Genomic DNA, 72,089 nt, shown 5'->3' with positions numbered 1-72,089 from the left:
AACCTGTCAGTCATCAATTACAGTGTTGTCCACTGGGGCAGATGTAGACGGTAAGGATTAGCCTGGAAAGTCGTGACGAAAAACCTTTTGCTAAGACTTCCCAGGCTAATCCTTCTCTTCTGCGATTGATGGATCGAAGGCTTCATAATGGAAGTGACTAATGGACACATGGAGAACACTTGGAGCGAAATTTCCTGTTGTCCGACACACACGGTAAAATAGGTCTAGAATATTTTGGAGTGAGGGGATAACCAGGCATTCGCGTTGGTCTGTGATGTTCTATTGAGAATCTCACAAGGCATTAGTAGCCGGTAACATTTGACCGATATGATGAATACCTATAATGCAGGGGGCTGGGAATTTCATCGAAATTAAGATCGATGTCAAGAGGTGTCAATGGTCTTCATTGAACTATGCTTGAGCGAAATATGATCCAAAATCACCAAACGCTGTCAACATTACGCAGTTTATCCAAAAAGGATAAACTTATCATAGGCGGTTTTCAGAGAAAAACAGGGTGTTTTTTGTTAAAGCTTACAAGTTTTTTATGCAAAAAGATACTGCCAAAAAGGTGTTGCGTTGGAATATTTTGATTTTATGATTATTACGAAGTTATGAAAAAGTATATAAGAGATGGAGATATCAGTTCAGTCACATGAAAGTGTTTTTGTGCCGAGAAAATCAGGAACCTGCGGATGGTCGGAGGTTCCCCCGGGCTTTGCCCGATTTCCATCCACCATAATGATGTCCGCCGTCGTATAAGTTAAATATTCAAACAAAAACACAGGGTAATCGACCCTTAGCGCCATGGTTCAAGCACAATCAGATTAAAAAATATAGTGATCTTCGTTAGTTCTTCGTTATTCATTAGACGTCACTGGTCTAAAATGACTCAAATGAGGTTTTTCATCACATTTAATAAACAGTGACATAAAAGTATTGCAATGCTGGAGTGAGAATCCTGGCTAATGCAATAAAATACAATATAAAAGACGACAGCCAATTTGAATGTAAAATTCATCCCTTTTTAATCTCGCTTTTGTTTTTACTTTGCGAACATTTCAATTGAAGACACGTTATTACCTCATTAGAGTTGATGATGACGCCCTCTTTAAACGGATCACACCTCTTTTGTGATGTAATAGGCCTACGTTATGAACCCTTGCATGGCCGCCAAAATCGCTGGCAAGTAGAACCCAGGCACACTCAGCATGAGCACTTTGAAAAAAAAGCTAAAAATAAAAAAATATCAACACAAATAAAAAAATGGATAACTGAATAATTAAATGGTATCAGAAGGGTTAATTGGAGAATGTTAAATATTTGTCTCTGAGCCTTTTAACCCTTGACAATTTGTGAATAAGGAGAAAAGACAAAAGTAGTTCTAGTTTTGAAGTTAACTGAATAAGTCATTCCCACATTTCTGGTAGTTTTTAGCTTCGGGAAAAGAACTTTACAGAGGTCATTGATGGCAATAAGAATCCAGTCATTATAATGAATTTTAGAAAAACAGCTAAAAAGCAAATCCTGCTTAAATCATATGCTTAGTTTTATTACAGTATGGTTAGATGTTTAGGATGTACTGTTACAAAAATATGACAGTCCACACAATCACATTATATTGACACCGGGTCAACCAGTCATGTTTCTTTGCTCTAACCTCTCATTGCTGAGCGCCAAGCTAGTCAGCAACAAGTACGATTTTTAAAATCTTTAATCACAAGACAACGTGCATTAGCACTGTACTGTTTAGTGCTGTTCACTTCTGTGGTTGGTCCGTCCAATATAATGTTGTACAATGCTAGATTCCTTGATGGTGTCTTGCACCCCTTGACACCTGTGGTATTGTGCTATTCAGTACGTCGCCCGTAAGTGGGAAGGTCTGCTGGTAACCTACGGTTGGTTGTGTGTTTCCCTGGCTTCCTCCCACAATAATACTGGTCGCCATCGTATAATTGAAATATTCTTGAGTTCGGCGTAAAGCACCAATGAAATAAATAAATATTCAGCACGGTGGTCACCTATGATTACACTTTTCACTACTGCACTGCACTCAGTTTCCTGTTCTTGCGCTCTTAATATTTTCCCGTACAGTATTGCATTATTCAATGTTCTGCTCTTGTATGATTGCGCTCTTCACTAGTTCACTCTACTTATTACCTTTTTACACAACGTAAATGAGTGCACTATTTTGTTATTCCCTCCTCTGTTTTTGTTACATCCTACGATAGTGTACAATACTTAAATTATCTGCCCTAATACAGAACATATAGAGTTGTAAAATGTACTGTCTAGCATGTTTCTGGGAAGGCATGGGGACGATTCTTGGATGGAATGTTGATTAAACGAGATTGTAAACCAACAGAAAATCCCACCAAACCATATCCGCACTCATGGTTATACAAAAAGCAGTAATCAACTATTAGTGATATAAGGAAATGTCGAAATCACATGCTTTAAATTCGTGTCCAGCTCTTTTATACAATAATACGTATGTCAACCATACAAATTTAGACTGAACCGAATTTGCCTGAAAGCTTGATACAAAACTCAACAGATCCCCAGTATTATCCAGTTTATAAATCTCAAAACTGTAACCTAGTGTCAGGTCATCGTGCATATGCCCCAGGAGATGTAACACGAGCAATTAAGAGTCACATGCAGAGATCCTCTCAGTGTATTGTTGTTTTAAAATCGATAAACTACGTTGTAAACATTCACACTATCACTCAGTGTATTAAAAGGCGCCCTGAGCAAGAGAATTGACATTCAGTCTTGGTAGACTACACGCGTTTTACTTCACAACCTTTAGGGATTTGGTACAAGGCTCCACAAACATCTTTTAATTGGGAATGCAGAATTTTGCTGTAATTCTGTACATGCCAGACAACCTATCTTTGGTATAAAAAAGCAAGGTTTAAAAAAAGCGGTAAGATTATGTAGCAATGCTGACTATAATTGTAGATGATACCTACGAAGTTTCAAACAATGGGTCACGGCGTTCTGGAGAAGAAGACATTTCAATGTTATGAACAAAATCAAATATGGATGTCGGGCCATTTGGCAAAATCAAAAATCTGTTGAAGTCCAAGTTTCCACCTTTTACTGGAATTGTTTTCTACATAGTTCCTATCAATCGGCCAAGTTTTAGAAATCACCATGTTTAAATACGAAGCCGTTTGTGCCAAATCTGGTTCGGCCACCAAGCCACGTGACCAATTAAAATTTCTCATGTGACATGAACACATACACATCATGTATATTTGAAGTTTCATGATTCTCTTGTTTATCGTTTTTGTAGGCCAAAAGCAGCCAAGCGGTGGAAATCCCTAAAACTGTTGTGCAGCAAAAATAAACCAAAGCACATAATTGTTCACGGTATATCTGTAACGATAGAGTTGAAATCTTGTCACTTTTCGTATTTTTGAATCTGATTAGCTGACCAACGTCTAACAAAATGTTATGGCATGATAATGGCTTTGTCCAGCCAGATCGATATAAACTCTACTGACATTTTTGAGTTGGTCGCCCCTCAAGAGATGAGTGTCAGCCGGAATTATATACACTTAACCGATTATTGATCAGTTAATGACTTTATTGCGGACCTTTTTTATTGACTTTATGGTCCTCTCCTTGATCATAATTGCCACAAGCCAAAACACCCTGACAAGCACAACAACAGCTGATCAGAAAGTGAGAAGCCGAAGAGGTTTATACAGTAGGTTTCTTTGTGAAAGAGGTCAAAGGGACAAAAATACCACAATCTTTCCCTTTTTTCAGTTTAAAGTTAAACAAAATAATTAAGGATCATAACACAAAAATCTTATTCATTTTAAGACAAGACTGTAGTTGCTCTAGCTTGAAAGGATTGGCTTGTTTTTCTTCGTTGAACCCTGTTAAAATTCCACTGGTGTTTACAAGACACGGCAATTCCATTACTGGGTTTTGGGGATGATTGCTTTTGAGCGTCTGAGCAACCATTAGTGTCAAACGAACTGAGGGTTGAAGGATTCACTGCTCCCTGGTAAATGGTTGTGATAGTGGATACGCCAAACACGTCGGGTAAATTCAATTTAAACTTTGATAATGTGGAATTTGTCGATCGACTTAGCCAAGTTGAACCGCTCCGGATTTTTTTTATCGCCCACAATAAGCAAACTGATGATCCGTATCATCATTGTCTATCGTATTATTTTAATACGTCGTTCGTTTTGCCTTAGTTTCCAATACTTTAAAATGCATCACTTCGTACAATACCCTTTATGCAGATACATAGCTTTACACTTGATGGTCAGAGTTTCGAATCCCGAGGAATCTTTTATATGGTCTTAGTATTTCCACCAAAAGGACTATTTGTACGTCTTTTCAGGTCCAACTTACAATAGATGTATAGACCACTGACGAGAGTCCAACAATCATTACGGAAGCCCAGATGGGGAATCCTGCAACTGTACAAGAGTAAAATACTCGTAATAGATTTATCTGTGGTGGGACATTGTTTTTCCATAATTGCTTCAAAAACAATTGTGTCGTTTCGTTAATAATTGAATTTGTTGCGCACATTAGAAGCTTGGTTTGTCGATGGCTGGCATCCATGTGATGGCCATATCATGCATAAAGGTATATCTCCATTGCACAGAAGACCATCTGTTTAAAATTGTCTTCCGCAGAGACTTAGTCTGTAACTGATGCACAGTGACGCCCAAAAACGTGTAAACTATGAATCTTGGGAACAGCAAGACCGAGTATACATGCTTAGAACAAGGTAGAACCGAATGGCTTTTTCTTTTTATAATTATAATTTTATTATTGAAAGCAGCGTAGACAGAGATGTCTAGATAGCGTTTCCGAAAGTCCTTTATTTTATGTCTTTGAATGGAAACTCTCTATGACAATGCTACCACTGTTTCCAATGTAACATTTTGTGACTACTGTTTAAGGAAGAAAATGTGTTCAGTTTGCAAAGTACACTATATAAAAGTAAAGAATAGAAAGAATATGCGTAAATGTCTGGTTACCGAATTGTTTTTGGTATGTGTTAATGCTGAACTGATTCAAATGTTGAGTAGGATGATTTATTTATTTGATTTATTTGATTGGTGTTTTACGCCGTACTCAAGAATATTTCGCTTATACGACGGCGGCCAGCATTAGGGTGGGTGGAAACCAGGCAGAGCCCAGGAGAAACCCACGACCATCCGCAGATTGTTGAAACACCTTCCCAAGTACAGCCAGAGAGGAAGCCAGCATGAGCTGGACTTGAGCTCACAGTGACCGCATTGGTGAGAGACTCCTGGTCCATTCCGCTGCTCTAGCGCGCTAAACAACTGAGCCACGGAGGCCCCTGAAGAGGATGAGGACTGACAAATATAATAGCATGCCGTGGCAGCTACATGGACTGGATACCGCCATTTTATCACGTCAGCCGACGAGTCGAGGAGTCGTATAAGTGAAATATTCTTGATTTTTATACGGCGTATAACACCAATCAAATATAAAGATAAATGAATAAGCGAGTGCCCAAATGTATGTAAACAACGGCAAAAAGTTATACAGAAATTTGGGTAAATTTTTACGCACATGTAAGAACCAAGGCATATCATTTTGGTGGTAAACTGCATCAAGGTCAGTATTATTTAATTTTTAAACAATATTTTACCATTGACAGATATGACAGAAATGCAGATTACATGTACTTGATTACACGCTCCTTTAAAGGCGTATTCAGCTAAGGGAAAGTGGAATATTCAGGAAAGTAGACAAGCAAAAACACAATAAAGACAAATAACTGTGTTAATTCCATATATGTGATGAATTTGTTTCCATTTTGTAGACAAAACGTCTGCAGGATAAAGCTGTGCGGATCGATTTGGGCCAGTAAGTAAGAATACCAGTAATACCAGTAACCAGTAAGTCAAGGTAGCGATGCCTGCTGGTACAACCGAAGATAATTTGTTAGCAAATTTGTTCTTTCTAGACAATGCCAAAGCGTTGTCGTCATCAGGAAATCGGTTGTGGAACTCAGTTTTCTCAGTTAACTACACTTAAGTGTGTCATTCAACCGAGTGGAGAATTGCTGTGTTCCTGACATGGGCAAATCCTGAAGCTGGGAAATTCCAAACGTAAGGAGACGCACTATAAACGCTTTTTGGACCAATAAACATTTATACAAAGAGATGTGAGCTGAGCCAAATAGATATACTTATTAAAGCTTTTGCTATCTAAGCAGAGATTCTAAGATTCTTCTGGATTATAAGACTTTTTGTCCAGATTGCGACGTTCATCAATTTAGTAGCAGTTTAACCACCTGTCGTGCGTCTGACTACTGATGCTACTTTATGTCTTTGGTTATCTTGAGTATTGAGTACATAATACATTCTGGAAATCTGCAAAAGTCAGCTCTTTTACCCGGGGTATCTCCCCCAGAAACTAGGGTTAGATTCCTTTGTACGTATGTGGTGTATACTGATCGCCCATGAGATATTAAAATAACAGACATATTATTACGCATAACCACAAGCCAGCAGAGAGAAGTTCTGAGTGTTACAGTCACATCTGTATGCACAACTTATATCATATGACATCGTGACATGTGCGTTGGTCAAGGCTAACATAAGTCATTTATAGGCTACAGGCTCATCAAAAAAATGACTATATTTTGAGCTTGCTACTTTCCAATTGCCTAACACTGTGTATAGCACCATATACAACCAAGTGACTGTTGTGTTTAGATCTATGGCAGTAATCTGTCCTGCAGGGGAAAATTAGAATAATTGTGCAAACATTGAAATGATGATTCCTTGGACTTAAATGTACATTTGTGGTCAAATACATAATTTTACCAATGTCGCTGTACATTGTAGCGTATATTAATGTGGTTGGAAGGCTTAAAGTATAATCGAAATGACTGCTATGGATTTATGGAACACAACACTGTCACAGATAATCCTCTGTTAAGTACTGCGCGTACAAATTCTCCAAGCAGTTTTGTAAACACTATCAACAAAAAAAAAACTGCTGTTAACTAGTTGATGATAAAAAGGACAAGAAAGGAGAGGGGTAGCATGTAACGAATCTGTCGATCTACACCTACTCATCAAGATGGGACCCTGTTGTGACAGACAGATTTAGCATTCTTTATTATGTATTTGATGAACTGCAGTTTTATTTTCTCTGGAGAGATACCCGACGGGTGTTTCCACAACACATCCATCTATGATGGGGAGAATGTTCTATCTTCCCATTCAAATTAAAATTGCTTTATAAATAATTTTCCTTTTTGTTCAAAACTGAATTAGTTGCGGATATCAGAATCTTAGTATATGGCTAGCTGAAGGCATATGACGAGTTTAGGTTTATATATCCAGTACGCCATTCTTTCTAGTACTATCCCTCTCGAAGACTTAATTTGGAAGTGACAGCCTGATGAAAGTGATGCCCATTTTTATGAAAACCAAGTATTGGAGGATGTTGTATAGATCGCTAGCAGGAAAACAAGTATACATGTTCTAAAGCAAGTTCTGATTGAACAGCGATGTTCCATATTCCAGTAAAGTAAACTGATTGTTTTTGTTTAAAATCATCACTTGGAAACCCGTTTAAATGTAACATGAAAGCTTGTGACAGCAACTGTTGGTGGAAAAAAGATCTTAAATTTACAACAGAAAATTTGTTTTAAATGCCGTCTCTTTTAAATTATAATAAATGGAAATTTGTCCCAGAACTTTCTTTTGTTCAAAGAGCAGCGAATTCCAACCCTGTCTGGTGCATGGAATTTGTAAATACTACTCTCACACTTTTTTAGGGACATTACATATGTAGAAACTTCGCCAGTTGCTTACTAAAGGTAACTGGTTTACCCCAATCTCTCTGGTTTCCTGAGCTCGTAAATCTGACCGCCATCGGATAAGTGAAAAATGGTTGTATGAGACGTTAAACAACTATCAATCAACCTTTTTTTAACAAAACATGGGTTAAATTAATAGGTTTGTAAGTTTAAGCATACTTAACCGTGGTTCTGAGATGGCTGTTTGATACAGAATGGTATTATTAGTGGCATTGCCGGAGAAGGAACCGCCAACAAACGTGACCTGAACTCGAAACAAATGCCCTGAATCCAGATCGTTGGCAACATTGGTCTAAACAAGACATAATCTCGCACTCTGTTTTGTTGATGAATACCATTCGCAGCTAAAAGAAAATAGACAATGCACGAAACCAGACCAGATTCATTAAACATACACAACTGGAAACGGCTCTTCCTCATTGCGATAACTCCATATATTTGATGATTTTCTTTCGATTTTGCCAACCCAAACTTTGTGCCGAATCGATATTGGTCTGTTATCAAACGCATGAAACTTATCAAGGTTGTGTTACCTTACGCCACTAGCGAGACATTACATTCAAATGTGTCATTTCCCGAGTTGAGAGTAGTTCAGCTCTTGGGCTCCTGACATGACCAAGGTCAGCATAGAGATGATCAAGGTCAACACAGAACAAAGATGTGTATTTTGACCAACATGTACATCTGGAGACTTCACTACCGTCGTCTACTGGGTTCTTATACACTACTGTCCTCTGCTAGGTTCTTATACACTACCGTCCTCTGCTGGGTTCTTATACACTACTGTCCTCTGCTGGGTTCTTATACACTACCGTCTTCTGCTGGATTTTTATGCACTACCGTCTTCTGCTGGGTTCTTACATACTACTGTTCTCTGCTGGGTTCTTACACACTACTGCCCTCTGCTGGGTTCTTATACACAACTGTCTTCTGCTGGGTTCTTATACACTACCGTCTTCTGCTGGGTTCTCATACACTACTGTCCTCTGCTGGGTTCTTGTACACTACCGTCTTCTGCTGGGTTTTTCTACACTACCGTCTTCTCCTGGGTTCTTATACACTTCCGTCTTCTGCTGGGTTCTTATACACTTCCGTCTTCTGCTGGGTTCTTATATACTACTGTCTTCTGCTGGGTTCTTATACACTACTGCCTTCTGTTGGGTTCTTATACACTACCGTCATCTGTTGGGTTCTTATACACTACCGTCTTCTGCTGGGTTTTTATACACTACCGTTTTCTGCTGGGTTTTTATACACTACCGTCTTCTCCTGGGTTCTTATACACTTCCGCCTTCTGCTGGGTTCTTATATACTACTGTCTTCTGCTGGGTTCTTATACACTACTGTCTTCTGCTGGGTTCTTATACACTACCGTCTGCTGGGTTCTTATACACTACTGTCCTCTGCTGGGTTCTTATACACTACCGTCATCTGCTGGGTTTTATACACTACCGTCCTCTGCTGGGTTCTTATACACTACCGTCTTCTGCTGGGTTCTTATACAATACCATCTTCTGCTGGGTTCTTATACACTACCGTCTTCTGCTGGGTTCTTACATACTACCGTCTTCTGCTGGGTTCTTATACACTACTGTCTTCTGCAAGGTTCTTATACACTACTGTCTTCTGCTGGGTTCTTATACACTACCGTCGTCTACTGGGTTCTTATACACTACTGTCCTCTGCTAGGTTCTTATACACTACCGTCGTCTGCTGGGTTCTTACACACTACTGCCCTCTGCTGGGTTCTTATACACTACCGTCTTCTGCTGGGTTCTTACACACTACTGTCTTCTGCTGGGTTCTTATACGCTACTGTCTTCTGCAAGGTTCTTATACACTACTTCTTCTGTTGGGTTCTTATACACTACCGTCGTCTACTGGGTTCTTATACACTACTGTCCTCTGCTAGGTTCTTATACACCACCGTCGTCTGCTGGGTTCTTACACACTACTGTCTTCTGCTGGGTTCTTATATACTACCGTCATCTGCTGGGTTCTTATACACTTCCGTCTTCTGCTAGGTTCTTATACACTGCTGTCTTCTACTGGGTTCTTATACACTACCGTCGTCTACTGGGTTCTTATACACTACCGTCGTCTAATGGGTTCTTACACACTACCACCTTCTGCTGGGTTCTTACATACTACTGTCCTCTGCTGGGTTCTTACACACTACTGCCCTCTGCTGGGTTCTTATACACTACCGTCCTCTGCTGGGTTCCCATACACAAGCGTCGTCTACTGGGTTCTTATACACTACTGCCCTCTGCTGGGTTCTTTTACACTACCGTCTTCTGCTGGGATCTTGTTCACTACTGTCCTCTGCTGGGTGTTTATAGACTACTGTCATCTGCTGGGATCTTGTACACTACTGTCCTCTGCTGGGTGTTTATAGACTACAGTCATCTGCTGGGTTCTTACACACTACTGTCCTCTGTATCGTAGGGAAATCTCAGTTATGGAAATCCAAAACGCCAGAATCGCCTTTAACACTCAAAAACTGATGGTTAAAAAATAAATACCACTGTTTTCTTTCTGATTCCTAGCGATTTCCTTACTGGACACCACAAATGAGACAAGTGGCGCCGCAAACCAAAAAAGTCAATAGAAATTACATATAGGAAAGTGCAAGAAGGCTCCCAGTAGACGCAAACTGTGCATTGCTTTTTGCACTATATACTTTCCAAGACACATAGCCTAGAACCAGGTTGCTATCTATATGAGTAAATGATGTCCTCTACACTTGCGACAAGATCCACAAAACAGAAATTTTAATATTACATGTAACCACTTACCTAAGCCGCTGGAAAAGAAAAGACTTGGAAACAAAACTTGTTACCAGAGCAAGAAGTGAAAGGAAAAACTACAGATGACTGTTGTCGTGTTCAAGTTCCACGAGACCTATGATACATCCTATTAGTACCTCATGCGGTGGTCTCCCTGGCTCGGTGGTCTCCGTGGCTCGGTGGTCTCCCTGGCTCGGTGGTCTACGTGGCTCAGTGGTCTCCCTGGCTCGGTGGTCTCCCTGGCTCGGTGGTCTCCGTGGCTCAGTGGTCTCCCTGGCTCGGTGGTCTCCCTGGCTCGGTGGTCTACGTGGCTCAGTGGTCTCCCTGGCTCGGTGGTCTCCCTGGCTCGGTGGTCTCCCTGGCTGAGCGGTCAAAGCGCTGGCTAATTCTATTATAAGGCTTTTGTTTAGTGAGATACCTTCTTCGAATCCACCTCTCCCTCCTTCTGCTTTAGCTTCAATGGATTTGTCAGGTGCCTGATGCAGGCTGGAGGTTTACTTCAGATACTCCCATTGCCCACGCTAATAAACCTGAACACTGTGATGTAAGTGAAAAAGTTTACTAAGTTAAACACAAAATCAATTCATGAGAAATGTATATTGTGCTAAGTTCTATTTTTTATTTAAATCAAGTTTAAATAATATAAAAAATAAGTTATGTACCAAAGATCAGTGTAACTGCTCAGAGGCATATAGAATGGCACAACTGAGGTTACATGCAAATGCGCAGTATTGTATACTAGCGGTCAAAGGGTCTTGCATATGGCGTGTACATATGTTGCCTTGCAGTACTTGTTAGAGCCCGCTTGTTGTGGGACGATTTCAATCAATGTCACAAGTTATTACTGCAAAAAGTAGTGTGTCAAGGTTATTCCATCAAACGTCCTCACTCCAAGTTTCTTAAGTTCAACAATGAATATAAAATTCTCTTGTAAGTAAAGATGGACAGAGCGTCAAGAATCCATGGCGCTTTATTTCATGATTGTGTCTAATTCCGCTTACCCCGGGGCAAGGGATGTATATTCATCGTGTTACGTTAGATCGCCACGTTAGACATATGGACGGTTGCAGTCAGAACTCAACTGACATATATTTTTTGCGATCGACAACTGATATGGCATGGTACACGAGTTGAATACTGACGCCTAGATCATAACTTTTTTCAACATCATTGAAACTCTTGACTGTTTTTCTTTGCATGCTTCCTTTCCATTTTCTTACTTCATATACCTTCTTAGTACAGATTCAGTGAGAAGTTTTTAAGTATCTATATACAGTTCACGCCAGAATTTTTCTTGAATTGAAAAACAGTACGTTTTCAAAAATGATTATATTTCTTGTAGTGCCTTCGTTAAGAGAGCACCGATTGAATTAGGGATGAAATTTTATCTATTAAATCTGTGTGAGAAATAGCAGTAGAGACCGTGCAAAAATCATTGATAGAGATATCCTTTTACGGTACGCGTATTTGAGCGTCTAGTGCTTCAATGAGATATTTGGAGTTTTTAAGAATTCACATACAGTTGACGCTTGATTTTTTTTGGGCAATTGAGCAACAGTCCTAAATGAGTTCGTCTTCCTCATGTGTTAATTTGGGATCGACATTAGAAATATCGTATTAAAGAAATAGATGTTTTGGATCTGATAGGCGCCTTCAGGATGGACTTTTTGTCAGATAATTTCACACTTGTTTTTGTACTCCTGATGGATTTTGAGAATGGAACAGTTGAAATTCCACTGGCTAAACGTTTGGAAACCGACCATTGGCAGTACGTCTATTACAGGCTTTCCAGCATAATTTGGAAGCTTGGCCGTCTATCGATCAATAAGTCGTCCGTTGTCACCCATACAGGATACTGTGTAGTTGACAAGTCAATAAAGAGATGCTCCCCGACTGGCTGTGAATATCAGGCACTGATGTCCTGTAGTCAGGTCTAATACAAAGACAGGTGATAACGGTATCCAGACTTCCGCCTTTTCCTTGTGCCAGGGAATTGAAGTTCCGATTCAAGACCCTGTAAACTAAGACTGACTGCGATGAGGTGGGATGGTTTAAATAAGGTGAGATAATTTTGCAATTTACTCTGAAAGCCCGGAAATGTGTATTTTCCACATTTAAATCCATCCATTAATAGTTCGATGGATTATATGCCATATGTATATATGTTGTAGTAATGTGACGCCAAAAGTGCTCTCTGTGAACATATGCCTTGACATCTGGGGCAAACTGTTAGACAGGAAACGTAACGAGGGCGAGAGAGGACTCTCTGGTTTGCTGTACGTTACACTTCTCACAGTATCACAAATGCTGAGGTAGCGAAGTAACCAAACGTCCTCTATCGACTTTCATACTGAATAGAACCGTGGAAGAGGTAGGCCACTTTCCTATGGAATACGCAGGAAGTAATCCGTGGTAAGCCTGTTCAGCCTAGAGGCGTACTACAACAGAAACTGCATGGATTACACTGCGAGGTACACAGTTATACACGGATGTTCCGGTACCGTCACTAATACAAGAATGGAACTGTGTGAATTCCACTGTTCAAATGGAAGTACTTCATACAAAGATATCTGTGAATGTTGAAGATAAAATGTTTGCTTTTGAATCACTGAGCAAAACCACACTTGGAGTTCATTAGCGTTCTTTGACAGAGAAATTTCAAAACTCCAGTGCTCTCATTGTTCCAGGTAACGTATCAGTGATATCGTGTAGACGTACATGAAGTTCGCTGGAGATGACTTGCCCCCCACAAAATATGATATATGTCACCGTGAAAATGCTCATCTGCATACCTTGCCAAATGTCGGTGGTTTACCAGAAAGGCCCGGTTTTCTCCCAACACAAAATACTGCCCGGCATCGTATAAGTGAACATTCTTTGTATGGGGATATCGATAAAAAAGGAAAATATAAAGGTTCAAAACCGTGACTAATTGCTAGTCACTAACTAACGATGAGGTGAATCTGATACTGTTCGAACTTTACCTTAAAAAGTCTAATTATCGACTGGTACATTGCTCGGATAGGAAGACATTTCTGGTCTCCTTAAGTGAAATCAGTGTAATTCGTTTCTAATGATAGAAAACACATATTACCAATCGATTAAAAAGTTTGAAAAACTTGGATAGTAAATATCAACATTTATATTTTATTGCATAGTCTATGAGTATACAAAACATTATCATAAAAATTTCCAAATAATGTTTGGTTGAATACGAAAAGTTCTGCTCAAAATTGCTGACCAGAATGTACAGTTCTTGCGGGAAAAGGTGTTCAGTTACGGTTTCGTAGCCGTGCAGGCCCACTGACACAGGGATGGATAGTGACACTGGATTTTATTCCTTAATTAATATGGGATGCAAACTTAGGATATTGGAGATATTAATATCGTAGTTCACGATACTCGGTTGTAATCCTTTGCGTTGACCGTTGGATGCCCTGTGTCCTACAGTGTCATATTTTTAGATGCGACGAGCAGCTGTGTGGGAAGATGGCGTTTCTGTTGTTGGGGACGGTTTTTCGTCGGGTGAATTTCTAAAATGCGCATGCTTCGACCCATTTTGTACACAGTACGAATAACAGAGAGCTATTATATCAGTGGGGAGTTATACATTCGTTAAAATCGTGCTGACGTTTACCGGAAAACATCTGAGCGTATAAAGAAGTAAAAATGATTGAAGACGAATTTGCCAGAATGAATAAATACAATGAAAAAGGGCTGCCAGCTGAAGGAGAGCGTAATGCTTAATACTTAATTTCATTTAATTTCAGTGCTAATTTATCTCTAAAAGCAATTTTCGAAAAACAAAGCATACAATTAGTGTATGTATCACAGGTACACCTTAATGGAAACACGATTGCAAAGGCACATTATTGTGTTCCTTGGATACAGGGCTTTGTGTACCTACCCTTTCTTTCAGAGTTCGACGCAGTTTTGCAAATGTATCAACAAGGTCAATAAACAAAGTCATGCAGAAATGCATATGTATAAAAGCACTGTTATCGGGTTGTAACATTAACGAGTACATATTGTGGCCTGTCTGAATTCAGGAAAGTCTGATATCCGATGTGAAAACAATTCGTAAAACCAAGGTTATATACCCTTGATGAAAAACAAAAGCGTCCACATAAGCGCTAAATAGCATCGCCGCAGAGTGTAAATAAATCGTTTTATGCCACTGCTATAATTCAGTGTCTATCTCTCATGGCTGATTGTCCAGCAAAAACACCTCTTGGGGTCTTCGAGTCTGAGTTCTGATTTTCGTGCATATTGGAAGTCACTGGTTATGGAAACAATAATGTATGACAGGCAGACTTCAGAGTTTAGCCAGAAAGAGGCCATGTTGTGTTAGTCCACTTTTCCGTTCACATTACATTTCCCAGGTTCTGTAGCTTCCTTCACCTCTTCATCTGTAAAGTTTATGTTTGAAGTTCCATCTTCTGGGGATTCTTTTTGTGAGTATTTCATTGGATAATTCTCCGTCTACAAAAAACGAAAGAAAAAAAATAACTCTTGGAATTTTCCAACTTGGTACGGGAATGAAGAAAGATAACTTAATGTTTTCATTTTTCACCAATGTTTTGTAAAGATTTTCTGGCATTCTTCATTGAATCCAAACATATTCTAAAGGTTTCAGTGAAGTCCGTGGAAAATTTCACAATTTTCCCATTTTACCCACTGACAAATAAGAATGAAGACTTGGGAAGCGAATAAATAGGCCTATGTAAGGAATTTAGAGCCAATATAGGTATTTAGTGGTGTGATGAATTTCTTCTTTGAATAGTCTTACACCCGAACGATTATTTCACTTATATACCTTACATAAACCTAAATCAGTTTGTGGGCACATCCCATGCATTACATTGTTTTTGAAAGTTATCTGAAAATAACCCTCTAAGCGCTATCTGACCCAGGCAAAGGCGTATGTGACCAATCAACACATAAAAATGTACCACTTGACTGCCTGATAATCAACATGACTGTAGATTTTTACATACTAGAACCTTGACGAATTGCTTTTCACAGGAGGACACTCAGTCAAAAAATCAGAGAGGCAAACCATACGGGTTGGCATTCTATACTTACCTTTTCCGGGACGGGCACATCCATCTCTTGCTCGTGAGCGTAATGAGTTTTGACATCTGGACCGTAGTAGATCTTTCGTAGCACGTGAGATATGTACTTGGGATCGACGTCAGATGTTTTATTTGGACCTGGAGAGTGGCATCATTGATAAAAAACAAACCTGCTAATCAACAATGCCTACAAATTTTAACGTAAACAATGATATACACTAAGTGACGTAAAGGAAACTAAATTAAAGAAATTAAAGAAAATATTAAAGCACACATTGTCAATGAAAACCACCAATTTCTTTTACGACAGTCTGAATGAAGTCGGTAGTTTGCTCTAAATATCAATTTTCTTCTTCCATTTTATTGTGTGAAATATGCCTTTTATACAGAATTCTGATGGACCACTATAAATGATAAGATAGAAAAGTCAGCTTGGGTAAATGTCCACCGACTACGCTGCTCCATTATAAAAAGATGATTTGCATGATTGGCTGGCTGATTGTGGTTTGCGGCTGAAAATTTAAAATGTACACTTTTGCAACATCTTTAGAATATAAGTAAAAAAATCATGACTTATCGGGGTTCTTGCAAAACACTTGAACTAAAACCACGCACTGAGCAGATGTATGTAACTGGAATCAAATTGGCTATCTCAGTGGTCGAGGATTGGACGCCTGAAGTGAGAGGGACAACACTGAAGACTTATACAGACGGCCTCTTCCTTTATGCTAACCAAACGTGGTTTTTTGTATACAAGAAAATCCAGCAAGTGTTGTTAAAGTTATTGAGTGCACACGCCGCAGTGGCCACAAGGATCAGTTATCGGATGAAAGCAAACCATATCTTGTAAGCTTAAGGGAAGAACACCACCTCATGCTAGATTACAGAGGATTAAATCAATTTGCTAATATAAAGAAGTCCTAGTTCTAACGGCAAGTCTATTGGTTTAAACAGCTCTTGGGATCTCGGATTAGTCTGGGTGCATCCCTTGGGCTGTGCATACAGCACATGGACTGGAAAGTTTTTCATTAAAAATGCATACAATTCGTCTGTAATAAATATTTCTTTTTTCGAACCACGGTTGTGGGAAAAGAAAAATGAGGAACAAAGACAGTAAACCAACCTAGGACTGAGTTCGTCAGGATTAAGGGTGTTTTCATAGCATACCGTTGTTCTTTGTCTCAGGAGTAAAGCCATAATTGATAAACCTTAAATGGTGAGAAGTTTTGTTATGTTTTTATAAAACTTGCTTACTTCCCGGAAGGGAAAACCGAACGAATTGCCCAGTGTCATCTGTTAAGACTTTTTAACTGAGTTCACGCACTGGGGTAATTACAATCAAACTTCTGTGGCTTTGCAAGGCAATCCATTTTGACACTAATTTCCACAAGATTTCTCTTCAGCGTCGGAGAGAGCATAATATAGACAACATTTAGCAGTCAGCAGTCACCTGGAAGTTTTACTAATTTCTTACAAGATTAACTACATGCCATAAATTTGATTCTGTTGCCACACCTCGGCTTGTGCTGTACTCTCAAACCCAGAATAAGCCGCAATCTGATGTACGCTCTGCCTCAGATCCATAAATAAACGGTGTCACCGGGCTTAAATCTATTTGCTTTGGTGGAACAACAGTGTCTTACTCATATATAGTGTTCGGTCACGTTACACTCGGCTGTATCAGACTCTGTAAAGTGCTGTACAGTGTTAGATAACGGACAGAGATGCTCAAGGCAAAAACATCAGCGTAACTCTGGTCCTTGCTCTCTCCATCTCTAGGGCAACATGACCGCGATTCGCCAAAGGAAATGGCGTACATCATGGCGATTTCGATTAGTGATCATTGGTAAATCTGCTCTTGTAAAAAAATGGATTTCGTCTTACTGATCATTAACTCGTTCGGGAGAGAATTTCAGGAAAACTAATATGTAACGTTTGAATGGCAGTTTTGTTGTGTGTATGGATGTAGGTACGTCATTGGAAACCGAGCATTTTAGTTTTCAACTTGAGATCTGATAGTGTTGAATTAAATAACTACATGATTTATGCCCTGTTTTATGCCCTGATTATAAAATAAACATTATACTTTCTTTGATGCTTCTGGAAATGTCTTCATATAACCAGTAATGAAGCGATAAGAGACCTGTCCATAAATGGGGGCTGTGTGCAGACTGCCATGTAGTTTAGGTTTATGTTTGCCCAGCCACACTACCAGTTTCAACTTCCTTAGGATGGCACTTTTCGTTTTGGCCAAGATTTTCGATAAATCCATTGATGATTTTATCCTCCGTTGATTTCTCCTTTGGGCATGCTTTATGTTTTTTCCTTTATTTTCATTACGTTACCAAGGTAAGATGGGTGAAATGTTTGATACAGCACCTGTTAGAAAGCTGACTGCCAGTCCCACGATCATGGTAATCAACAATCCCACCAAGGTGTACAGCGTGTATGAGATAGAGTAGAATTTGGCCAGACCAGTGCTGTAGGTGAAAGAAGCATTTAAATTGTAATTTACCTTTAATAAACTATTGTTTTCCGATTTGCTGAAGCTTATTTTAGGTTAGAAGCCACCTACTGAGTTTATAAGCTGGAGATATCATACATCACACGTCGACAAAAATCAGACACATGACACAAAGCAGCCACCATGCAGCAGGAGTTGGATTAGAACTTCAGAGCAGGAAAGGGACAAATCTTCAAATATCTGTTCAGGTATGCTAAAGTCTGGCTGATCTACAGAAGGGAAACAAAACCGCTTGTAATTATGTTTTAGAGAGAAAGAAACCAGAGGAAAACGCGTAAAACCGTGTCAACGACCCGACACCATACTTGTGAGTATTGAATCGGAATAAGCCCTCCCGAGGAAAAAAATCGTTGCGCTTCTCAGTAGAGTTTTTACTGAAAGTATATATTACGGATGCTAAATGTATTTCTTTCACTTCAACATACGCCGCATTGGTTTTCCCAAGCAGGTAATTTTTCCCCCTCTCCTGCCTACGTTTTCAACACCTTGATGGAAAGAGTCTGACAGCAGTTTAGGTAGGCATACATGAAGTACACCACCACCGTGACCACAATGGCATACAAATTGAGTTCACCCAACAGATCAAAATCAGTGCTTCACATATGGGAAAGTTTCTGGGTTACTTGCCAATGGTCGGTGGATTTCTCTGGGGAATCTTTTCTCCACGAAACTCTCCACCGTGAAATAAGTGAAATATTTTCGAAGGATTGTGTCACACCACCATCAGTCAAGGAATCATTCATTATGTCCATGCAACAATTTATAGATGCAGTTGATGCAAATTGTATGTGCAAATCATGAACACCAATCAAATAATTACATAAAATTACATAAAATAAAATTAATAAAATCACGCGTTACTTACGCATTGTAGGGAGTGTCAGTCCAGATAATGAAGTCCTCTTGTATGGGCGGGACCGAATGGTTAGACCAGACTGATGACGTAAAGTTTGAGGCGTCTGTCACATTACACATGTCACTTGGGGCTGGAGGTAACCATGGCACCTTCAGAGTTGTGGCCCCCATGGCAATCCAAAATGTAATTCCCAAACCAGCAACAGCACCGGATATTACACCCTATTTTTTATAGTTAAAAACATTAACCTGAGACAAGCAATTGTTTTATAAATATGTTCTTTGAGAAATTGTTAATCATATAAATCATCAATCTGCATCAAAAGATTAACATGTCTGTGTCCATGAAATATCCCTGCATGTTACGAAATTCGGATGCAAGATTTTCTAACAAATCATCAACCTGCATCAAAAGATTAACATGTCTGTGTCCATGAAATATCACTGCATGTAATAAAATTCGGATGCAAGACTTTCTCACAGAAAAAGCAACAAAAATTTAAAAAAAAGGAAACCAGGCTTTATCTCAGAGTTCAGGAACATAATAAGAATAGTTCACCTAGAAACCATTTCTGTGGGTCATATGTACCTGGTTTACACATTCCTAAACTCAAACTGGGCAGAAACATTTGTTGACAAAGACGAATATGCTGGTTAATCAAGACTGAACAACATGACATGCATTACAAGACTTTAACCAGCAATACTTTTTCTAAACCGGAATAAATTGACGGTTTGTGTCTCCATGGAGATTGAGCCCATCACTGTACAGTATTCGCTTGGCTGACAAGTACAAACACATCCATGTTTTATTTGTTTTCTATGAGAACAAGATGAATATAGTCAACTATGTCTGTGGGATGTGATTTACATAAAAGCAATTTTAGTTTTTGATGACACCCTTGAATCTGCAGTAATAAAGTTTGATGATGACGAAGTTGCTTTAGGGGCCGGCTGAAGCTGGTAATCTGGGTGGCCCACAGAGGAGACAAAAACAAAGCTTCATTAATGGAACTGCAATAAGAATATTTCAGACACATGAGGAATTTTTCGGATAAACGGCTTAGTTTTTTTTCCAGTGTGGTTGTACATACTGTTGATACATTGCGGTGAAGAATTTCTTGTTGATGTTATTGATTGGAATATCTAAAACTGTGCAAGATCTAACAAGTAATACACTACTTAACTGTTGGAGCTGAATATATGTCCTTTAAGAATACTTCAGTTATGGCCACACTATTCAGCTAATAAAGCGTTGAATTTGGTCACGTTGAAGTATATTAGTGTAAAAGTTGAAAACTTCCACGTTGACACATGATCACATGACAATTATGCTATTAATTTCAGTTGTTTTGTCAACGTTTTGGAATTGTTTAGTATTCATACAAATGGAATGTACACATTAGAATTTTTATAGATGTACGATAACATTCCAAGGGTGACAGACAATATCGTGATATACAGCAATGATCCTTGCCTTATCATGCCTGCATCAGTACCTTAAGGACTTTGTACCCTACCACACTTCCCGTATGACTGCTAGAATTTACATTCAGTCCGTAAACTAATCAATTTTACCGAACCTTTCGTATTAAAAGCCAGGGTCTTGTTTCACGAAGCAGTCGCAAATTCCGCCTGGCGTAATTTCAGTGGCAACATATAGTGCCATGGTAATTGCCCTTGGCGTAGTGCTGCGACAGCTTTGTAAAGATGTGGATGGTTGCTTACATCCTTTAGCCATACGGCCCCCAACGTTTTATATTCAGCTTAGCTTTGTTGCATCAAAGATTTTAAAATCGTTAAATCACTTATGGCAAATGAAAGAAAAACTGCAATAGATACACTTATGTTTAAACCGTACAGGGACCTTTTTTGGATAGTAATGAGTAGAGCTCTCAATCAGGTCTCGTACCTTCACATTCGTCACGGGAAGAAAGCTCCTAAAACGAACAGGCCCACAGTTGGGACCGCTCAATGATCCCAACAAACTCCCTGTTATCTGAAAAACATTCAAAATGATAAAACAGTTTACAGGTTCAAGAATCGGGAAAACAACGGTGGGGATTTCTGCAACATGGGGATGAGTAAGCATTGGACGGGTTTTGCGTTCGTTCTAGCCGGTATATTTATGGTTGCCTTGAGGTTATAATCGTCAGCTTCGACATTCGTTCGGTCATTTCATGTCGGTATCTATATGTAGTAATGCCATTACATCTGTTCTGCTGCCTTTCTGGATTGAACTCTTGTCCACCCTGTCACAGTATACTGACAACGGATAGGCGATCTAGCCAAGGCAGAATGAAAAGAGACAATTTTCTCGTTGTTCAGCGGACCGGAAATAGTTTACAGAATGCAATGAATGCTTTATATAGCTTAAACGAGTCTAACCACCACACTATACATGGGTGTTGCTGCTTCGGTTATGGTCTGTTTCACATGGAATAAGTGTTCACCTGTTTTATTAGAATGATTCTATCTAGTACACGACTTCTACTATGAGAGCATTTCTGCGACTTTTGAGGGGATTCCAGCGCACGTCGGTGTCCCCAGTCAATAAGCCAAAAGATAAGATAGGCCAAGCCGCTTCCACCCATCAGTTCGTTTGCTAATGCTATTGGTCTCTCTATATCAGAAATGATGAGCAATTTCGAAATCCTATTTCTTTCTTAGATAGGGAAGGCGGCTTGCGATTCGTCTCGTTAAGACTGATTGTAGCACTGTTGCAATCCAGATGCTGTCTATTCCAACATATAGAAGGGATGTCTCGGGAAAAAACTGACTATCATAGCTGCAGGCTATGATGAGGGCGCCTTCCTGTCAACTCCTGTTTACACCTGTTCAGTCTCCATGAAACTGGATTGTGCGAATTGTCTTTTTTGTTGAAGAGTCTGTAAGAGCCCCACATGGCATTTGAATAAAATCTGTGACTTCACTGGTGCCTGTTTTATGCCGACCTGAATAAGACGGACATATTTCATGCATCTCTACAAATCGTATGGACACGTAAGTGTAGGAAAACCCTAGGCAGTTGGAAAAAATTGCAAATATTTTGCCAATATGTAAAAAGATGTCAAATTTAACACTGCATGTCCTTACTATCTCCATTGGGTTGTTTTAAGTAAACTACCATGGTATTGATCGTAAAAGGATTCGCATACCTTTTAGCCCAGTTCACATTTTGTGTAGGATAAATTGTTGTGCCCTGCAGTGGCGCAGCTAACCCGTAGGAGAGGAGCCGCCCACACAACCATATATCTGTTTTAATACACACATGGCTTTGGACTGAAGTGTTATACATTTACGTGTTCAAGCCAGTGTAGTGTAGTTAGAAGAGTGTAGGGCTACATACCTGCGTGATGGGACCACCGATGTTCATAATGAGGAAGGAGACACCAACAGACACCAGGACCAAATACCAGAACTAAAATACACAATAGACAGACTGTCGAACTCAGCGACAATATATAGCAGTAAATGTCAACACCCAAGTCTATTTAATATTATTTATTAGCTTTTTGTTTAACCTTATTATCACCAAAAGCGTTGTCAGTTTGGAAATAGGTGCTTCTAAATATTGACATCCTACATGAGTACATGTAGGTTTTGTGCTTTTTCAACGAAAATGTCAGAAGAAAAGGAAAAGTAATTCTATCAGAAAAAAAAAAACAAAAGAAAAAGTGCATGCTGATATCTAAAGGTATGGATAAAAATTATTCTCGCGTAGGAGAAGAGAACGGTTTGTGATTATACCACCCTGCCGTGAATAAATATTTCAGTGGTGACAAATGTTACAGAATAATCAAGCACCTGGGAAATAACAACCCCAATAAGACGATATTAACACGCACTGTTTCATAATGAAATATCGATCAAATTTGCAACTTTGCTACAACCTTAGCCATCATGGCAGCGCAAATACTGCTTAGAGGCTTCGCAATTCTTGTTTAATTCAAATCGGCCCCAGATAGTCCCACCAAATGCAATCAGAAATGCGAATGTTTGAGCAACTCACTTAAGTACCTAATTTGTGCTTTCAAGTAATCTTTTTCATACAGATTACAGCATAACGAGTGTATTCATAACCTCCAACTGCACCTCCAAGTGGTCCTCCTCTGTAATACCCCGAAAACAGTTGGTTTTTTGTTTGCTTATTTTGTTTGTCTGAGATTTAGAGACATTTTCAACACTACTTCCGGCATAGGAGAACTATGTCTCCTTATACATAAACAAGGATGATTCCAATGCCCAACTGTTCACAGATCTGCCTCACTGAAACGCTATACCTAAAGTACAAAATATGATGCTGCGCCAAGTTATAGTAAACTGTCCCCGAGCCTGTCCCATTATGCCAAGGTTCATGTGAGGGAATACAAAAATTACAAAGTATATTGTACTTGGAATGGACCCACTCAGGATTAACCTGTAGGATCCTGTCTTCGAAACGGACTTTGTAATCTGTCTGCGTCAGTCAACAGTGTTTTCTCAGGGATAGATATACAGTGGATGGGTTTGCCAGGAAAGTCTTAGCGAAAGGTTACTTCTGGCAGATGGCCCGAAGGCTCCATACTGGAAGTGGCTAATGTACATCAGACATCATGCACTTAGAGCGAAAATTCCTGTTGTCCGACACACACGGTAGAATAAGACTAAACTATTTTGGAGTGAGATGAAATCAGCCATCTGTGTTTGTTAGTGATCTCCCTTGCAGAATCTCACAGGGCATTAGGAGCCGGTGTTCGGCAGGTGAAAGACAATATGACTACCTACTGCAGGGGATTGGGAACTTAATCTAAACCAACATCTGTATCAAAAAGAGGGAATGCTCTTTACTGAACAAGGAATTAGTGAAATTTGAACCGAAAATGACTTGACTGTCAACATTCTAACAAGAACTTAAACTATGATTATTGAGCGAACATAGATACACGCAGAACGGTATTTCTTGAGTATTTTGGAATGTATTGTTTGTTGCTGTGACATTTATTGATGTGCCGCCTGATGTGATGTGTTATTTGTTTATGCCTAATTTTGAGCATGTGACATTTGCCGATGCCATTAATGTTACTTATAGAAATAGAATTCGTGGTTGTGTTACTTGCTGAGATTCATGTTATGTGTAAAGATATGTTTTTGGCCGAGTGCCTTACATCCATGCCCCATTTATGGTAAGTGTTTGTGGATGTAAATTATCTATCACATAAATTAAATCACATTTTATAATAACATACATTAAAGACTTCTCACCTAAGATCTTTGCTATTACGGTTGCCCTTGTGTCTTTCATCTTTGGCCAGTACGGTTTGATGAAATCATTCAGAGTTATGGCAGATAAACTGTTCAGGCCTGACGACAGGGGTGCTGGAATAGAAGGAACTGGTTGGAACCTGATGCCCTCATAGCGCATGTTGGATAACAAGAGATATGCTATCAGGTGTTTTGTTCTTCATTACTAAAGATACAAATGTCAGGTAACAGTGACGATCACTACTGCACAATGGTGAAGCACGAGTACAATACAGCTTTATGTGAGATATGGTGTGTAATATAGAAGAAAACGTTTGTTCTATTCTAATTCAGCATACATGTATTCCCGACGGAATTCGTAAACGTTACTCTTTGCCGTGCCCTCCATTCGTTAATGCATAAAATATTGATTTATTTATTTGATTGGTGTATTAGGCCGTACTCAAGAATATTTTCACTTATACTAGCAGAGCCCGGAGCAACATGAAATACTGAGGCAAGAGCCATGAAATGCTACATGTAAGACTATTAACAGATAGCATGTGTATGTTTGTCTGGTAAATAGCCTACTGAAGTTTGTTGGCATCAGACAAAACAAATTTAGCCCTTGGTCAATATGTTTTTCTGTGAATTTCCGAAAGATAGAGAAATAACCTTTTATAGCATGGAATCAAGTCAAAAGGTTTAAACTGGCGGTGATTTGTTGACTCCAGACTGGATGGAAAAACAGTGATCGGAAATTTGCATAAGGTGTCAGACAAAGTGTATTATCTTTTCGCATATCCTTGTCATGATTGAATATCCATACCCTGCCGCTTTTGGCACGTAGAATCTTAATTTACTCAGATTTAATGTGAAAGAGCACAGCATTAGTCAGTTCTAGCACGAACTTCCAAAACGATAAATGCATCTTTAAACTCATCACGGACGGTTTTCATTCAGAAAAAAAAAATTTTTTATATAAAAGCTTTCCAATTTTTAAACAAAAAGACAATGGCCAAAAGGTGTTGCGTTGAAATATTTTGATTTCATGATCATTGCCAAGTTGTGGAAAAGTATTTCAGAGATGGAAATATGAGTTCAGTCACATGAGGTTTATACGGAGACAATCTTCCACGAACCTTTCACACATATGTATTACAGGGATACTCTGTCCAGAACTAACCTGAGGGAGGCACTGAATAACGCAGCCAGAAAGATGCCGGGAAATCCAGGCAGGTTATAGAAGAGTTCCATCACAAAGTACGGCAGAATCTAAAACATAAAAAACGGCGCTGTTGAACGGTCTTCCTGCTTTTAGCGAAGGGATCAGAAGTTATATGTTCTACTTTGTTCTTTCCATGAGTTTGTCACACTTGTCGGTGTGTTTCCTAATAAAACACCTACGAAATAAGAACTGCGGAGTTCCAGAGGGAAATGATGCCTTTTTACAGCGATTTGGATTCTCTTATTGTAGCTTGTAAGATACACGTGTAATATAATAGACAACATCGCGGATGATAAAACCACAGGATCGACGGCATAGAGTCCGCACATGGTTACGCCTAATGGATGGATTCTGACCTCTTGTCAGCATACCTCATTTACGGTTTTATTCTAACCATTAAGTACATGCTAAAAGTGTGGCAACTTAGACGATCATTAGCGCCATGGTTCAAGAATAATCAAGTAAAACATATATTGATTTTTAAAATTACAAGTCATTAGACGTTGTTGGTGTTGAATCACTGAAATGCTGTGTTTCATGACATTCAATAAACAGTAACATGATAATACAATGTAGGGACGAGAATTCTGGTTAATGCAGGAATCCAATATAAAAGACGACAGCTCATTTCGGTATAAAACTCATCCTTTTTAACCTCGCTTTTGTTTTTACTTTGCTAACATTTCGGTTGGAGATAAAACACGTTATTACCTCATTAGAGTTGGTAATGACGCCCTCTTCGAAAGGATCACATCTCTTATTGGTGTAATACGCGTACGCTGCGAATCCTTGCATGGCAGCCAAAATGGCTAGCAAGTAGAACCCGGGCACGCTCAGCATCAGCACTCTGAGAAAGCAAAATGAAAAAAAAATATCACCAAAAAAGAATCGATAACTGAATTATTAATTGGTACGAGAAAGGTTAATTCAAGAACGTTTTGCGCCTGTCCCCGAGCTGAGAAGAGAAGTAAAAAGATTCTAGTTGAGTAATAACTTTAAAAGTAGATCAATAATTAAATCAGTTAGCAGCAAGATTTAATTAAGGTGATAATTAAATTAGTCATTCTCACATTTCTAGCAGCTTTGAGCTTCGAATAAAGAACTTTACATAAGCCTCTGATAGCAATAAAAATCCTGTTATTATAATGTACATTAAAAATTGCTAAAAACCAAATCCTACTTAAACCATCTGCACGGTTTACCTACAATATTGTGAGATGTTTAAGATCTACTGTCACAAAGATGACAGGCATGATACGCTGCCCAGTCACATCACACAAACACCGGGCCAACCAGTATGGCCAACCAGTCACATTATACTGACAACGGGACGACCAGTCACATGACACAAACACCGGGACAACCACTCACATTATACCAACACCGGGACAACTAGTCACACTATACCAATACCTGGACAACCACTCACATCATACCAACACCGGGACAACCAGTCATGTTTCCTTGCTCCAACCTCTCATTGCTGAGCGCCAATCGAGTCAACAATAAGTACAATTTTAATAATCTTCGGTAACATAACAACGTGTAGTATTGTACTGTTCAGTGCTGTTCACGTCTTCGTTGGTCCCTCCAACATTACATATAGTATTAATATTGTACTACCTGCAACCTGCGGATGATCGTGGGTTTCCCCCGGGGTCTGCCCGGTTTCCACCCATCATAATGCTGACCGCCGTCGTATAATTGAAATATTCTTGAGTACGGCGTAAAACACCAATCAAATAAATAAATAAATAAATACATAAATAAATATTGTACTATACTAGATTCACTGGTGGTGTCTCATACCTCATGACAACTGTAGTATTGTGCTATTCATTACGGTGCAAATCTATGATTACACTTTACTGCTGCTCTCTACCCAATTTCCCGTTCTTGTGCTCTACCTATTTTACCGTACAGTACTGTAAGTGCTCTGTTCTAGATGATTGCACTCTTCACTATTGTGCTGTTCTTGTTATGTACATAATTCACCTTACAATATTGTGTTATTCAGTGCTCTTCTCTTGCATTGTTACACTCTTCACTTATGCACTCTACTTAATTCCTTGTTACACAACATAAATGAGTGCACTGGTTTGTTACCCTCTGCTCAGCTTTTGCTTTGTTACACCTTCCAGTACTGCACTACACCTAATTCCCGGTTCTAACGCAGAAGAGAGATATATAACGTACTGTCTAGCATGTTTCTGGGAAGGCATCGAGACGATTCTCTGGACGGCCTGCTGGTTAAAGGAGATTGTAAACCAATAGAAAATCCCGCCAAAGAGGGTTGTCCAGAAGCTGGTTCGAATCGTGGGATCGAAGCTGAACCTAAGGAAGGATTGATCATCAGCGGATTAGTAATGCATTCATCATTTTATCATAAAAAGTGAAAACGTTTAAAAGTAAGAATTTTACAGTCAGAATGTTTTATATTTGAAGGCATGTTGTTACATTAGAAATACTGCGTAACGATAAACTTACGTAAAGTTTCTGATCCTTTTGCCAGCGACATTGTAGTCCCAGAAGTCACGTATGCTCTCCATATCCACAAGGCACTGATGATTGACATGAAAGAAGAAATAATGAGATGAAACCAGTAAAAAATATGACGTTCAGTTTTACCACTTAATTACAATTTTATTTGCATGCGGAAAGCACATAATAAAAATGAAATCTAAATGAAGCTTACGTCAAACAACAGCTAATATGTGTATCACTCATCATCCGAAATAGAATTAATGACTTAATAATGTCACAACTTTCAACACGCACTTCCAAAAACATACACTAAAATCTCCATACTCATGGTTACTTGACATAAACACTCAGTCATAAAGTTTGTGTGATATAATCAACAAAATAGTCGATATCCCATCCTTGAAATGTTTAACGTGTATGGTTACCACAAATAAAAGTTAACCGATTTCGTCAAAGTCAGAAATAAAACACCATATAGCCCGGCGTTGACATACGTTGTATGATCTGTAGTCTATTTCTTTAAAAATGGCCTTTAGCCAGTGGCACGTGACATTGGTAATGTTAAACTCCCATGAGCTTGTTTTCAACACAAGAACTCATAGCCTCGGGAGGTATCATTATTAAAAAATGAAGGTATGGGCGAAATCCAGTATATTTGTACGGAGAGCAACACCAGTTACCTAAATGGGATCGACTCGACTTTAAACACTGTTTCTGACACAACGTTATGTGAAATTCCATTCAAGTATTGGCACAATATAACCGTAATTTTGAGAGGTTTTGTTTTTGGTGTTGAATAATTATCGTGTCACCCCAGGCAATTAAATCTTCGTTTCGAAAGCAATTCTATGGAGTTTAACATTATACATCAGACAAAGTATTCCAACTGCATTTTATTGACAATACTAATAGACGTCCAGCATATGAATGTGTAGAGCTTGTGGTGTTACGTGTCACTGACGAAACGCAATAGTTGTAGCAAATATGACGGATTTTACAGATAGCTGAATATAAGTGACAAGTTTAAAGAAAGAGACAAGAGCAAGTGTAACCAGAAGTAACTAGTATAAGCCAAATAAACAGGGTTACTCTTGGTACATTTCTGTTTTCAAATAGATGAACTACAATGTCTACATGAAAACCATTACATGTAAAACTCTATGTATACAGTATTTGTATACTGTTTTGCCATCTTGGCTGCATGGTAAATGCGGACATAACATTGTAAATATGTTTTAGTTTCAAATGCATGATTTTCATTGTATTTTTACATATTTCAGACAATTGCTCAGTTTGAAAAGCCAGTTATAAATAAGTTATTCGACGCGTAGATTAATACAATTTTGTGCAGGAGCAAGACACGAAGACATGAATTTATTCACTATATCAACGTCCAGAACTCAGATGAGAGCAGTGCTCCATTAGAATCAGTTTGAACTCATATTCCTATATCCAGCAGTTTACCACCCTCACCCCCACCGGGCATTGCCCGGTTTTCTCCCACCATAATGCTGACCGCCGTCGTATAAGTGAAATATTCTTGAGTACCGCGTGAAACACAAGTCAAATAAATAAATAAATATCCAGCAGAGTTTATTCAGATTGCATTAAGATGGCTCCATAACAGGAGTGATATAGACTTTAATGACTATTTATCAGTTGACCAACCCTCAACAAACAGTATTGCATGATATGACTTCATCCTTCTGGATTGCTTTAAACTTCATTGACTTCATCCCTCACCTTGATCACAATTGCCAGAAGCCCGAACACCATAATACTCATCTGGAAGACGTCCGTCCATATCACCGCTTTAAAGCCTCCCTGACAAGTAAAACAACCGTATCAGCAAATTGACAACGAAGTTTATACTGTCGGATTGCTTTGTGAAAGAGATCCAAGAGACAAATATACCAAATCACACAGTCTAAAATTAAACAAAAACGTTAAGGATCATAACACAAAAATCACTTTCAGTTCTCAGACTTTAGATTTTAGTTGCATGGGTTTGAAAGAATAGATTTGTTTTCTTCGTTGAGCCGTGTTAATATTCCACTCGTGTTTACATTGCCAAGGCAGGACAATTCCAGTACTGGATTTGCTTTACGATTACTTTTGAGCGTCTGAGCAGCCATTAGTGTCAAACGAGCTGAGGCTTGAAGGATTCACCGGTTCCTGGTAAATGACTGCGATAGTGGATATGCCAAAGACGTCATCTAGGTTCACTTTAAGCTCTGATAACGTGGAATTTATCGATCGATTTACGCAAGTTGATCCGCACTGAATGTTTTCATCCTGCACGAGAACCAAGCTGATGATCCGTATCATCATTGTTTATAGCATTTTTTTCAATTGTTTGTTTGTTTTGTCTTGGTTTTCAATGCTTTTAAATAAATGATGTCGTAAAATGCCGCTTACGCAGATTCAGATCTTTGCAATTAGTGGTCATAGTTTTGAATCCGTGGAATCATTAATAAACTATTAGTAATGGGATTACAAGTTAGTAATCTACGACTTTCTGGTCCAACTTACAATGGATGTGTAGACCACTGACGACAGTCCCACAATCATTATGGAAGCCCAGATGGGGAATCCTGCAACTGTACAGAATTGAAAGGCCCACGTTTAACTTCATGCTATTGTTGTAGTGTTACGAAAGAGGAACAAGTTGAAGATGTTAAATATTGTTAATAATCACTTTGTGAATGGTATCCGCTAACTGCATAAAGGTAAAAGTAAACAAAGAGAGAACATATTTTTGTACACCACGGAGAGTACTGGAACATATGGAATGGGAACTGGTACATGTAACTTTTGAATACACAACCAACTGGTTATTATTTCGTTACATATTAATTCACAAAGTTACACACAAAAAATTCCTACCGGCATCGAGAGCAATGGCTGGTCCATATAGAACAATTCCCATATATACAGACTGAAAGAAGAAGATTGATTGATTAATTGACTGATTGAATGATTATAACTGTGCAACGACTAACTAATGTGTGTAACACAGGAAATGGGTTAGATTGGAAGACTCCTTCTGTTAAAGCGTTACATACAAAAGCAGTGGTTTCACATTTCGTGCGGAAGATTGCAGTTATCGGAAAATGTTATTTATCATTCAACTAAACACCGTGGAAACGTGTTGTCCACCAGTTTATTATTAGAAACATATCGAGAAAATTATTACCTGAAATATACCGATTAAACATAGTTTAAGAAAACATATTTTACTTTAAAAATCAGTTGCATTCAAATATTTCCAGTCGCAGGTGTACTTTTATTGTTGTCACAGCGAATCTCTTGAGTAATCTTTTTCATTATAGTTCTTACACATATATCTCTTGTTAAAGAGTATTTTTGTGAAAAACAAACCGATTAAAATATGCATGAGACAAAACCATTTTAACATACTTACGTTTTTCACCATGCCAAGGAGTGAACCGACTTTTTGCACCAGCCTGGAGTTATACCTCAACAGAAGATACTGTAATTATAAGGATACTGTAATTATAGCATACAGTCGGAGGAAAGTGTCACCATCTTCTACTATAGCATCAACTGACTGTATACAAGATAAGACCCAAACGTCGAAATAACCAGCCATCCTTTGAGTTGATGGCAGTGAAACCAGGTCGTAGCTGATATTGTACATCGAGAGTAGCTTCCCTTTTATTGTGATCATGCACGTCGTGATATGAGAACTATGCGTAATTACAAGCTGACATAAAGGATAGAGGTTCGGAGTGGGCTACAGTACAAACTACATAGCCCACAGTGCTTTTGAACACATCCAAGGAATTCTACCCTTTTCAATTTAAAGCAAGATATTTTATTTTCGGAAAAAAACACTGTACGTGGAGAAAAGTACAAAGCTGTGGAGAAATTTAGGTACATGTAAATAACGCGTATTCTTGAGTACGGCGTAAAACACCAATCAAATAAATAATAAATAAATAAATAAATAACGCGATTACGTCACTGTCCTTACTAACGAGTACCGGCACAATTCGTGAGTCCCACGGCCATTGTCCTTACTAACTATTACATGCACAATTCGTGAGTCCCACAACCATTGTCCTTAATCACAATTACTGGCACAATTCCTGAGTCCCACGGCCATTGTCTTTACTAACGATGAATGGCACAAATACTGAGTCCCACAACTATTGTCCTTAATAACAATTACTGGTGCAATTCGTGAGACCCACAACCATTGTCCTTAGTAACTGTTACAGGCACAATTCGTGAGACCCACAACCACTGTCCTTAGTAACTGTTACAGGCACAATTCGTGAGACCCACAACCACTGTCCTTAGTAACTGTTACAGGCACAATTCGCAAGTCTTGCGGCCATTGTCCTTACCAACGATTACTGCCACAATTCGTGAGTCCCACAACCATTGTCTTTAATAACAATTACAGGCACAATTTGTGAGTCCCACAACCACTGTCCTTAATCACAATTACGGGCACAAATAGTGAGTCCCACAACCACTGTCCTTAATCACAATTACGGGCACAAAAAGTGAGTCCCACAACCACTGTCTTTACTATTACAGGCATAATTCGTGAGTCCCATAACCACTGCCCTTACTAACTATTACAGCCACAATTCGTGAGTCCACCATTGTCCTTAATAACAATTGCTGCCACAGTTCGTGAGTCCCACAACCATTGTCCTTAATAACAATTACTGGCACAAATCGTGAGTCCTATGGCCATTATTATCATAATAAAATTATGATAATATAGTGAAAGGCTTTTCACACGTCTAAAGCCTCGCGAAATGAGTAATATAAACAAGCAAGTAGATGTGCGTGTTTTTAAAATTACAAAGAAGAATAAAAAATATCAGCTATTCGATCAAAAAATGTAAATTAAAAAGTCGGACGTGGCTTTACCTCGTAGGAACTAGTAATGTTGAGGGGATGAAGTAGCGGTACAGTTATCCACGCCGCCAGAGCGTTCGAGATTAAGATACATATAAAAGTCAATATGGCGGGCACTCCATAAACGTACGATTCGGCGGGATTACCCAGGAGAAAAATGGAAGACATATACGTGACTACCAGCGACAAGGCCACCGGGAAAACTCCCATAGTTCTGTCTCCCACCAGATACTTCGATGTGGAGGTTTGTCCGGATCCCGCTATCGCATGGTATATGCCAATAGCCAGGGATATCACTGTTGTGGCTCCAAACACAGCGTAATCCGCGCCGTGTATGCTGAATGTCGTTTTGACCATTTTGGAACTGTGAACTTCACAAATCCCGCGTATGACAGAATGTTTCCCACAAAGTAATCCTTCCCATACAGTACTCCTTACCGTACGAACTGATGGTCAGGTCTCAACACAGAGAAACAATTTTGAGCCTGGAGAGGCAAAGCAATATTCTCCCTCTTAATCGCGTCGCAATTGACGTACTAGTTTGAAATGTGATAAACTGCCATCACAGCGAGATGTTGTTAAGATGGTAGACGTTTCAACAAGGAACACAATTTTTACATAAGATTGCGTAAACTATGCTTGTTGGAGACGCACGTTACTTAGAAACGGCAGCCCCATTCTCTAGTACAGCACAGCTATCTGACCGGATATGCACGTTGCCGGAAGCCACCTAGTGGCAGCCTCCATGTCTGTGGTTAGAGCATGTGGCGTAAGAATAAAGCATTAATTTCCATTGAAAGTGAACTGGCTAGTTTTTAACACGTGCAACGGATTTTTTTTTAATAAACACCTGTTATGAATAAACCACACTATATAAGACGTCCCTTTGCATGCATTACATATTAAGTTGTGATAAAAAGTCTATTCACAGTGAAATCCACATGTATCATGTCATGATGTAGAAAAGCGACTTCCGGGTAAAAAAAAACAATTGATGTCAGGAAGAGGTTTTTGTTTAATCCGCTTTGGAATCTTTTTATGTTGCTGTTCAAATCTAATTAAAAAATAAAATTGAAAAAAAAAGACACGCTCGAAGTCCTACTGACTATGTTGTGAAATCCTGGTCTGTTTGAAAGGCGATATTCACATCCCAACGAAAACGTAGCAAAATGACCCAGTATATTGTATGACTCATCCCGTCGTCCCACCTTGCGTAAAGCGTCCTAATTTGTTGCAGCAAATTTTTATTGAAACGAGTGCACATGTACCGGTACCACGCACGTCCGGCAAAGTCAGTTTAACAGTAATGGGACGCTGATATGAGTACTGATGAGCGATGTAAGGCGACGCCATTACGTAATGACTAATGGGAATGGATATTCCAAAAATGAATAAGAGAAAACACAGGGATTACATAATGCAGGCTTGTATATCCAACATAATCATGTTGCGGGGGAGATTCTAGAATTAAACACTTGTTGTGACGTCACTCTATCCAAAAAATCGTAATTTCTTAGTCAGGAAAGTGTCCCATATTTAAGCTGGTTAGGCACTCCACTATTTACACGTTTGCTGAGACGTCACGCTAATGTCAGCGCAGTTCATTAATTTTCAAGAATCCACGCTAGCGAGTTTGTGGTTAAAGTGGTGATGGGTGACGGGTGACGACTTGTACCACTTGAGTGCGCCTTCAACTGATTTTCGGTAGTGCGTCATTCGAGCTCACGAACACCACGTTTTAAAACGTTCTAATATCCCACGTTTTAAAACGTTCTAATATCCCACTCAGCTATTCGGAAACACCATGCAAGTCTCTCCTTTTACACAAATTTATGCATTTTCTGTGATGTCAATCCTTTGTCATAGGAATGCTGTACATGAAGGGTCAATTCGTTTCTAATGAATGTGAAACTCATTTTCTAACAGTTTCGTTCTTCGCCCTCGTTTCCAATAACCAAATGTTGCCAGTGTGAGAAAAGGCAGAGTAGGCACAAATATGAACAGCAGGGTGAACTGGTGGGTCTTATTTGTGGTACTCTGTTTACGAACATGGATATCTCGAGGCCTGGTTGTGTCAATGTAATCATATAGTCGCTGTCCATAATCTTACACACCCAGTAGTAATCTATGAAGAGTACAACTGACTGGACTCCCAGTGGCTAAAAGCTCTAACGCTGTTGCACTAAAACTTCATGTAACATTATCACGAAAGATTAACCATGCTACGTGTTGTAGTAATACACGAAAGAGCATTAAATGATCCTAATTTTGATGAAACGTTTTTTTATTATTTGTTTGAAATGACACCGCGCGACTCTTGAAAAAGAATTGATAGTTGTGCGTTACCACAAACACGTTTAAGAAGGACTCGGTTATGAAGATATTATTACTCTCCGAATCGGACATTATAAGAGTTCTGACAGACACACACCAGGTCCCTTATATATGCCTAGCTCTCAAGGAAAAGTTTTAACCACCTGCATCTGAAATGTCGATTCAAGCATATATTGTCATATCGGTATATATAAAGAGCCAGAGCTAAAACATAGCCTCCGTACTCTCTGCGCACTTTGCCGCCCCACTCCCTCACACCGCTAAACACAGAAATCATTTTTATGTAATACTAATGCAAACGTTTAAGTGGAGGAAACACCTCGTAACTGTATATTACTGCACAAAAAAGTCCTCGGCGCTTCGCACCTCATACTTGCTTATCCATGAATGTGCCGTCACTCATCCTTTCTCCACATCGTAAACCATCACTTACGGTGATATATGGTGCAGAACACTTATACGAGAGGTGTGCATTATCTGAGCATGCGGGCTGCAGTCTATCACTCAAACATAAGGTGCCGCCTCTGTATTAATGGGATTTATTCTAACATTCATCACGACAGGAACGTGTTTACTTCTATTCTAACACATAAAAATTTGGCCACATCCAAGCCCCTGTGCTGCAAAAATGAATCTGAAAACACTTGCTTCACCCATGATCAAAATTGGTTATTTTTTGGCGAGGGAATCTATACTAACCAGCTCTCCTGACTTGATAAAAATAATAGTTTAGTAGTAAGTAGTTTAGTGGTAGTCTTAGGTTTTGACCAACTGATATTGACAAGATTTTATAAAGAAAAAGGTCACTGGGAAAGGCAGACGACATTTCCCAAGCGCTGGTGATTTTTTCGTCACGTGATACACCTTCAGGATAAGGGTCCATAGTTAATATATTACATAAAAGCGTGGTGCCCTGATCATTTTGTGGTAGGCTCGCGCTTGGTCTTTGCCTCAGCTTCTGGAAATCCAAGCTAAGTGAAGTAGCGTGAAAGAGGGGATGTGGAGTGTAACAGTCTTGGTATGCATACCGAATATCATCACCGAGTATTGACTTTACAGAAAAGTATTTAAGGCTGACATGTAACATTTTGAATGCACCAGATATCCACGCCGACTATGGGCGAAGGAGGCAAGAAACGGTCGAATAAGTTCTGCAGCCGTCTTCCGTTCGTTTCATATGCGGTAACTTGTCTGTCACTAATGTCGCCTAGATATCTGTATGTCATCAAACGTGTACATCTTATTACGTGGCATAATTTGCAACTGCAACAAATGTGATATTTCCGTTGTTTAAAATCACCGTTATCATTAATTGCAAAGAGAGTACACCTAAACATGACCCAACATAAATTATCTCTCTCCACATGAAAACCTTGAGTCTGATTGGAGAGTTGCAGTCACGAGGTACGTCATAAATATCCATCAGAAAAAAACGCTTGAAACTCAGTCGACAACTATGCACCAGAGAGCTGTTGATTGTACTCCGAGAGAGGCTCATAAAACACAGAAATAGGTTTAAAACCTGAAGTCCTTCTTTTCCAAAACTAGGGGACAAAAGGTGGCAAACATTATGTAACATTCTGTGTGACAAAGAAAGGGTTTGACGAATCTAAACTTGCGAAATGTACTAAATGAGTAACGATTAGCCTGAATTTGATTCAGGCTTTCCAGGTTTTCTTAAATAGCTGACTCTTCCTCTGAGTGAACTAAGTACATCAAAAAAATCTTTATATAATAATGATATCAGAAATTCCTAAAGTTTCCATATTGCAAACATTTTATGTTTGACATGATTAGCTGACAGAATAATTTCTATGTTTAAAGGATACAATCGGACATCAAACGTAGAAACAAGGAATCTATAATCAAGCACACGCTCTTTAATTCGTATCCTGTTTGTTAACCAAGCCTGAGGCTTTATCGGTGCTAACAACATCATTTGGGAATTTAACAAACAAGACGAGGATAAACAATGTTCAGTAACATCCTAATCACAACTTCCGGATAGAGCCTTTTCGTTTACATATCGTATAATAAATCTAATTAAACGTTAGTTTTGTACATCATAAAAGTACCATGGATTTTAGTGGTAACAATATACTGTAAAAGAAAAGTTGGTAAGTCAAAAGTGAATTTTTCTTGAAGGTCATATTTACGTGTGTGTTTCTTTGTCCATTCTTTGTCTATTCAAAGGCTAAAATATAAGTTAAATTTCCATTTATTTCTAGCAATTATAATTTTCATTTTATACTATTTAATTAAGTTGCAAGTCTGAGAACAAAAGTGAGACTTAAAAACACCTCAGAAAAAAGCAGTACCGGCATGTGCTTAAAACCAACCAGGAAGAAATGACCACAAAGCATTCCAACGTTGAAAAAGTAATCAAATCGTACATACATACGCCCCAGACCCCCATGACTTATACTGCATTTAACGGTAATAACTTTGATAACTGCAAATTGACCCGCGGGGAAACTGCAGCTTAACAGTTGCAGGTGTATGTTGTTGCAAAATTTCACCGGACATCGTAGACGAACACTTGCCAGAGAGCGCTATAGAGGAGACAAATTGACACCTGTATTAGGGAAAGTAAGGCCGACTGCCTGTGACGGTATGACGTAGAATGAAACGAAATCTGGGTCGCTATGACGTCAGGGTGTTGAACGTGAATATTCTGGTACTCTTATGGGGTATAATTTGTATGAACGTAAAATATTTAATTCTTTTCACTAAGACAATCAGGGTAAAAAAAATTAGAGAACGTTTGATTTTAGTGCGTTTAGTGACCGTTGCTTAATTATGCTGATCGTCATATGGTCGCCTTACCTCATATGAGCTAGTTATCTTCAGTGGATGAAACAATGGTACCGTTATCCAGGCGGAAAGACTGTTGGCCACCAAAACTGTGAAGAAGCCAGCGATTCCAGGAAACCCATAGATAAAAGCTTCGGCAGGATTTCCGAGTAGAAAGACAGATGACATATAAGTAACGACGAGAGACAGTGCCACGGGTGCAACTCGCATTGTCCGGTTTCCGACCAAATACTTGTCGGTGGTTTTCTGACCACTGCCCGAGAGTGCGTGGTAAATACCTATACTGAGAGATATACTGGTGGTTACACAAAACACTGTGTAATCTCCCCAGTGTATGTCGAACTTCGGCTTCCCCATGTCGGGCTGACTGCGGCAGACAATCGTCAGTGAAAACTTGTCATATATCAGACATCTTCAACTGAATATAAACGGCAGCGGTGGTCAGCAGAAGTCACTTCAGGAGCATCAGCAGTCACGTGGTCGCGCATATCGCCAGGGTCATTCCGAATGACAGCAGCCGTTCACGATTTGTGACGAAAAGTCTTTTTGCGAATGAACCTTAAAATAGCAGCTTTTACGAGTGTGGGGACGTTCTTAAAGCTAAATTGTCGAAGTTCAATTAACAAAGTAATTAGTTGTACTGTTTATCGCGCGTCAGTCTCGCGGTAGGAAGTCCACGCGAGAGACACTGTAATTGAAATCCTGACATAAAACAAACATAAAGTCTGGAATTAATTATTGTTCGTGTTGTACAAGTTTAATTCGAACACAGGCATATGTATGATATGAGATTTTACCTGTACGCCCGCGATTTAATGTATTTCCTGTGTTTTAGTCTCACCACAAACCTGCGTGAGCGAGAGTTGGTCGGATTAAATGTGGACTGAGGCCGCAATCAATGACTGACTCAAGTCTTACAGCCGCACATGACAAACCGTCACTTAGTTTACTCAAATTTTACAGCACAAATTTCCTGATTTTCTTTTTTATACTGCGTAGAAATGTATTTCCTCAAATTAACTCAAGTAATATTCATCTTAACTTTAGGTGCATATTTCTCATCAAATGTTTGTAAAAGCCGTTGTTTTTTCTGGATCTCAGCACATCTGTTTGGATCACTCCCTTGGTTGTTAGGAAGAGTGATAGGAAATTTATTGCATTCAGTTAGGTTAATAATTCAGCTACATAGCTGCGTTTCAAGCAGATGTACAGTTACCTGACTACATAAGAGGAAGTTTAAATGAAACATACACACGGACGGAAGTATAATGGTTTTCTTTTTAACATGGACTTTAGGGCTTTGTTCGTACACACTATTAATTGGAGAATCAGAGCAGCCTAATCGCGGTATGTAATACTCCGTCTGTTTTCTTAAATGTGTCTAACTTGTTACATATTTTATTCAGCTGACTTACTTTCTTCAAACATGCTAACTGACCACTTCATTGGACTAATGGTTAGAGCGTTCTCTGGCGGTTGGATCATACCAAATATTTTAAAAATGGTATTTGTTGCTGGCTCGCTTGGCGCTCAGCAGTAAGGGTTAGCGCAACATAGGCGTACTGACTCCTCAGTATCATATGAGTGAAAAATTGTTAAGTATGACCCCAAGCATCCATTCGTTAAAACATGCTAACTGCCTTTGTATATGCGTTGTAAGGGGGGTAACTCTAAATGAACCATAGATGAACACAAATGAACAATTCTAAATTTATTTATTTATTTATTTGATTGACGTATAAGTGAATATTTCACTTATAGGGCGGCGGCCAGCATTTTGGTGGTAGGAAACCGGACAAAACCCGTAGGAAACCCACGACCCTCTGCAGGTTCATCCTATATGAACACTTCGTACCGTAGTGCACATGGGTATGTGTGTGAGATTGTAAAGAGTGGTGTAGGTAAATGCATATCCAGTGGTTTGTCGAGGGCTTAACTAGAAGTAGTGCATATTTGAAATAGCTGCTACATCCCACATATACGATATCGTATCGTCTTTCTATCAGTACCCTAATTAATGTCTCATGTTGAAAGATGTGAAAAAAATCTGACCGATCCACAAGCAGATAGAACAACTAAGTAACAGAGGCGCCTAAAAGAATGCCGGCACGGATGCATCTCTAACAAGTCTTTGCATAATACTGGTTCAGGTATTGGTGTGAGGTGCCTGCGTCATCGCCCCCATCGGCTACGGAGGCCCCAACGTTAAACAAAACGACAATGGTTATTGGTTTCACTGATCTCAAATACTCATATTTCCCTCTGCGAGTGTCTCTTTAGTTCTCGTGCCAGCGCTTTGGTATGCGTGGACTTGACATGCCATTTTCAGAGCTGATTCAGTTATAAGACGCTGATTTAGCCCTTGGACAAACATTTACTGCGTGATCCATGAGAAAACATTATATCTAGGACAACGGACAAACTAAACACAGGTCTCAACTGAGAGATCATATCTGAGCCAAAGGCTATATGATATGCCCTGGACTTCATGCAACTGCATACATTTATAGACTCTTACCACAGGCAATATGGCTAAGGAACCAAAATAATTAAAAACATTTTGTATATATTAATTTGATTATTGCTGACAAGAAAATAAGAAGACTCCGATGAAGGAATGACAATCAACTCACGTTCAGTAGCCAGTTTAGACAGAAGGACAAAATATTTTATATAATTTCTTACGTGACACTAGCCAAGGTGAAACTTTGTAGACACACTGTATAACCAGTCAGTAAGTAAAGTGCAAAAGATCCGTGCTGTGTGCACATTAGAACAAGGTAGATCTGATTGTTAATAGCACATGTCACACTTAGGTTTTCAACAAGTGCTTGGAGTGGAGCACAGCATCAAGCTGAAAACTGAGAAGGATGGAGGCAGAGATGAATCCTTGGCCGTCACCAATGTTGTAGGGACAATATATGCATAAATCACAATGTGGTCTTCAATAAATTACCATGTGCTTTCCAATAAATCCAATGTTCTTTTCTTTATATCACGTCTGACTTTCAGCGCATGCGTACTGATGTACAATCGAAACAGTGATAAGGCTATGAATTCAAATTCAAATTCAGCTGTGTCATTGATATCATGTAGTTTCAATTAATTCATAAATCTTTAATCAGGATCGGCTCCACTGAATATCACTCAAAACTGTTGAATACTTCGTCTCCCAGACAGTTATAACTGTCGTTCACATTATTTTAAAAGTTTAAAACACGTCTAAACAATAAAAATTGTTTATATTCTACGCCACTGACGTCTAATAAATAGCAAAAACTCCACTGCATTTTGTTCAGTTCTACTTAATGCATGGTGATTGGGCGTGTACTGTGGTACAATTCAGGCTTAAGCATTTACACGAACAGTTAGAATAAACCCCCAAGGCTTAGTTTGCAACAAGAGTACAAATAATCCATGTATTTAAATGACTGCTAGAAGTTCCAAGAAATTTAACTGACCCAGGTTAATTACTTCCGCCAAGGAGACTATGTATTTGACTGACGTCGATCTGACGTTGTCTTTCAGCAACTTTCCCGAAATTTAATGCAAGGCTTTATGTGGATTTTTGTTCACAGTTTTTTGAATTGCGATTTTTCACAATTGACAGATGCACGCAAGACAAAAATGTTGTGTTTGCCTCTTTGCATGCTGGGCGATAATTTGTACATTTGACTGTTTCATATGTTTGTGCTCCCAGAGGGCATCGTAGTTCTGTATGGCTTTGTCCTTATGATGTTCACCAGACAATGGTAGTTGGGAAGAACCTAATGCCGCTAAAAACAAGTTGTTAGAACTCGCTTGCTCAAACAACATATACGTAGTTGGTTAACATGTACTAAATATGACTAAAATCGTCACGGGAATCCCTTGATGAAAACACTCCAGCTCGATGAAACACTCCAGCTTGATGAAACACTCCAGCTTAATGAAATACTCGGCCTGACAAAATAACTCGAGTTATTCAAGCTTGATAAAACAAACTTGAAAAAAAAAATGCTCCAACTTAATGAAACCCTCGACCTTGATGAAACACTTGAACTTGACCAAACACTCGAGCTTGATAAAACACTCGAGCTTGATAAAACAATCGAGCTTGATAAAACACTAAAATGCGAGTCCTAGAATATTTAGGTTACGTTTTCCACAGACTTTTTCAAGAAAGAACGAATTCATTACATATTCATATGAAAGAAAAGACAATTCAAATCGAAATCATTTAATTTTCAGGGTCCTTCTTATCTGTGAATCCATAGTTTTCCGAAAAAAGACGATGTAAGTGTTTACCGCATAGGAACTGGTGATGTTAAGTGGGTGGAGTAGCGGTAAGGTGATCCAAGCCATTAGAGGGCACGACAACACGATAACCAAAGAGAATCCAAGGACTTTTGGAACCCCGTAGACAGAAGCTTCTGCGGACTGCCCCAGCGCAAAGACGGAGGACATGCATGTGGCCAGCAAAGAAAAACTCACTGGTAGAATACTCATGCTTCGGTTACCAACCAGATATTTGGTTGTGGACCTTTGGCCACGGTGTGGTACATCCCTATCCCCAGGGAAATGGTCGTGGTTACCCCACAAATGACCTGATCGGCCGGCTGGATTGTGAACGTTTTCTTCATTCTACTGACTCCCGAAAACTCTTCAGAGGTTCTCAGCTTTTCCCCTTTGGTATAGTGTACCACACCTTGGCAGATTTTGAACAACCGGTAAATATAATATTTTTTTATTTGTGCGTACATTATCGCTTATCCGTAAGATAATTTCGGTCGGTTGACGTCTAATGATATTCAAGTTTTCCTTAATATAGAAAATATTCCCTGAACATCATCAAGGAATAAGTGTGGATGTGAATCTCTACGTCTAAACAGACATTCGTATACCAGTCGTCAACCCAATTGGATGTTCCGGGTCAATTATCGCAAGGCCAATTGTCAAAATGACCTTTAACACAAAACACCACAGAGCGATGAAGTTATATATAATACGAAATTAGGACAGAAGCATTCAAAGACAAGCTTTCAGTAGTTTTCAAAGAATGTTCAAGGCGAATGAATGAAACCATTATCCAAATCTTGTACCATGCTAGATCATAATTTATATGCGTATCTCAGTTGCGCTTTGATTGCTATTGTTCATATATCCAACGTGGCGTTCAAAGTCAACACGATGAATACAAAACCCCTGAGTGGAATTAGACACATTCACAAAGCTGAGTAAAAGAGATTCCGGATTTGTCCGCATTTACTTACAAGAGAATAATACTCATTGTAAATCTTAGAATGAAGGTGGATGGAATAACCTTGACACACCATGTTTTGCAGTAATAATTTCTGGCGTTGACTCAAATCGTCACGCAACACATAGGATCGAATCCAAACAAGGCTAAATATTTACATGCCATATGCAGGAACCTTTGGTCAAAACTGAATCCACAAGATCAAAAAAATAACATCAGTTTCTCCCTTCGCCATCTCTCAGCACAAAGAACTTGTGTTTTAAGTTTGCAGAAAACTTTTTCTGTGGGATATAATCCTCTCTTTTTTAACCAAACGTAGCTCAACTATTTTCAGTTGCAGGACGGATTTACACCGCTCTTTTATTTAGTGCTGCTTCACTGAGACGACTTACCGAAGGCAAGTAAGCAGCCCCGCCCGAGCCATTATACTGATACAGATCAACCAGTCGTTGCACTATCCCCTTCACGCTGAACGCCTTTTCAAGTCTTAGTTGTGATTCGATCAAGGATTGATCCTGGATCTACCGGTCGCGAAGCGAACGCTCTACCAACTGTGCTATCCGGGCCGGTGTTTGCAGTCAGTGATATTCAGCTTCGCAACTGCAACAGTTTTCTGTGACTGTGTCTGTAAGCATGGTGGAAATTGCGCTTTTTCGCAATTTGCGGCAAAACTATACGTCGCGATCTGCCTTTTGTCAATTTCCCGACGTCAATAATTTTCGCCATTCAACTGCCTGAAACACATCTGCGTCATACCACACAGCCGGGAGACGCTTAGCGTTTAAGTCCTTATGTAATTAGGTCTAGTCAGGGGAAATTTCGACAACATCTCCTCTACCATCCTCTCTATTATATATGTAACTAAGTCCACGAGGTAGTCGCTATTTTCACTTCAATTTTCCATACACATTTTCTGCACACATATCTTTCATATGAGAGCATAAGTTATTGGTCGAAAATAAATACATAACCAGATACAAGGCTTCGAAACTGTCAATGCGACAGCTGTCACAGAGGCAGTTGGCCGGTCATTCGCATTCCCGGGAATAATTCGGCGAGCTTGATGATGCTGCTGTGCTCTGTCTAATGAGAAACTGCGATCCCTTCTCAGACTTATGATGCCTGTTTGTAAAAAAAAACGCAAAAAGCAACAGCAAGTCTATACTACCATGTATAAATCCATGACCTGCGATCCACAGGCTGAGTGCATTACTAATAGCTCGGCCGTTGTCAGAAAACGAAACCCTGGACCAGGGCATATGTAGATATCTGTCAAAATTTCATATCCACGGTTTAAATCCCGATATAAAATATATCCTGATCCCGATATACCCTGATCAAGACGCAGATAACTGAAAATATACTATTTACATGCCCCAAGTAATGTTTCATGCATATAGTGGCGTAAATGCAGACAGGCAAACAGTTACACGGCTTTCTCTGAAAGCCATCTTTGTGTTGCGCAAACCTTGTCTTCTTTACTACACGCTAACCAGGCCCCACGTATTAGACAAACCTGGGATGTTTTCAGAAGAGCACAGTACTAATAGATTTGAACGGCATGTGCTGGGGAAAGTGGAAAGTTGTAGAGAATGGACGCTAAGAGCTGTGAGTACAGGCCGCTTGGAAGCGGTACAACTGCATACAGTTCTAGTTATATTTCATATTAATGTCTGTCATATTTCTTGATGCATTTTTATGACCGTTGTTTAAGCTTTCCTCACGACAAAAAATGGATGAAAAACTTTCTTATTTATACCCATACAGCTATTCATTTGTCAAGCATTCGTCACTAATGGCTTTCAACTTCTGCCTCGGGGCGCGTGGACCAGATTTGTTTTTAACTTTCGCGAATAAGCATGGAGATATTTTGAGATACACAGCCGTGTAACTGTTGCCTGTCTGCATTTACGCCACTATATGCATGAAACATTACTTGGGGCATGTAAATAGTATATTTTCAGTTATCTGCGTCTTGGTCAGGGTATATCGGGATTTAAACCGTGGATGTGAAATTTTAACCCTGAGCCGCCGTTGTGCAGGATTTAAATATCACATGTCCCTTGTGGTCATGGCCTGCAGCTCTAACAAGTTTATGCCAATTTTTAACCCGCCTGATCAGCCAGCGGAAATCGAGAACCACGGATGATGTAAGGATAAGTGGTATAATTTTCATTTTGCTACTTTTAACCGCCATATATTCGGCACTGACAACTAGAGATGTGCAACTTTAGGGGAATGGAAGACCTCTTATAGTTGTGGACTGTCCCCCATTTTCAGATTCATAGGGTAATAATTTCCGGTCACAAAACCTTCAAAATTCAATTGAAACGAATTTGTTTCAACATTTTTTACCTATTTTCCTATATCATTTAAGAACCAAACAATTTAGGGCTTATATCAATCATAAGATCTTTCAAATTTGTAAATTCATCCCACTTCTGCTATCGTACCACTTCTTTTTCATCAATACGGTGTGCACAGCGTTTCACATGTGGAAAAGTTCAATAACAGTGGGTTACGCAGGGCTCTCCGATTTATCTGAACTCCGTACGAGTGAATAGTTTTTCACTATAGCGTTAAACATCAGTCTTCTAGTATTCATATTCCGTGCGTTATTTTCCTACAAATTCACATCATGCACGACACTGCCACAAACATGATGGTGTGTAATCAACTGAATGATTTTAGTACGATGTTCTCGAAGAAATTAACTCTGAAGGAAAAAAATCCGCCGAAGAATGAATATATATATTTATATATATATATATATATATATCCTGATGTTTGATTTAGTTTATAGATTTATCCGATCTGCACACTGAAAATCCCTTGTTGTTGACCCAGTTTCAGTTGACACTCTTCCCGTGTGTAATTTATGTTAAGGCATGAACGATCGGTTATTAAAAATAAACAATGTAATCTGATTATGGTTTATCGTCGGGTTTAAAGGTTTTACCAACTCAGGATTTACAGGCCATCCCGAGAGTGGGATGTGCCCCAGTAAATAAGATGTTCAACTCTAAAACGTGGGAAACGTGCAAGCGTGTAATTTTTCAATAGTGCGTACATTATCGCCTTGTCCGTAAGATAATTTCGGTCGGTTCACGTGTAATGACTTTTAAGTGTTTACCTAATGTAGAAAACTTTCCATGAAAATCAGCAAGTAATAACAGTAGATGTGAATCTCTACGTCAAAACCGACATTCGTATGCAAAACAGACATTCGTATACCAGCCATGAACTCAATTGGATGTTCCGGGCCGATTATCGCAAGGTCAGTTGTCAAAAACGTTTAACACAAACCATCAAAGAAGAAGTTATATAGAGTACAAAATTAGGACGGTAACGTGCCAAGACAAGCTTTCAGTAGTTTTCTGGTGGAAAAACCTAAGGAATGGTCAAGGCGAATGAATGAAAATATTATTCAAATCTTGTACCATACTAGTAAAATAGTTGATGATAATTAAAATATTTTTTTTATCCAAAGCAGCTTCACCGAGACAACTTACCGAAGTGAAGTAAGCCGCCCCTGTCTGAGACATTATATTGTATCTGGTCAACCAGTCGTTGGACTATCCCCTTAATGCTGAAAACCAAGCTTTTGAAGGTGTTCGGTGTGACCGACCCAGGATTGACCCTGGTTCTACCGCCCCCAAAATGGGCGCTCCACCAAGCGGGGCCGGTACTTCGAGGCGAACGCGCTATTGATTAGGTCACCCAAGTGGTACCTGAAGTAACTGACAAGAAGGCCTTATTTCTCCATTTGCATGTATGCGTGTGATCATTTGCAAACTATCATACTATGGTTGCTATTCTGATTTCAATCTCTGTCCTTGTACGTCTTTAATTATGTTTGAAACAAATTTTCAGTTTTGATGTTGGTTTATATTTATGGCAGAGATGTATGGATGGATGTATGCTTAGGTTTTTTTTTTTTGGAACATTGTTTGAGTCAAATGACAATTTCGGATTTAGAAAAAACATATGACGGCTTGATAAACTTAGAAAGGCTTTAGGAAAGGGGGGGAAATTCTATATAATGATTTTACGGTGTATATGCACCGTAGTGTTTCTTCGAGAAGGAATAGTTTTTGTATGCTTCATGTTGTCCGCATATAAGTGCGTTTCAGTGTATCAAGGACACTAAACCTGTGTAAAGAAAGAAAATAATTACCTCATAAGAGCTGGTAATGTGAAGCGGATGCAAGAGTGGCACAGTCAACCAAGCCGCCAGGGCGATGGAGAAGAAAATGACCAAGGAAAGGGCCAAGACGTTGGGAATCCCGTATACGTACGCTTCGGCCGGATTTCCAAGAAGGAAAATAGACGACATGTACGTAACGACCAGAGAGATCGACACTGGAATCACGCTCATGTTCCGGTCACCCACCAGATACTTGGCCGTTGATTTTTGGCCACCTTTGGCCATTGCGTGGTAAATTCCAATCCCCAGGGAGACAGCCGTTGTAGCTCCTGCAATAGCATAGTCCGCCGCGTGAATTGTAAATGTATGTCTCTCCATTCTGGTGGCGCAATGGAGAGTCTCTTACCCTGGAGAAGTATTTATCCTACTTGTGAGCAATGAGAAAATTAATATCTACCTGTGTTCATAAAAACTGACTATGCATATCTAGCAGGTGCAAACAAGTAAATTATATCAATGTGCCATAATGCACATAAGGGATGTGACACCGTGAGCCCTGACTATTGTCTGCAGGTTTTGGCAACATGCGCAGGCCCAAGCAAACAAACGATCACTTACAGTTTTGTGTCGATGTCTGCAGTAGGAAAATTGATATTAAAAGCAAGACACAAAAACCCACTACTGCCTGAATGCAGATGTAATAAGGTTTGCAGGTTGTGTCTCCACTACTTACAGGACATACGGAATATACAAGACAATGAATGAATGAATAGTGGGGTTGGGCACCGTACATGTACTTAACAATGTTTAGTCATAGGACGATGAGGAGCCATTAGGTGTGTGTAAGACACTAGACACGATACCCCACACAATCACAATATAGAAACACCGGGCCAGCCAGTCCTTCGCTCTAACCTAGGTGCTGAGCGCAGTGGGAGGCAGCAACAAGCAACAATTTTAAAATCTTTGGTATGACACAGCCCAGGTTTGATCCCATGTCTCTCGAATTCGGTGCTGTGTGAGTGAGTGAGTGCTCAGGGTTTACCGTGGTACTTAACATTTTTTTTATGTCTTTAATCTATTTTAATATAAATTTATATTTATTTAATTATATTTGATGTAAATTTTTAGTTTTCAGGTTGGTATATGTTTGTGAAAGAGATTCTATACACTCTTTAGATAGGCTTTTGGAAAGGCGAAAAATATTCGACATAATGATTGTGGAATCTCACAGTCACCATTGTAAGTAAGCGTCAAATTCACCTGTGTCACTAGCTGTACATATAGGTGCATATCGCAAAGTTTCAATATAATCTGCTAAATTTAAAAAAAATTGAATAGATAGTACATGTAATTTCTTTTAATTCATAAACTATAATCAGGATCGGCTTCACTGAAAACTGCTGGAAACTTCGTCTCCGGACAGTTATAACTTTCGCTCACAATATTTTAAAAGTTTAAAACATGTCTAAACAATTAAAATTCTTTAAATTCTACATCATTGACGTCTAATAAATTGCAAGTAACAGCACTGTATTTTATTTAATTCTACTCAAGGCATGGTGATTAGGGCGTTTAATTTGGTACAGTTTAGACTTAAACATTTACAGGAACAGTTAAAACAAACACCTAATGCTTAGTTTGCAATATGGGTACAAACAGTTCATTTATTCAAATGATTGTTCCAAGAAGTTTAACTGATCCAGGTTAACTTCTTCCGCCAAGGAAGATATTGCCTTTCAGCAACATGAAAGAAATTTAACGCAAGGCTTTAAATGAATTTTTGTTCACATGTTTACTAAGGAAAAATACATTTAATTTTGATGATCATCATTCTAGCGATTTTTCACAATTGACAAAAATGCTGTTTGCCCATTTGTGTGTGAGGCGGTATTTGTACATTTGACTGTTTCAAATGTTGGTCCTTTCAGATGGCATTCTAGTTCTATATGGCATTGTCCTAACGTTGTTAACCAGACAATGGTAGGTGGGAAGATCCTCATCCCGTTAAAAGCAAGTGGTCAGAACGTGCCTGTGATCAAACATCAAACAAAGTATACGTAGATTATGTAAACAAAGCTGACCTAGAAAACTAAAGGACATCTGACAGCGTTACATAACTTGCATGACCGACATGTACTACAAATACGCTCGTTTCCATATTTTACTTAAACGTATGTCATAAAGTACTACTTAAGACTTATGTTGCTTTCTTGCCTAGGGAACTATGCGCTTACGTGCTTTCTTGCCTAGGGAATCAAGTGTCTTTACATGTTTTTTTTTTCAACAAAACTATTGAATACTCGCCATACATTGATATGATCTACATTTTATCGTATGTTTGCAGAAGTTCAAATTTCAAAGCCACGTTGAACCACAGACACTCAACTAAATTGAAACCTATTGAGATATACAGACGTGCACAGTGACGCAAGTCAACCTTCATACTTGTGGGTCTGGTGTGCATTAACATTATAAGGCTATTAGGAAAACTATTGTTCTTGCTCAGAATATTTTCCTTCTCCTCTGACAACTTTTTTTTCCGTTTTGAGAGAAAATATCTTCAAAACTGGTAAAGGTAGAAAAACAAACTTGGCATTTTTAATAGGCAAAATATGATGCAGCTTTTGACGTTTAGTGCTGATTGGCCAGTCAAGTGATTTAGCAGCCATTTTAAATTTTATTGATAAGCTTAAACCATCTCTTTTGTGAATGGGCTGATGACCTTTGGATGAAATTTCGTTTGCAAGTATTAGGTGGATCGCCGTACTTATATTGTACAAAAACATTTTGTTTAGTACGCAAGTTGTGGTGTAACAAACCAATGAAATTAGCTTAAAAGTAGGTCAAGTCTAAAAACTGCTTAAAATGATTAAATAAACACACTGCCAATACTGCTTGACGCCTGGATTACAAATCTGTATAAGTTATGTTTGTACTTGGTATAGTTTTTAGGATATGACCAAAAAACATCAAAAATATAGCCACTAAAGCAGCGATGCCGGGGTTCAAGCGGGATGCCGGTCTATGTGATGTCACTTCGAGTTACCTTAAGGGAAGGCATGTATATTTTCATAGCTATTTTAATCAGAAAGCCTACATTCTTCGTAGCATTGTAAGTACACTGTATATCATATGTATGTAGATGTGTCAACCGGAGTAAATCGACCTCTGGGCAGTATTTGAAGGCGTGCACGTCCTCTCTTTTTTAACCACACGCAGCTCAACTATTTTCAGCATACACAGGGTACATGTATAGCGCTTTGCACTCAGTGATTTTCAGCTTTACAGCTGTAACAATTTTCTATGACGTGGCCGCTAAATATGGAGGAAATTGCGCTTTTTTCGCAATTTGCGGCAAAACTATACCTCGCGATCTGCCTAATGTCAATTTCCCGACGTCAATAATTTTCGACGTTCAACTGCCCAAGACAAATCAGCGTCATACCATACAGCTGGGAGGAGGTTAGGGTTTAAGTCCTTATGTAATTAGGTCTAGTCAGGGAAAATTTCGACAACATCTCCTCTACCATCCACTCTATTATATATGTAACTAAGTCCACGAGGTAGTCGCCATTTTCATTTCAAATTTCCATACACATTTTCTGCACACTTATATGAGATACTCATATCTTTCATATGAGAGCATAAGTTATTGGTCGAAAATAAACACATAACCAGATACAAGGCTTCGAAATTGTCAATGCGACAACTGTCACAGAGGCAGTTGGCCGGTCATTCGCATTCCCGCGAATAGATCGGCGAGCTTGATGATGCTGCTGTGCTCTGTCTAATGAGAAACTGCGATCCCTTCTCAGACTTATGATGCCTATTTGTAAGAAATAACGCAAAAAGCATGGCCCTTGTAACAGCAAGTCTATACTTCCATGTATAAATCCACGACCTGCGATCCACAGACTGAGTGCATTACTAATAGCTCGGCCGTTGTCAGAAAACGAACACCTGGACCAGGGCATATGTAGATATCTGTCAATCACCGGGGCCTGGTTAGCGTGTAGTAAAGAAGACAAGGTTTGCGCAACACAAAGCTGGCTTTCAGAAATACACACACAGCATTGGGTTGCAAAGGCACTGGGTAACCCAATCGCAACTGTAGTGCAAACCAGATAATCAAGAGAACATATACATGATACATATTCTTGGTAGCCATCCATACATTGCATTACACTATTCAACATTTATAAGTAAATGTGCCAAATGTGGTAAATCTGCCTTTGGACATTATTCAAAAGCGTGCAAGTATTGTTTATTGACGCAACAATTTTCACCATAAGTACAGTACATGTACAGCCCTTTGTATACTGCGATTTTCAGGTTTAAAGCTGTAACAGTTTTCTGTCACGTGATTTGAAAAAAATGGAGGAAATTGCGCTTTTACGAGTGTTGATCACAATTTGCGACAAAAATATGCACCGCAGGAAAAAATAAGACCGGATTTGTGATCAGGACGTCAAACTACATCGAGTGGCATATTTGCAATATTTCTACATTCATCCTAGTTACGAAAAGAGTGTATATGCATTATATAACATACTTTTGTAAATGTGCCAAAATATAGTAAATCGGCCTTTTGTCAAATTTGAAGCCCTGTATATTCTGTATTTATTAAGACAGCTTACAGATTTTCAGCATGCAGACACTACATATATAGTCCCTTCTACTCAGCAATTTTGAATTACAGCTTTATTAGTTTTCTGTTACGTGACCTACAGATATGGTGGAAAATTGCAAATTGCCCATTTGTCATGGCAATGTGCGACATAAATAGATCTTGAAGGGAAAAATACGACCAGATTCATGATCAGGACGTCAAATTACATTCACTTTACTCGTGCGGAATGTTTACTGTCTGATATGAATTATGTCTATTTTTTGCTCGTATTAGACAAACCTGGGATGTTTTCAGAAGAGCACAGTACTAATAGATTTGAACGACCTGTGGTGGGGAAAGTGGAAAGTTGTAGAGAATGGACGCTAAGAGCTGTGAGTACAGACCTCTTGGAAGCCGTATAACTGCATGCAGTTCTAGTTATATTTCATATCAATGTCTGTTAAATTTCTTGATGTATTTTTATGATCGTTGTTTAAGCTTTCCTTACAACAAAAAATGGATGAAAAACTTTCTCATTTATATTCACACTGTTCATTTATCGAGCATTCGTCACTAATGGCTTTCAACTTCTGCTCCGGGGCGCGTGGACCAGATTTGCGGCAAGGCGGTGTTTGCGACTTTCGCGAAGAAACATAGAGGTATTTTGAGCTACACAGCCGTGTAACTGTTATCTGTCTGAATGCATTTGGCTGAGTTAATGAAATTCTGTTTCTTCTACCGAGAGTTCTAAAACTTGTAGTATAAGGTCAAATCTCAGTTTGTTTACGTGACCTAGATATATATAGGCAATCACCACAAAGAACTGAAATCATTCTACATTTCCTGGGTACGCCGCTATATGCATGAAATAGTACTTGGGGCATGTAAATAGTACATTTTAAATTATCTGCGTCTTGATAAGGGTATATCGGGATTTAAACTTGCTTGATGAAACACTCGAGTTTGATGAAACATTCTAGCTTGGAAAAACACTTGAGCTTGAAAAAACACTTGAGCTTGATAAACACAACTCGAGCTTGATAAAACACTCGAGCATAAAAAACAAGCTTGCAAAAACACTCGACTTTAATAAAACAACCCTGCAAAAATACTCCAGTGTGATGAAACACTCGAGCTTGATGAAACACTCGACCTTGATAAAATACTAGTACCCGAGCTTGATAAAATACTCCAGCTTGAGAAAACACTCGAGCTTGATGAAACACTCGAGCTTGATGAAACACTCGAGCATGATGAAACACTCGAATTTTGTATAAGACTTCTAGAATAGATTCTGACAACGGCAACTTCATGGTCTTGAATATTTTGAGAAAATGCGCTTAGTCTATCACTCTTATCAACATTTAGACTGTAGAGTGTTAATGACGAAAATTGTATTCTGGCTCAGATTGTTCGACAAGTATCGACATACAATTAATTTGAGGCCCTTGAAAGGTTTAAGTATTTGATTTAGTTTGAAGATTTATTCGATCAGCATACTGGAAATCCCTTGTTGTTGACCCAGTTTCAGTTGACACTCTTCCCGTGTGTAATTTATGTTAAGTCACGATCGATTGGTTATTAAAAATGAACAATGTGAATTGAATATGGTTTATCGTCGGGTATATAGGTTTTACCAACTCAGGATTTACAGGCCATCCCGAGAGTGGGATGTGCCCCAGTAAATAAGATGCTCCACTCTAAAACGTTGGAAAGGTGCAACACTGTAATTTTTCAATAGTGCGTACATTATCGCCTTGTCCGTAAGATAATTTCGGTCGGTTCACGTCTAATGATATTTAAGTGTTTACCTAATGTAGAAATCTTTCCATGAAAACCAGCAAGTAATAACAGTAGATGTGAATCTCTACGTCAAAACCGACATTCGTATGCAAAACAGACATTCGTATACCAGCCATGAACTCAATTGGATGTTCCGGGCCAATTATCGCAAGGTCAATTGTCAAAAACGTTTAACAGAATCCATCAAAGACGAAATTATATAAAGTACGAAATTGGGACGGTAGCGTGTAAAGACAAGCTTTCAGTAGTTTTCTGGTGGAAAAATCCAAAAAATGGTCAATTATCCAAATCTTGTACCATACTAGTAAAATAGTTGATGATAATTAAATGTATTTTATCTAGAGCTGCTTCACCGAGACAGCTTAACGAGGTTAAGTAAGCCGCCCCTGTCTGAGCCATAAAATTTTTACTGGTCAACCAGTCGAAGGACTATCCCCTTAATGCTGAATGCCAAGCGAGAAAGTTACGCCTTTCTCTTTTGAAGGTGTTCGGTGTGACCGACCCAGGATTGACCCTGGTTCTACCGCCCCCGAAATGGGCGCTCCACCAAGCGGGGCCGGTACTTCGAGGCGAACGCTCTATTCATTAGGTCACCCCAGTGGTACCTGAAGTAACTGACAAGAAGGCCTTATTTCTCCATTTGCATGTATGCGTGTGATCATTTGCAAACTATCACACTGTGGTTGCTATTCTGATTTCAATCTCTATGCTGTACGTTTTTAACTATGTTTGAAACAAATTTTCAGTTTTGATGTTGGTTTATATTTATGGCAGAGATGTATGGATGGATGTATGCTTGGGGTTTTTTTACGTGGGACATTGTTTGAGTCAAATGACAACGGGGAGTCATTCGGTGATAAATATGAGTAGAATGCTCACATATAGACAGAATATGATATAGTGGTGACAATAAGAAAATCGATACCATGGTTATAGCATCTTTACCATAGAAAACTTGTAGTCAATTCGGACTTAGTACAAACATATGACGGTCGTGCTTGATAAACTTAGAAAGGCTTTAGGAAACTCTATAATGATTTTACGGTGTATATGTATCGTAGCGTTTATTCGAGACGGAACAATTTTTGAATACTTCATGTCGTCCGCATATAAGTGCTTTTCAGTATAGTAAGGACACTAAACCTGTGTAAAGAAAGAAAATAATTACCTCATAAGAGCTGGTAATGTGAAGCGGATGCAAGAGTGGCACAGTCAACCAAGCTGCCAGGGCGTTGGAGAAGAAAATGACCAAGGAAAAGGCCAAAACGTTGGGAATCCCGTATACGTACGCTTCGGCCGGATTTCCAAGAAGGAAAATAGACGACATGTACGTAACGACCAGTGAGAACGACACTGGAATCACGCTCATGTTCCGGTCGCCCACCAGGTATTTGGCCGTTGATTTTTGGCCACCTTTGGCCATTGCGTGATAAATTCCAATCCCCAGGGAGACAGCCGTTGTAGCTCCTGCAATAGCATAGTCTGCCGCGTGAATTGTAAATGTATTTCTCTCCATTCTGCTGGCGCAATGGAGAGTCTCTTACCCTGGAGAAGTTTTTATCCTACTTGTGAGCAATGAGAAAATTAATATCTACCTGTGTTCATCAAAACTGTGACTATGCATATCTAGCAGGTACAAACAAGTAAATTATACCAAAACGTGCTGTAATGCACACAAGGGATGTGATACCGTGAGCCCTGGCTATTGTCTACAGGTAGGGGAGGTGACACCGTGAGCTCTGACTATTGTCTGCAGGTTTTTGGAACACGCGCAGGCGCAAGCAAACCACTGATCACATACAGTTTTGTGTGGTTGACAGCTGTCGCTTGACATATAGGCCTACCCACTCGAGTGCTGCGTGATCGTGTGTGTCCATGTTACATACATACAGTGAAAAGTTTATTTACCCAAATAGCAATTAACAAAATGTTAAAAAGTTCACGTTACACAAAGTGAAATTTGATAATAAGGCTTTTAGTAGATGTCGATGTGACTACATGATGAACAGGTCGACCCCAAAGACACTATGACTCAAGAGTTTGTGTTTTAAAAGACATTTAAATAAGTCATTGTTTGGTTACACATTCCACAGCCTATGACGCAACTGCATTTAACACGAATGTCATTGTAGACGCAGAGCACAGAGAGTAAGATAGCAGCATCGACGACCGTGTGATAGCTGGCAAATGGTCACACGTAACCGGTGAAAATACGTCCTCTTGTCAATAATCTCTCAGTTTTGGGATTATTCTGACTGTTCATGTAGATGCATAAATAGTAGCAAATTACACGCCTCCTAGTACCATGCCTTACGCAGAAGTAGAGACAAAAAATGCAGTGCTGTTAATTAAAATTTACAAGACGTCACGGTCTAGAATTTTCAAAATTCTGTGTTGTCATCACATTTAACATACAATAACATTACAACAATTTAAAGGGATAAAAATGTCATTTGTTCCCCCGTTGATTCATGCAGGGCTGATAATACCGAGAAAACGTACCCGTGCAGCAATTTGACATTTTATATCCTGAAAGTTACCTTTCAGGACAGGCAATGTATCATACAGCGGGATACTTCGATGCTAATTTAAGGCCAGCATACATTGTTAACGGTGGGCAAAAAATAAACGTGAAGAAATCTTCAGATGGACACATGGAAAGTTATTTGCACATATGATCATCAATATATCTTCCTTTTTTCTTTGAGTTTTCTTTTTTTTTCTTGGTATGGTGATATTAGGGACCAGCTCTTGGTACATATCGTCTCTGCGTAATTAAGCCCTAAATGCAGATGTGGCTCATGTCCAACAAATATATTTGGACTTGGATTTCGTCCCGTTTTAAACCAGTACTTCAATCGTATTACTATGTATAATTTATTATCATAATTCAGAGATAAGGCATGTCTGTGGACTATACGCGCAGCTGTCATATGACTGAGACAGGGTTAAATACGACGTAAAACCCCAAGCAGACATACATGTATGACTTAATTCAGTAAACTACCTTATATTTAACAAAGGGTCTTTAAATTTGCACTTGTCAGTGAGGCATGGGTATTCATATTTAAAGTAAGGCCTATATGTGCAGGTGTTTTTTCCGATATAAGTATATAATGAGCAATACATTATTCTTCTGGCACATCCATCGTGTGATCAAAATGGTTGTACTTTTTATATGTCACAATTCTAATATTCACGAAGTAATCTACGATCTTTCTATGAAGCCTGCCTCGAATCGGGAGACCCGGGATCAAACCCGGGCCATACCCCAGACTTTAATAATTTATTGATTGATTAAGATTGGTACTTGTTGCTGCCTCGCTTGACGCCAAGCACTGTGAGGATAGAGCAAGTAAACATGACTGGTTGGGCAGACCTTTGGTTAAACAAATGGCCCATAGTAACTTATAAGAGGCACATGAATGCTAAACGACTGGACGTAAAGGATGTGGCAGACTATCAGGCAAAGCGAACAATTGGAAATAAACGGTGATACACGTTGTATACGCATTAGAGATGTACATGTAGATTGCTGGCAAACCTGATACAAAGTATATCACTGGCAATGTAGACATAACACACATATATTAGCTGTTTTATAGTCTACTTACATTGCTCCTTCGTTCCAGTGCTAAGTGGTAAAATGTTTCCAAACCTTGTAATACATTCGATGAATTACTGGTTTTAAATTTATTAAATTTATATTAGTATCATTGTTTAACGATTTTATCAATCTCGGGTGGGGCAGACCGTAAAGTGGTCTCTCGAGCGTCCTCCAGCGCATGTGACGCCCTCTACGCTCGGTTTGCATCGCTACCACCGCTAGCAAACTTTGTACAGAAATATCGAGTAATATTGAACGCAGTCAATGGGGCCACAGTGATGAAACAGGAAGTGATGTCAGAAAAGGCAAGAACTTCGTTTCAACCTTTCTTTCCAATGTGACTGTACACACATATATTCTCTTTACCTAAAGTATGCACAACGTGGTTTAACCAGCACGTGAAACAATTTCGTTGCTTATGAACGGCGAGAAAATGTATTTAGGATGGTTTTGAAAGCAGGGGTGACATACTGACTGGAGGACCTCAACGGCTCAGTTGATTGTCCAGCTCATGCTGGCTTCCTCTCCGGATGTACATGGGAAGGTCTGCAGCAACCTGCGGATGTTTCTGTCCGGTTTCCTCCCATCATAATGCTGGTCGCCGTTGTATAAGGGAAATATTCTTTAGTACGGCGTAAAACACCAATCAAATAAAAAAAAAAATAAAACATACTGACCGTGATCTTAACAAATATTCCATGGCCCAGATCTGTAATCATCTTGAAAATTCTCAGTCCCGGGTAAGGAACTGTCATGTTTACACATGAGGAAGTGCTTTGTGATGGTTATTCCAGTCCATCGGCCAACATTAATGTAACACAGTTGGTTTGATTGGCCGTCAGAGAGATGATGACTTCCTTTAGGTGACTTTGCAGATGAATTAATTGCTGTATCTGTGTAAGCCTACGACTATATACTACTTCTTTGTTTTTGTTTTTATAACAGCTTCTCGTTATATGACGTCGTAAGTAGCCGGTTAATTTTACTTTTCTAGCCGGATGGATGTTATTTCCGTATCCCGTTGCGAGATGATTACTACATGTAAACAGACCATCTGACAAATGTATAGATGTTCATCAAAACAGGGATAGAGATAAGGCATCTGACCCTAGCCGGAGTCGAGCCCGGAATCTCTGTGTCACAGAGCTACTGTGGAAGCCAAACATCTAATGTAATTTACCAGCCATCTATGTTTTTGGTTACGGCGTAAAATAACAATAAAATAAATAAATAAAGACAGAAATGCTGCCTTACCTCGTAAGCACTGGTGATGTTGAGCGGATGTAGAAGCGGTACGGTTATCCAGGCGGCCAGTGCGTTAGAAAATAGGATAACCAGCGAGAAAGACAGGACGTTCGGAACACCGTAAACGTAGGCCTCTGCGGGAGACCCCAACACGAATATAGAGGACATGTATGTCACAACGAGAGAGAAGGACACCGGGATCAAGCCCATGTCACGGTTACCAACCAGGTATTTGGAGGTAGAGTTTTGGCCACCTTTAGCCAAGGCATGGTAAAATCCTATCCCTAGAGATAAGGCCGTGGTAACCCCACAAACAGCATAGTCCGCCGGGTGGATAGTAAATGACTCTCGCATCCTAACTTTTTCAAGCTCAGTTTGTATACAATGTATGTTACTATGTTCACCCCATCCCTGTGATATGGCCATCATAGATACAGATAACACTATCAAAAACAGCCCACATCCAGGCTAACATCATTGTATAGATTTATCATTGAGAAGCAGAGTATAAAAAGTGTGTGATTTTTGTTTGTAGGTTAGCCTATCCTTGTTCCATGTAGCGAACCCATGATAATCTTGCTTTATTACAGTGTAGATATCTCCATCTCTGTCTAAGCCATGGAGCTTGAATAGGCTTGTCGAGAACAGTCACAATATTGTTACTCCATCATTAACGTTCCTAAACAGCGGTATTTTAACTAGTCTTGGTTCATGTGTAGCAGACTTTCAGGTGCAGCTGTTAGCATCAAACTGGGGTCAAAATGTCCCTTTGATGACAATAGCCTCTGTGTTATGTAGGAGACAGACTTAAGATTCAAGTTTGTCTGAATTTCTTACACATCTTTGAACAATTAACCACTCATTCAATATAGGAGCTCACATCCAGCTTAACATCATTGTATAGTTTTAATGTACGTTTGATATGTAACGTACGCGTACGGGTATCATTTTAAGAGACACCGAAACGCTTTCGACACACTCGCAACCACTTCACGATTTAATTTTTCTCTGACATGGTGAACCAGTGGAAATGCTGCACTCCACACTGTCAAAATTTTAGAGAAGAAAACAAACCCCTGAAATCTGTTCACACTGATTTAGTTGTCAATGAGAAACTATTATTTCAGATACTAGCAATTTGATTGTTTCTCTTAGCTAAGGAAAACTGGTACAACTTAATTTCTCTTTTCTATTCTTTCTCAGTAAGCACGCAGGAATAAAAAATCCCTGAAACTGCAAACGAAATGGGAATCTTTTTTTACAGCCTCACAAAATATTTATTTATTTGACTGGTGTTTTACGCCGTACCCACGAATATTTCATTTGTACGTCGGGGGCCAGCATTATGGTGTGAGGAAACCAGACAGAGCCCGCTCATCCGCAGGTTGCCGAAAAACCTTCCCCAGCAATAGCAGGACTCGAAATCAACTCTTACCAACTCGGCCACGGAGTCCATGCGTCACTAAGTATTGCATTGTGCTGGTGGAGAAGGGTAAGTTACTCTAGAAAATAACACATCTACAAAGTAAACATGAATAAACGCGAAACCTTCACCTCAGTTTGAAAAGAATGAGAACGAGAAAGAAAGAAATTACATGTTGGGCATTATGGACGAGTGTAAGGCTCTCAACTCCGTTCTCATGTACTGCATAGGGACATGATAATATGACGGTTGCTATGAAATCCCAGACGTGGGCCAGTGTAAATTCTAGACAGGCTTACGTCATACTTCCCGACTGCAGGGAGTTGTTAGTGTGGTGTGCAAATAAACCCAACCAGGTGTGCACTTTACGTGACACAATGCAGTCTCGCGAGATCTACCATATACAATAATGAAACATTTCATAATACTGCTCAATTTCCCGTGAATTGGGGGAGTAAAAGTTACTTCCCTTGAACTGCTGTCCGAATAAGCACACAGGATATCCTTCAGAGCTCGAGTTCAATTTGGGGTTCAATCTTTCACACGAATAGATGAGAGATTATGCGTGACCAGAAAACGAGAGCAAACTCCTGATAAAAGAGGATGTGTGAATCCCAGTGTAAGCATAAATGGGTATCGAAAGAGTTCTAAGTTGATTAACATTTAAGGTTCTCTGAATACAAAAACACAGGTCTAAAATCTGCATGCATGTATGAGGAAAGAAGACTTCAGTCCTCAGTGATATACGAAAAACATTCGTCCTGGAGAAAAAAAATCCATATTGCCATATAAACTCGACAACCAGAAGTATAGAATAAATGCCTTTTACTTGAAAATTATTATATCCAAAATGTTCATGTGATAAATGAGGGATAGGCCTTTCTACACTAAGATGTTCAGTTGATAAATGAGGGATAGGCCTAGCTACACTAAGATTTTCAGCTGATAAATGAGGGATAGACCTATCTAAACCAAGATGTTCATGTGATAAATGTGGGATAGGCCTATCTACACTAAGATGTTCTTACGATAAATGAGGGATAGTCCTATCTACACTGAGATGTTCATGTGATAAATGAGGGATAGGCCTATTTACACTAAGATGTTCTTCGAAAGTGAGACGTTGGCGAGTTAGTTCCTATTCTGGCGCTTTCCTCCGGTCACTTCCATGTTCTCTACAAATACACGCCGTCGTGTGAGGGATGTATTCTTCAAAACACCTATCAAACAGTCATCGAGTGTTACAAAGTGAAGGTAGAATAACTGAACCGCTCCTGTTTATTTTTAAAGTCACGTTTTACATTCTCCATTGTGTCGTAATTCCTCACATGTAACAAAGCAGCACATGTAACAAGTACTGTGCCAAATCTTTTAGAGTCTATACATTTACGGCTGCCATGCGCAGATCAGTGTTACGCTCGCCAGTCTTTCTCAACAATCCATGATCGGCAATGGTAAATACAGACTCAGATTTAGAGATGTATGAAGAGAGATGTCAGTTCCATTTACAAAGGAAGATCAATGGATTTCACTAAAATGTTATACGTTACACAGTTAGAAATATATGTAAACAAACGTTGTTTTTTCTGCATTCTTGTTTACTCTTAATCTCTTATTGACAAAAGTGGGTCGTAAACCTTAGCTTTCAAGGCCGATAACCGTGTCTTCAAGTTATAACTGATCTTTCTGTTAATTGTCTCCCTTTATTTAATTATGTGAGTCGACGAATGACAAGTAACAGGTATATGACGGCAATTTATTTACACAATAACAACGCAATACAAAAGTCATCATAAGTAACAAGAATGCTCACGCACTATTGACACAATAACACAAAACATAAATCCCCATGTGTAACAGGCAAGATGACGATATTTTTACACACTAACACAGTACAAAAAAATCACAATTAACTGGCATGATCACACATTATTTGTACACTATCACAGTGTATATATCATCATATGTATGATTACGTCTTATTTGCTCACTACCACGGTACAAAAGTAACCACATGTAACAGACATGATCATGCATTACTGATATCATAGCACGGTGCATAAATCATCATATGTAGCAGGTATGATGGCGATTTATTTACACACTAACACAGTGCAAATGTCATCACATGTAACAGGCATGATCATACATTATTGATACAATAACCCTGTACATAAATCATCATATGTAACAGACATGATCACGCATAACTGATACTACAGCACAGTGCATAAATCATGATATATGTTAGAGGTATGATGGCGATTTATTTGCACCCTAAAACACACACTGTACAAAAGTCATCATATGTAACAGGCATGATCATATATTATCGATACAATAACAAAGTAAATAAACCATCATATGTAACAGGTATGATGGCGATTTACACACTAACACAGTGCAAATGTCATCAGACATGTAACGCACATGATTATACATTATTGATACAATAAAACAGTACATAAACCATCATGTGTAGCAAGTATGATGGTGGCTTATTTACACACTACCACACTGCATAAATCATCACATGTAACAGGTGTAAAAACGATGTATTTACTGATTAACACGAACATAAATCATCATTTACATATGACAGCATGAAAGTTGACTTACTAAAACTCCAAACACAGTACATAATTCGTCATATTTATCAGATACAATGACAACTTCCTGATACACTGTTAAAGCACATTAAAAAATCATCACAAGGTTACATATTTAACTGACGAGTAAGATTCAACTCACAATTCAAAACTGACATTACCTAGATAAATCATTTTTCAAACAAACATAATAAATCATCAACATAATAAGTCATCATAAATCATTCGTAGCAATTCTTGCAAAAGATAAACATAAATCAAACCCAAGACTAAACCTGAAAAACCCGTTTAAGCAGGGAAACAAAATACTTCCTTATTAAGTCCTGCTGAAGTCCCTTATAAGTGACTATAACAATATAACAAAAGATATTATGCGGTAGTGTAAATACAGGGTCTGCGAGTAACCATGTCAACTCATTTCCACTCGGTCTCTTTATCAATTTCTGATCTATTTCTGAAGGGTTTTTTTTCTCGAGTGAAGGGAAAGCATACAGAATATAAAAAGCATTGGAGGTCTGCAACGCTTAATGTTGAAACTAATGATGCTGCTATATTTTAGGACGACAAGGCTTTGCTGTAGGCCTACATAACGGAATGTTCAATATTGGAATGGTCTTATTTACACTGCTAGCATACGACTATATCAATAGGTCTGTGGCCCATAAAAACCTCACTCCAGCATTCAAGCATTTAACTGCATTCACTTCAATCAGGAAAATTTTTTTAAAAATGTATATAATTTTCAGTGTATTTTCCCATGATGTTTATTTTAATTTCTTTATATTTTATTTTAAGCACTAATTTCCCAAGGAAATACAAAGTACAAAACAATTTGTTCCAGTCTGAAAGACTAAAACATTTAGATACATCCTGTATACAAGCCTAAAAGTTAACAAACTAAACCTCTTAAGAACTGCCAAATGTGTTAGAATTTTTCGGTGAGGCTAAGCATTTTGGTATTTCTGAATTTTTATGAAAAGTGTGGTAGTGGATAAGGTTGGACTTCAGCAGGCTGACTTTAAGATGACTATCTGCAGGGCGACGGGCGACGGAATTCAATCTTCTGTCTAAATCCAACTTTCTGTTAACATCTTGTCTGACAACATAGACAAAAACCATACCTAAAACAAGACAGGCAACCACTGGAATCACAAAAATGAAAACGTAAAACATGATTCCTGGACTACAATGAGTTTTTAGGACAGTATCCGCTCCCCCATTTATAAAACTTGATACAACAACAGTGCTCCGCGAGTGAAACGGTATAGAAAACTGGCAATGCTGTGTGACGTCACAGAATTCTACAGCTTTCTTGACGTCATAGTTGGTCCTGTTTAGAGTAAAGGTCAGATCAACCCACGTTGCAGATTTTGTTGCAGTAAAGATGAAGTAAATGTGTCCTGAGTTTTTTGATTTCATTTCAACCGACCGACATTTTTCGCGATTGATCTTCCCGCTCTGAAAACAGTTTGATGGTGACTTGTGTTTAGTCCAGCTCTGAAACGCCTTCTCGCCTTCGATAGCACAAAAGTTGAGATTGTAGTCGGGACAGATTTTCAGTTTCATCACAGAACCTTTCAACAGTAAGAGACTTTTCTCGACAGGCTTGTTATTTTGTACAAAGACAGTTTCTGTCCACATGTGGCGAGTCTTGACGTCCTGGTTTACAACAGGTTGTTGGTCGAACAAGTATGCCGTAAATCGGCTCGTAGAGTCCAGGTCAAACTCACTGCAGAAGGCAGCTGACCGATTGTCGACAACACGAAGAATGTCAGTCGGTGAGAGGTGGAAATTCCGATCTCGATAGTAACCATACTGTATCACAGATACAACTAGGACGGCAAGGAAAAGTACGCAAGCGCAAAAAGGGACAACACGTAACGTCCATGGCAAAGAATTCTGACACGGTCCACAGCAGAACAATACGCAGAGCATGCCAACAAGGCTACAGCACTCAGACCCGAAGGACGGGAACTCTGGACACTCACGATTTGCAAACTGGTCTCGGCTTTTGTTTTCTGTCCAGGGTTTCCACGTTTCAGGGGATCCATTTGCTGCCCTGTCCATCTTTGTCATCATTCTGTCAACTTTTATTTTCGATCTATCCATCTTTATTATCCTGAATCAGACAAAAGATCTGAATTATTTCAAGTCTCTATTCGAATCACGAAAATATAGTTCAACGATAACGGCAGATATAGCATACGAGATCTTCTTACATGATGAAAAGTTACAAGAAGTTACAATAATACAAACGTAATGAAAGATGAAAAGACAGAGAGAGATAATTAGCGACTTCCAAGCCCTAAATTGAGCTTCAACACACACAAGTGGTTTTAAATGCATTTAATTCACAAAATCGTGAACCAGTCAACGAGGCAAGTTTATGCCAACTGTACAATAAGCTCGTCAACCTAATGTACCCTACACGCTAAGTCTCAATTAAACAACTGAGTAACAATTCAATATTTTATACCATTTCACATCCTTTATAAGCATTATTCTATTTAGCTGATAAATTACTATGCGTAGGTACATGCATGTAGATCCACTCAGTACTGGTTATTGTAACGCACTTCCTCAATTTAGGCCGCGAACAAGTGACTAACGGAGAGGTGTGTTCGAATCCGGTAGCATTCAGACTGCTTGTCAAGTACTAAGTGAGCTGCAGTGATATCGTGCACGGTCCACCCACTTTCCTCCACCCATTAACCAGTCAGCGGTTATGAACATTAAGTAGGCGATCGTGAGTAGGCCAACAGAGCAAATAAGCTCTTATCGCGTAAGTATAAATATAGTAAGAACACCCCACCTCTAGACATTTAAGTATAGCAGTCCAATTACAGGCTGTTCATAAATTAGGCAAAGTAACTGTTAAAAATAATATATTCATTTCCATAAATGCATGCTGAATACACTTTGGCAAGTAATTTGACTGTGTTTACATGTACATGTAGATCTGCAACTGAAAGACCAGCTGTATGAATAAAGAAATCCGTGAAATTCTGCGAGAAGTCATAATCAAGGACCCCCTCACCCCCACCCCCCAACCACCAACCTCAATAACCCCCCCACACACACACCTCACCCTGCCTAGACTGATACACGGATTCATAGCCGAAAAAGGTGAACGTCTGCCTAGCGTGTTAGCATGTAAAAAAAACTCCACTACTATAGCTCCATCTGTCGTCATCAGGTTTCAAATGCTTTCCAAATGTATGTTTTGAAAAAGGCAACTGCCACTTTAAAGCAAACAAAGCAAAGGATTTAACTACCTGTATAGTATTTTTCCCCAGCCCACATGCACGGGGAACTTTTTTTTTTTTTTTTTTTTTTTTTTTGATTGGTGTTTTACGCCGTACTCAAGAATATTTCACTTATACGACGGCGGTCAGCATTATGGTGGGTGGAAACCGGGCAGAGCCCGGGGGAAACCCACGACCATCCGCAGGTTGCTGACAGACCTTCCCACGTACGGCCGGAGAGGAAGCCAGCATGAGCTGGACTTGAACTCACAGCGACCGCATTGGTGAGAGACTCCTGGGTCATTACGCTGCGCTAGCGCTTTAACCGACTGAGCCACGGAGGCCCCCACGGGGAACTCACAGGAATATGTCCATTTTTACCTGGTGTATACCCTTTAAAACATCTATGGGTGTCTGTACATGTTGAGGAAAATCCCTAATTTATTCGCTTCTATACCAAACCCTTACGCTTTACGTACAAAACTGTTGACGTCACAGCCATGTACAATATCAGGCAAGTACATATCACAGTATCATTCAATTTGGACTAACATTGAAATAATTTCGAAGCAAATGTAGATCTTTTTTAATGAACATGGCAAGCTTAGTGTGTGTTAACATTGAAAACAATACTTCACTGCCGGAGATGGTCTCTCCCTGGTTTATTATATATGTATCTGTTTGTTTTGTTGACGTGTAATGTCTGGAAATGGGAACGACTTTCAGGATCACGGCTCCGTTATTTATTGTGATAAGTGTTGGATTCTGTATACAAATATTTTACGACATGACCTTGCATTGTCAAGTATGCTTGACGCAGCCCAGAATTACATGTAACTTCCATCTTTCACCAGGTTCCGGAGAAACCTCCGCTCTTAAAACCGCGACAGCGAGACTTGGATTCAAACCCTTGATCGCCATAATAAGGGTGAAATATTTTCGACGTGGTTTAAGCCATAATCATTCGTTCAATCCAGCACACAACCGTCAAGGACCGCCGAAGGTCACTAGACCTACAATTATTGTAGTGGGATACATTTGTTTATAAAGGTTGCAAACGATCGCGCATAAAAGAAAATCGTCAGATTTTGGCACTCTCAAGGAAAATTTGCTTTCTGTTTGCTTCCTGGTTAAACGTGACATAGAATTTCATCTAAGTATCCACAGCGTTTGTTATGGTCATGTGGTCGGTCAGATCCGGCTATGAATGACTGGACATTTTCGGGGAAAATAAAAAAAGTGAAAAAGGACGTCAGACTATTATAATACTAGACTTTGTGTTACGATATCAAATATCAAAAAACTTTGGCAACTTTTTTTCATTTACAAAATTCATATATGGGTTTTTTTGAATTACATACATTTTGGTTTAACTGTAGTCCATTCTCTCATTTGTTTTTAATTTAGAAAATGTAGATGTGTGTATACTCATCACTTTTTCTTAGTTCAGACTGATTCTTTTATATAATAAAAATAAACTTTTTTCTTTTAGTTAACAAAAGTTTATTTTATCTAACAAATGCAGTAATACGGCAAATGTGAAGAAACTTAAAAGTTGATTGCCCTATAAGAGGACATTGTATTTTTGATGGGTACGTGTCATTTCTGTTGTTTCGCTTAGATAACCTAAAACCACATATATCTATTGAGCTATATTCGCTTGCTTCTATGAATTATTTACATTTACTTTTCTTTTATTTTTTGTACAGTGGGGATTAAAGTTTGGTGTTATTGCATACATTTTTTTCGTTTGACTGACGTGATGTAAGTACTCTATCACATAGCCAATTTCAAAACGTAATACATGTACTTCCACTACCGTACGTTATATCTTGTTTCCTTTCCCACCAGAGCTCCAATCTTTCATCTCAATTTTTGTTAAAATTCGTGACTTCAAGCCGTACAGTTTGCTTTTTTAATCTGCACACTTTGGTAAAATATTTCGTAACAAATTAAACAACTACATAGCGTGGTTACCACTCGTTTCTTCAACGTAATTCTTAAAGTACGTTAAATCTGTAGACGTAAACATTGAACAGATCCCCAGGCTGTACATACACTATAATGGGCCGACTATATCACCCTGTCTAATGTCATCAACACCACTGGCAGTATAGTTGTATAAGGTTTTATGTTTTGGCTAACCTACAACTTTTATCAAGTAACCCTGGATTTTTCCACTAGAGCTACGTGTTTTGTTGTGTAGCGGTATAGAAGAAAAATACTCCGCCTAGAAATTCAAATACCCTGGTGTTTCTTACGTCAAGGGAACTTCCTTGTTAAGACGACAGGTAAACGTGACAAGAAGACGACAGAGGTAAATTCACAATCCGTGACCCCAGGGGCTTACAGTAGACATACATAGGTGTGTATGTTTGTACACTGCTATTTGCCTGTTATAGGGGTACATATTTATAGGGGTTGGATTTCTCATGAACTAGAGTTTTCCCTATATTATTTCTGTTTTCGTCTCGTTTATCTCTGATTTAGTTAATTATTCCAAGCATGTTAACAAGAGATTATTATTTGATTTTCTCTTGCATTAGGGGGTATTTCCTTTTATTCCTTCAGGATTTCTTGAATTTCACAATATAACGGCCTATATGAGTTATGAAGGCCCACACGTACAGGGTAATAGTTAACACAAGAGTAGCGTCAGAATTTACACAGTCTAAATATACCATTACCTGTCACTTGTAACCCATGAATCGTGACGATTATTATGCGTCTATGAATTATCAAAAAATAATTTACAACTATAATTATCTAACAACCGAAACAACAGACCTCGAAGTATCAGTAGATTTGGCGCATAGACTTTAAATGCGCATAATATATTTTTTTTTTCATTTCAACGGAATTCCTGGCTATTATATACCAACCCCAAAAGAACCGAACAAGAAATATTTTTTAAAAAAGCAATCTGTGGATAGTCATAGGTTTCTCCCAGGAAATTAAGAATTAAATATTTTATAGGCTTCCCAGCACTATTTATCACGTCCTTAATATAGGCTACAGTTCACGTGACCTGTTTAACGTTTCTAGTGTCATTTCAAGTTGGATAATTTTCTATCATTAAAGTAAACAAATTTATTCAAAAGGGTTAAAGGGTTGGTTATTATTTTTTAACTAAGAGCGTTGGAAGAGTAGCCATCGTTTCTTTCTTTGTTTTTTCAGATCGCGGGAATAAATGACAAATAAAAATGAGATACGAACCTCAAGGTATTGTAGTGCTATGCGGTCAGCAGCTTCTCTCTGCTAGGTTTGTCTGGCAATACCGCAGTCTTGCTTTACTACTTGCTTTAAAAGGGCAGACTATAAAGCTCTATCACTTACCTCTACAAAAGCCGCTATTTGTAAAAGTCCTAACAAATGATTGCTTCTGAGAAGTTCCAGTTTTTTAAATCCAGGATGTTCACACTGTCCTGGACACCAAATGTAAAGAGCCCACTGATTGGCTGTTCACTTTTCGCCGGGAAATCCCCAGATTGTCACATGATAACCTCGGATATCAGTAAAAACCGGCGTGTAGATATATCGGTCATTAATTATAACGAGAGGTTTATAATCGGGACATACGTATGACATGTAATTACACAATTACTGGATTCTCCGATCCCTTCTTCCTTCTTTATCGGAGAATAGTGTACAATGAGATTTTTTTCAGAATTTTGTCCAATTGATTCCATTTTGTTTTTTTATTTATGAAATGACGATGGGAGTAAATAATTGGTTATAGGTCCAATATGACGAGTCAAAATAGTTAGCTGTGAATTGTGTACTAAGTAAAATTTAGTATACTTGTGCAGTTTGTGCATATGTCATTTTGCTATACGCAGGGAGCGTTCACCTATATTCGAGCATGCCTATGCAGTATAAACGCGCTACGTGTATTTGTACACATATCAAGCGACACACAAAACTACTTTGATATGATGTAACAGGAAGGCTACGGTGGTTGAAAATTAATCTCAGTGGCCGTAGGTGTGGGTACCTCCACTGTATCTCCACTGTGTGTTGTAAACAACTTCCGGGTCTCACACGGGTTTTCCGAAAGATAGAAAAAACATATATCCAGAGAAGTATTTTGTGAACCACACGTCATGGGCGGTTTTCGTATAGCGAGCTACTGCAAGGCTGTAACATTGACTCTGTCCTCTCTCACAAGCCGGTAACGGGGGTATTTTGTTTGCTTTTCGTGTCATGATTTATAGCGGTTTGGCTATCATGTGCACTTTACCAACCATGTCAACTTCACCAGGAATTATGAAAAAAAGGACGATAAGCGAGAATTGCACAGGGAAGTACTTTATGAAACTCCAATCGCTAGGAATGTTTATGTGTTTAACTGTACTAAACTACCAGTGCAAATATTTATATGTACATTTAAGTATAAAATGACTTCTTTGGTGTAAACACTGTTGGATAGACGTGTGTATGCCATGACTTGTTGAAGTGGTTGGTGCACATGTATGTATTCGCCTTGATGAATATGTATTCGCCTTGAATAAAATCACCACACAGGATATACTTGAAGTTGAATTGCAATCAAATTATGCGTAACTGACATACACATAAATAATTGAACAACTTACAACTAGCATGGTACACAATTAGGATAACGATTAAATGTAGGCACACTTAACATTCATTACGTCATTTTTACATCATTACAAATTACTTTCTTAACATGACTCTGTGGTAAAGTGTTTTTGTATATGTACAGGGCTGCCTTAGTTCTTTGTGTTTTGCGTTGAACGCTGTTTTGGAATTGGTCTTGCGATCATTGCCCTGTAACGTCCACTATAGTTGATGATTACGACCCCTCCATCTAACGGTGTTTAGGTTGGAGAACTTACTGTCAGGAAACAATAAAGCTCGTTAAAATTATTTGAAAAGACGTTTGCATGTGACAACGTTCTCCAAAATACATCGAAGACTAAATTTCTCCCGTATTTATTTTTCTCTGGTAACGTTCTAAACTGGGATATAACTCTTCATGTTACTGACAACTGACAGAATTTTGTGAATGTTGTCCTCGGCTTTTTAAATATCGATCATGGGATAATAATCATACCGTATCAAATGACAAGGCACTGCGCGTGATCATCTGTCGCCTGTCACATTTTCATTGCTGCTCTGGTTTTATATATTTATTTATATAGATAGATGTATAGATAGGTGTTTGAAGAATTTGCTTTCTGGGTTTCTGGGATTTTAACTCCGGTCCCTTAATCCAAAATCCAGTAATTCTTTTAGCTATATTCTTACCCGCTCTGGCTAGGATAAGTACTGAAAAAGCTCCCGTTGTTGCTACATTGTGGTCACATGCTATACATTTATTTATTTCTATTCAACGGTGGCCAGCATTATGGTGGGAGGGAAAAGGGAGGAGATCCGGGGATACCCAGGACCATCCTCAAAATATGTGGTACATACCCTTATTTAGACAAGATGCAGAGAAATCCCCCTGATCGATGAGGTCATTTGATTCAGTCCTGTACCCCTATTTGTCGGCTGTGGCATTACGTCAGGAGCCGTGTTTAGTACCTTGTGAGGTTACTTCAGCGCTCTATGCGATTTGTTACGTCGATTCTCCTGGTTGTCGCCATTAAGAAAAGGTATTCTTGACGACAGCATAAGACTTCAAAAAAGTGAAGAAAAAAATGAATTAATCTCGTGTCCTTGTGGGAAAACAGTATTAATGAAAGTTCAGATATAAATAAATACATGAATGACTTTATGCGAAGGAAAATATCAGCTGTTAAATATACACTTCATATACACACAATGTTCCGCTAAATTGCGTTGTATGGGACTTTAAGGACGACGTTAAAAACGACGGCAATGTTCAGTCTCAAATCAGTTGATGCTAGCTTGTATTCAATATAGGTAGTACCTATACTGACTTGTCGATAACTGGATCAGAAATAACAGACTAACCCTAAAACAGACCACAGCTGGTCGAATCCAATACTTGCTCCCATTTATTTATTTATTTATTTTGTCCCTTTCAATTCAGTTCATTTCCTCGTTTGTTTATAACTAATCACGTTTATGTGCGAATTGTAATATGAATGGCGTATTT

General features: G+C 39.0%; 2 protein-coding genes across 2 annotated transcripts; both read right to left on the bottom strand.

Moving 5' to 3' along the window:
- Positions 1-14,982: 14,982 nt before the first annotated feature.
- Positions 14,983-59,078, bottom strand: LOC135472528 (sodium/iodide cotransporter-like). Its single transcript, XM_064752072.1, has 11 exons — positions 58,734-59,078; positions 29,768-29,848; positions 28,028-28,101; positions 26,252-26,387; positions 25,483-25,587; positions 22,439-22,510; positions 21,002-21,088; positions 19,100-19,311; positions 18,090-18,190; positions 15,721-15,848; positions 14,983-15,117 (listed from the first exon to the last, which is right to left on the bottom strand). The coding sequence occupies exons 1-11, from the start codon at positions 59,076-59,078 to the stop codon at positions 14,983-14,985; spliced, it is 1,476 nt and encodes a 491-aa protein (XP_064608142.1).
- Positions 59,079-61,884: 2,806 nt separating this feature from the next.
- On the bottom strand, positions 61,885-69,353 carry LOC135472923 (uncharacterized). The gene is made up of 2 exons (XM_064752655.1): positions 69,218-69,353; positions 61,885-64,875 (listed from the first exon to the last, which is right to left on the bottom strand). The coding sequence occupies exon 2, from the start codon at positions 64,863-64,865 to the stop codon at positions 63,663-63,665; it is 1,203 nt and encodes a 400-aa protein (XP_064608725.1). The 5' UTR covers positions 64,866-64,875; positions 69,218-69,353; the 3' UTR covers positions 61,885-63,662.
- Between the last annotated feature and the right edge of the window lie 2,736 nt (positions 69,354-72,089).

This window comes from Liolophura sinensis, chromosome 8 (genome assembly GCF_032854445.1).
Source record: "Liolophura sinensis isolate JHLJ2023 chromosome 8, CUHK_Ljap_v2, whole genome shotgun sequence".
Lineage (NCBI taxonomy): Eukaryota > Metazoa > Mollusca > Polyplacophora > Chitonida > Chitonidae > Liolophura > Liolophura sinensis.
This window is presented reverse-complemented; position numbering and strand designations above follow the sequence as displayed.

Excerpts from the sequence above, each read along its gene's own strand:
- LOC135472923 (XM_064752655.1), bottom strand. The coding sequence starts at position 64,865 with ATGGATAGATCGAAAATAAAAGTTGACAGAATGATGACAAAGATGGAC.
- LOC135472528 (XM_064752072.1), bottom strand. The coding sequence starts at position 59,078 with ATGCGAGAGTCATTTACTATCCACCCGGCGGACTATGCTGTTTGTGGG. Across the intron at positions 15,849-18,089 it reads GGCAGTCAGCTTTCTAACAG|GTCCAAATAAAACATCTGAC; the intron begins GTGCTGTATCAA and ends GCCACTCTCCAG. Across the intron at positions 15,118-15,720 it reads ATGTGCCCGTCCCGGAAAAG|ACGGAGAATTATCCAATGAA; the intron begins GTAAGTATAGAA and ends CGTTTTTTGTAG.